This window comes from Lepisma saccharinum, chromosome 2 (assembly GCF_977018435.1).
Source record: "Lepisma saccharinum chromosome 2, izLepSacc3.1, whole genome shotgun sequence".
NCBI lineage: Eukaryota > Metazoa > Arthropoda > Insecta > Zygentoma > Lepismatidae > Lepisma > Lepisma saccharinum.
This window is the reverse complement of record NC_139230.1, coordinates 125,992,763-126,064,851: the sequence shown is the minus strand read 5'-3', so window position 1 is coordinate 126,064,851 and position 72,089 is coordinate 125,992,763. Positions and strand designations below refer to the sequence as shown.

The 72,089-nt window shown below is 38.5% G+C and overlaps 2 protein-coding genes across 2 annotated transcripts; both read right to left on the bottom strand.

Moving 5' to 3' along the window:
- Positions 1-14,423: 14,423 nt before the first annotated feature.
- LOC145984488 (uncharacterized) lies at positions 14,424-67,540 on the bottom strand. Its single transcript, XM_083118145.1, has 6 exons — positions 67,422-67,540; positions 33,076-33,293; positions 25,581-25,691; positions 21,118-21,228; positions 15,976-16,164; positions 14,424-14,848 (listed from the first exon to the last, which is right to left on the bottom strand). The coding sequence occupies exons 2-6, from the start codon at positions 33,284-33,286 to the stop codon at positions 14,829-14,831; spliced, it is 642 nt and encodes a 213-aa protein (XP_082974271.1). The 5' UTR covers positions 33,287-33,293; positions 67,422-67,540; the 3' UTR covers positions 14,424-14,828.
- LOC145983631 (zinc finger MYM-type protein 6-like) lies at positions 48,944-49,711 on the bottom strand. Its single transcript, XM_083116695.1, has one exon. The coding sequence runs from the start codon at positions 49,709-49,711 to the stop codon at positions 48,944-48,946; it is 768 nt and encodes a 255-aa protein (XP_082972821.1).
- Positions 67,541-72,089: the final 4,549 nt, after the last annotated feature.

Genomic DNA, 72,089 nt, shown 5'->3' with positions numbered 1-72,089 from the left:
CTCTTTTTTAATTTTGGGTACGTCAGCACTTAGGCTATTTTGCACCCGCCACGTTATACGGGGTCCAGCCCCTTACCATAACAAATAAAATAACTGTAATGTCGAATAACTGAAATATGAAAATATTCTGACTTAGGTTAAAAGCTGAGGCTCTAAAGGGGCACTCAGCACACATGACAAAAAGCAGGAGAACACACAGAATTAGACTGGCCATAGGGTCAGTCGCCAGAGCCTCGTTAGTCTGCAAAGAGCAGTCCAGGGTGTACTACGTGGAATGAAGTTGACGTACGTGGAAGGTCACCCCTTACACCCCTCTTACGTTTTCAAATCTGAAAATAGTTATTTATGTTTGGGTGTGAAAAAAGAGATCACTTCAATATTCAGACAAATCGTGAAAGCCTTCTGTTTCTGTTAAGCTACGTTTCTATTCTGACAAGTTCCAGACCCATGACGGTACAGGGAAATTGAAAATGTTAAGTACATGTAAGCGTACCGTGGGTGACGCAATAAAACGTAATGAAAAGGACCTTCAGTATGAAAAATCAAGACCCTTTCCTCACTCCCACCCCCTTCCCAAACCAAGGGCTCCGAAAGCAGCTGTGCAAATTGGAGCAGGCATTGGGACTGCTGTACGGTTCAGTAGTGTTTCGTTCGAAAGCGAAATTCCTAGAAAAATGCTACATATGATTGTAGAAAACTTCTTACGTCACGTGCCTCCCCGATAGAGCAGTAACAATTGAAAAGTGTAAAAGTGAGAAAAAGTGTAAATGGTGGGGGATACCTCCGTGTAGGGGGTATTTCCTTTTGAAAAAAAAAAGTGGTAGCGTCGTCGCCTTGTAATGAAGGGGTCCCGGGTTCGATACCCGGTAGAGGCACAAGTGATTGGGATTCCACTTTAAACTGTAGGTCCAGTCCCGATTAGCCTTACTGTGCATAAAGTGGACTCAAAACACCAAATCAATCAATCATAACGGTATACTTGAAATGTGACGTGCTAAACACTGCTTTCGGAGATCAGTTGCATTTTCTCTACTTAGATTGATTATGTCCAAATTTTATTTTAATAGATAATCTTGCAACAACGCAAAATGTTTTAATCGACTCGAGTTCACAATGTACAGTGTACATATACAGTGTGTTTATTAATGAACAGTGCGATTTCAAAATTTAATAATACATCTATTTATTACCTTACACTGGCAAAACTTACACGGTAAGCAGCAGCAACTGTCCAAGTTTATATTTGTATAAAGATAGGAATCGAGAGAGGGCAATTGTCCCTCTGTGCCCCCTTGCAGGTGCTCTTGGTCGTCTGGAAGAAATAGTGCACGACAGATGTGAAAACTAAATCCATCTTCAGTATCCTTTTGTCTTGCTACTCTACTCTTCTGCAACCTTTCTTTCTATAGTCCAATGTTTCCCCTTTACCCCCAAGAATTGATTTCCATACAAGTTTGAGGGCTAATCTCCCCTGCCCCCTGTGGTTGCGCCACTGCACCTTCTTCCGCCGTTGTTGATTTGTTAACTTTCATTTTCTTCAAGAGCATAATATCGTTTAATAACCGGCGATAAGATTCCTCTACCCTAAATTTTTGGATTAAAGTATAATAATATAGGGGCATGGAACCCTGAAAGGGGGGCGAGGATGGCCACATCTCCCCTTTAGAAAACGAATGTCAGCTAAAAGTATATATTTCACACGTATAATTTGATTCCAGTCATAGTAATTTACATTAATTATTATAATGGGGATGCAGGAATGCGATAATTTCGAATTCAAGAGGTGTTTTTTGAGTGGGCAACACTATTATCGGGTTAATATGCCCCATGTAAAAATACCTTGCTTGTCCCTGCGTCGAAAATATCAGCAGACGTCCTTGATTAGGGGGTGGGGCATGTGCCCCCCTTGCACCCCGTGCGCACGTCTATGGCTACTCATTTCTACACTAGTTGGAAGCTTTATTCAATTTCGAGCCAAAAATGTAATTTTCAAATCAGGGTTGTTAAACGTCCACGAACCCATAAATTCTAATGAGTTCTATTGGGTTCCGCAACAAGACCGGAACCTTTTTTATCGCACAGTTTTAATTCGGTCCAAGTTGCGTATTCTTTCATTTCAATATGGAACTTAGACAGTCATTAAATTGATCCGGAAAGAAGGTCCATGTGCCGTATTTCAATTGATCCGGAGAAAAGGTTCCTGGAACGAATTGAAATATTTTAAACATAAGGCTCTTTACGGTCCAGATCCATTTATGCTTGCTAATATTCCCTGCTGGACAATACAAACAAAATTATACTGGCCATGGGGCCAGTCGCAAGAGCAGTGGCGCAGGAACGTTTTTCATTTGGGGGGGGTACAAAATTCAGCCTCCCATATTATATATATATATATATATATATATATATATATATATATATATATATATATATATACTAGCAGGCACGTATCTAGACATACATTTCGGGGCTCCAACCAAGTGTCGCAATAATAATTATAATAAGAATTAAAATAATTATATTTAATTAAATGAAAATATTAATTAAATATGTAAATTAATTAATATTGTATTGTTATTATTACATGAACAGGAAAAAGATAGTAAGAATAGAGATATAACAGCACGTATTCATTATCTAGCTTACATGTAGTTACGATCGCCAAGATTTGCATAAAAACAACTGCCTTGGCAACGAATTTAATGTCAAATAGAAAAGGAATTGAATATTTATTGAATAACAAAATAGGAGTTAGATCAAATTAGCGAAAAGTGAAGTTCCTTATTAATATTTTTCTGATATTATCATTAGTAGCGTGCATGAATCTTTAGAACCCTCAAAGCTGTATGAGCCAAATAAGTTCAGTGGAAATAACCATCAATTAACTAGTGACAAGAAAAAAAACAATATCAGGAAAGTTTACTGATGAAAGAATTAAGAAAGATTACCAAATTAAACTGTCAAATAGATTTGATGTTTTGCAGGATTTAAATGATGATGAAAATATAAATGAAGCAGACGTAAATAAGAATTGGGAGCACATACGTAATGCAATAGAATCAGCAGCTAAAGAAAGTATAGGATACCATAAACCGAGAAAAATTAAGCCATGGTTTGATAATGAATGTCATAATCTAATAGAATTAAGAAATCAGGCTAGACTTAGGTGGTTAAATAACTCTGATTATACAAATCTAAACAATTATAATAGAATAAAGCGAGAAGTTAACCGCACGTTTAGAAGTAAAAAAAGAGATTACTTGAAAAGCAAAATTAACGAAATTGAAACAAACAGCAAAAATAAAAATATCACAGATTTATATAAAGGTGTAAATGAATTTAGAAAGGGGTGGCAACCTAAAGTAAAATTGATAAAAGATAAAGACGGTGATTTTCTAGCTGACCCAAGCGATATTCTAAATAGTTGGAAGAACTACTTTAATGACCTTTTAAATGTCCATGTAGGAGATAAATCAGAAATAAATGAAGTCCACACAGCAGAACCTTTAGTTCCAGAATCTAACTTGGCTGAAGTTAAAGATGCTATTAAAAGGCTAAAGAATAACAAAGCACCTGGCATTGATTTAATACCAGCTGAGCTAATTAAATATGGTGGAAATTCATTAATATGTCAAATTCATAAATTAATTTGTTTAATATGGAATAAAGAAGAAATCCCTCAACAGTGGAAAGAATCCATAATTGTTCCTGTGTTTAAAAAAGGTGATAAAATGAACTGTAATAATTACCGTGGAATTTCTCTACTCTCAACAACATATAAAATATTATCTAACATTCTTTTAACAAGACTAACCCCATATGCTAATGAAATTATAGGTGATTATCAATGTGGATTTAAACGTAACAGATGAACTACTGATCACATTTTTCACATCAGACAGACACTTGAAAAAAAGTGGGAATATAATCAAAATGTCCATCACCTATTTATTGATTTCAAAAAAGCATATGATTCGGTCAAAAGAGATAAATTATATAATATATTAGTAGAGTTTGGAATACCTAAGAAGCTTGTTAGTATGATAAAAATATGCACCAGTGAAACAGAAAGTAAAATTCGAGTGGGTATTAATATGTCTGACAAATTTACAATTCATGATGGGTTAAAACAAGGAGATGCATTTTGTCCATTGCTCTTTAATTTTGCCTTAGAATATGCTGTTAGGAAGGTAAAAAAAACTAATGAGGGACTAAAATTAAATGGTGTGACCCAGTTGTTAACATATGCAGATGATGTAGACTTACTGGGGGATGATGTGAATACAATTAAGAATAATGCTAAAATATTTTTCAAAACTGCTAAAGAGATAGGTTTGGAATAATTATCAGAATAATTAAATCAAGAAGACTTAGGTGGGCAGGCCATGTGGCACGAATGGGAGAGGAAAGAGGAGTTTACAGGATTCTTGTTGGGAAACCTGATGGTTAGAGACCTGTAGGAAGGCCAAGACGAAGATGGAGGGACAACATTGAAATGGACCTAAAGGAAATCTGTAGGGATGGAAAAGAGTATATAGAACTTGCTCAAGATAGGGACAGATGGAAGGCCTGTGTTGCTGCAGCCATGAACCTTCGGGTTTAAGAAGGCTAGGGAGTTAGTTAGTTAGTTAGTACTACCAGATAACAATTCTGAAACATATAAAACTGTGGACCTCGTTCCGAACTTATTGGAATTTAACGGAACGGAAAATCAGGAGTTCGAAATATGAAATTGATTGATTGATTGATTTGGTGTTATAAGGCCACTTTTATGCACAGTAAGGCTAATTTGGACTGGCCTACAATTTAAAGTGGGATCCGAACCACTATGTACCTCCACCGGGTATCGACCTCGGGACCCCTTGATTACAAGGCGCCATCGGGGAGGCCCTCGAAATGTGAAAATTGCGAACCTAGACACATCTATTTATTTTAATGCAGGTTGAGATTAAAGGGGGTGAGGAGGATCTTGAGCCACCCCAACCAGGAATAATCACCTCTCACCCGCTGGATACAGAAACCACATTATTGAATATATCATATTTATAGAGTTTCACTTCAGTTCAGTTCATTCTAATTTTAATGTCCCATAGCTACACATAAAAATACCTTTAAACAATTTATGGCAGATGTGTACCACATCCAATGCCTTTTAGAAGCCATGTATTTGGTATTTTCTCAGACTTCTAGGGCGTTGTATTAAAAAAGAAAAGAAAAACAGACCTGAGATGGTTCCCGATCAACTCGTAAGAAGTCTAACTTTGAAATATTTGTGAAACACTTGATATAGCATTTATTTGTTATATTATTAGCTGTAGCTAATGACACTCTTCAAGCAGTGCCTCCTCGATGGCCCAGTGGTAGCGTCGTCGCCTTGCAATCAAGGGGTCCCGGGTTCGATATGTACCGGTGGAGGTACATAGTGGTTCGGATCCCACTTTAAACTGTAGGTCCAGTCCCGATTAGCCTTACTGTGCATAAAGTGGACTTAAAACACCAAATCAACAACAACACTCTTCAAGCAATGAAAGTACTATCAATACATATACAAAACCGAAATCCTACAGCTCTCAGAGGAAGCAAGGAAAGCCATACGTTCAAGTTTTTTTTCCTTTTAAATCATTGGTGGACAATATGAAGAGCCGGCCAAGGTTTCTTTTCGTATGTAATGGTATTAAATGCAGGTGCATGCGTGTGTTTTTGGATGACATGTCAATTTCTCGTTTATGTGAAAAGGTAAACTTTAATATAAGCAAAAGCATGTGTGCGTCACAGTTAAAGATTTTCGCATCTACAAAGAAAATCCAAAACACATTCCCACCTCGCCGGCCTCCGTGACGGAGGGGTTAGCATCGTTCGCTATGACGCCAGAGGTCCCAGGTTCAAATCCCGGCCTGCCTGGGCATGGGTGTTATTTGTGAGTGTCCATCAATTTCATAATATCCTCACTCATCCTCATCTTCGCGATTAGCCAAAAATGGAAGAAAAGTGAAGTAAAATAAACCAATTAAATTAATCAAACATCACTCAAAGGCCTTGTGAACCCAATCCAAAATCTACCAATAGAACCTGCAGTGAGTCTCACCTATCTCGTTCATTCATCTGACTAATTTAATTTCCTTACAGTTTGACTTTAGGGTTTAACTTAAAATGACATTGTGTTTGTGTTGCATTCGATATCAAAATTAGATTCTAAGCAATTAATGTCCAATTATAAGTATACTTAATACATAGGTAAAACTACCCCCCCCCCTTTGATAAAATCGCAAATTGCACTCTATTTAAATGTTTAGGGAAAGTGTCATTTCACCTAGGAATGATATGGTTTTGCGATGAGTCGAGAATTGTCACAGCCTCAAATCGTTTCCTGTGGTGAGGTTCTTCTCGTTCTTGTTTGTCTTTATTATTGTTTCGGTTTTCACTCTGAAGTTGTTAAAACTTGTTCTAGATTCACTTCATAATCAGATAGGATAATCGGGACTCTATTTTCGAAAAGAAATATCTTAATATTTAAGTATAGGTTTCCGAACATCCTCTTACAAGTTATGAAAAATATGGGTGAGGTACAGGACTACATTGTACCCCCGAGTTGGGTTGTTGTTGAGTTGAGTTGATGTTTAAAGTCCACTTTATGCACATTAAGGCTAATCGGGACTGGACCTACAGTTTAAAGTGGGATCCGAAGCACTTGTGCCTCCCTCGGATGTCGAACCCGGGACCCCTTGATTACAAGGCGACGACGCTACCACTTACCCCGAGTTGGTCTGTCGTGTGTCGTCTCGTTCGTGTAATTATTTCGTTTTGGAAAATTCCATTTTAAATTTTCCAAAGGAAATGGGAACAATCATATACTCTTCTGATGAAGATTTGTATCTTATCTTCGAATCGACGTGACCATTTTTAGAAAAGTGTACACCCCACCCTTTACGCAAAGGAGCATTCGTCTGCAGCCTGATTTTCTGAGAGCAAATCTGATTCCATCGTTCCACACACATTTTAAACAATTTTCATCTCCTTAAAGAAGTTTCCAAGAACTTAGGTCAATGAACTAACTAGTAGCAACCACAATGTAGAAGAATGGATTGAATTTCTGTGGTAAGGAAGATAATGTTTATAAGTTATAAACAATATACACTTTTTTATTGGGCGAACTAAAAATAGGTTCTTTTAACAGTAGCACCTTGCGTCTGCTGTCAAATTACCAAGGGGGGTACAGGCGGTACAACTCGATTTACGGATTTATGGGGGTACAGTACCCCCTTCAAAAATTTAGGGGGGTACAATGTACCCCTGTACCCCCCCGTTCCTGCGCCACTGCGCAAGAGCCTCGTTAGTCTTCAGTACAGGGTGCACTAATGTGGAAGTGAGGTTGACATTTGGGTGTACTATGTGGAAGGTCTTGTGTAGTAGTTGTGCTGTCTAATGTGTTTGTGTTCGTCTTCTGTAGTAATTGTGCTGTCTAATGTGTTTGTGTTTGTCTTGTGTAGTAGTTCCTCCATTCATATTGGGGGTTAGGCGTAGAGCTGACAACTCTGCACTGTAAAAAAACAATGTCAAGAAACAGCAATATAAGGCCCTGGATGTTCCCGAGGTAAAATATTCCGGAGGTAAAATAGTCCACTGTTCGGATCTCCGGGTGGGGACTACTTTGGGAGGTCCCTGGACTAAGGATAAGATCTACGTTAGGAATAAGGATATTAAATTAGGCACCTGGAATGTTCTGAGCCTTTACCGGCCTGGGGCATTTCAGTGTACAGTTAATGAGATAGTTAAGTATAAATTAGATGTAGTAACTGTCCAGGAAGTTAGGTGGCCAGGAGAAGGGAATGGTAAAACTAAAAATTATACTTTTTTCTAAGGTGGTACTGAAAATCATAATTTTGGAACAGGCTTTTTCATAAATAATAGAATTATATCGGCTCTTAAAACAGTAGAATTTATTAATGATAGGATATCATATGCAGTTTTACAGGGCAGGTATTGTAAAATTATTTTAATAAACATACATGCACCAACGGAAGATAAAGATGATAATACTAAAGATGATTTTTATACAGAGTTAGAACAGGTCTTTGATAAATTTTCTCAGTATGATATGAAAATTCTGTTAGGTGACTGTAATGCACAGATTGGCAAAGAAGAGACATTTAAACCCACGATTGGTAAAGAAAGTCTTCATGAATTAAGTAATGATAATGGTATAACATTGATTACTTTTGCAACCTCAAAGAATTTAATTGCGAAAAGTACCACTTTTAAACATAAAGATATCCATAAATATACCTGGTCTTCTCCAGATGGTAAAACTCATAATCAGATAGATCATATTCTCATTGATAAGAGAAGGCATACTAGTATAATTGACGTTCGTACGCATAGAGGTGCTGACTGTACCAGTGACCATTATTTAGTAATTGCTAAATTAAGAGAAAGACTCTCCGTGATAAATCATAAACAACAAAATCTAAAAGTTCTAAAATTTGATACAGGAAAGTTTACTGATGAAAGAATTAAGGAAGATTACCAAATTAAACTGTCAAATAGATTTGATGTTTTGCAGGATATAAATGATGATGAAAATATAAATGAAACAGACGTAAATAAGAAATGGGAGCACATACGTAATGCAATAGAATCAGCAGCTAAAGAAAGTATAGGATACCATAAACCGAGAAAAAGTAAGCCATGGTTTGATAATGAATGTCATAATCTAATGGAAATAATAAATCAGGCTAGACTTAAGTGGTTAAATAACTCTGATTATACAAATCTAAACAATTATAATAGAGTAAAGCGAGAAGTTAACCGCACGTTTAGAAGTAAAAAAAGAGATTACTTGAAAAGCAAAATTAACGAAATTGAAACAAACATCATAATAATAATAATATCAGAGATTTATATAAAGGTGTAAATTAGTTTCGAAAGGGGTGGCAACCTAAAGTAAACTTGATAAAAGATAAAGACGGTGATTTTCTAGCTGACCCAAGCGATATTCTAAATAGATGGAAGAACTACTTTAATGACCTTTTAAATGTCCATGTAGGAGATAAATCAGAAGTAAATGAAGTCCACACAGCAGAACCTATAGTTCCAGAACCTAACTTGACTGAAGTTAAAGATGCTATTAAAAGGCTAAAGAATAACAAAGCACCTGGCATTGATTTAATACCAGCCGAGTTAATTAAAATGGTGGAAATTCATTAATATGTCAAATTCATAAATTAATTTGTTTAATATGGAATAAAGAAGAAATCCCTCAACAGTGGAAAGAATCCATAATTGTTCCTGTGTTTAAAAAAGGTGATAAAATGAACTGCAATAATTACCGTGGAATTTCTCTACTCTCAACAACATATAAAATATTATCAAACATTCTTTTAACAAGACTAACCCCCTATGCTAATGAAATTATAGGTGCATCAATGTGGATTTAAACGTAACAGATCAACTACAGATCAAATTTTTCACATCAGACAGACACTTGAAAAAAAGTGGGAATATAATCAAAATGTCCATCAGCTATTCATTGATTTCAAAAAAGCATACGATTCGGTCAAGAGAGATAAATTATATAATATATTAGTAGAGTTTGGAATACCTAAGAAGCTTGTTAGTATGATAAAAATATGCACCAGTGAAACAGAAAGTAAAATTCGAGTGGGTATTAATATGTCTGACAAATTTACAATTCATGATGGGTTAAAACAAGGAGATGCATTATCTCCATTGCTCTTTAATTTTGCCTTAGAACATGCTGTTAGGAAGGTAAAAGAAATTAAAGAACGTCTAAAATTAAATGGGGTGACTCAGTTGTTAGCATATGCAGACGATGTAGACTTACTGGGGGATGATGTGAATACAATTAAGAATAATGCTAAAATATTTTTCAAAACTGCTAAAGAGATAGGTTTGGAAGTTCACAATGGGAAAAATAAATATATGCTTACAGGCGGAAACCAAGTGTTAGGTAATAATCAAAATCTAATTATTGATAACAACTTGTTTGAACCAGTTTCCAAATTCAAATACTTAGGAGTAATATTAACAAATGAAAATTTTATTAAAGAGGAAATAAAAAGAAAGCTTAATTCAGGAAATGCATGTTACTTCTCTCTTCATAAACTTTTGGCTTCTCGTTTAATATCTAAGAAACTAAAAGTTAAAATATACAAAACAGTAATTTTGCCTGTAGTATTATATGGATCTGAAACTTGGTCCCTTACATTGAAAGAGGAACATAAATTGAGAGTATTTGAAACTAAGATCCTTAGGAAAATCTTTGGACCTGAAAGGGATGAGGAGACAGGTGAGTGGAGAAGGTTACATAATTTAGAACTACATAATTTGTATTCATGTCCAGATATTATTAGAATAATTAAATCAAGAAGACTTAGGTGGGCAGGCCATGTGGCACGAATGGGAGAGGAAAGAGGAGTTTACAGGATTCTTGTTGGGAAACCTGATGGTAAGAGACCTGTAGGAAGGCCAAGACGAAGATGGAGGGACAACGTTGAGATGGACCTAAGGGAAATCGGTAGGGATAGAAAAGAGTATATAGAACTTGCTCAAGATAGGGACAGATGGAAGGCCTGTGTTGCTGCAGCCATGAAGCTTCGGTTATTAAGAAGGCTAGGGAGTTAGTTAATATTCCCTGCTGAACCGGAATTGAATTGATTTAAAATTCCTGACTCTCTAACAACCCTGGCTGAAATTCATTTATTTACAAACCATCAAATTTTTAACGGCTATTTCGCATTAATCCCACACGATATTCTGAGTTATTTTCGCAATGTTCCAATGAAAGGTAAGAGATTTGGGCTATTCCTTTTTCTTCCTTGATGTTAAATAGATTATATTCGTCACGCGCCTATAACGTTACTAGCTAACATTTGTGAATTATTCTTTCCTTGTAACGTTAACATCTACCATACTGAATTTATTTACGTTCCTTATGCAGATGGTATGTACCCAACTGCATTTTGTTCCGTTCCGCTACAGTGGTTTACATTTTGTTACATTCCAATGTAACGTTAATTAACCATATTGCCTTTCACTTCATTCCGTTACGGAGGATTGCATTCAATTACGTTCCTATGTACCGTTATTTACTACCATGCTGTATTTAGTTACGTTTTTGTAACGCTAGTATATACCACATTGCATTTAGTTACTACGTTCCTTGTAACGGTAGTATATTGCATATTACGTTATATTCCAATGTGCTCATTTCGTTCCGTTCCTTTATAACGTTAATATCTACCGTAATACATTTTGTTACGTTCCTTGTGACATCAGTCTATATCATATTGCATTTCGTTACGTTACATGGGTACCAGCAGTTGAACCATACTCTTCCTCCTACAAAATGGAACGTACCGTGTAACGCAAATTGGGTACGTTACGACTCCCTGCTTTAGAATCACCTTAAAGCAGAAAATGGCTGAAAAGGGACAGAGATAACTCACAGAAAGGCAGAGTTGAAAAGAAGGAGCGATATGAAACTAGACGTGTTGCGACGAAGCACTATTTTTTTCCGGTAGGTTTCCGGCTTTGTTTGGCTGTGTTTTAAGACCGTTTTATGCACAGAATGGCTAATCGGGACTGGACATACAGTTGCAAGTGAGATCCTAACCACTATGTGCCTCCTCCGGTTATCGAACCCGGGAACCCTTGATTAGGTAATTTTCTGGCAACTGATTAAACGTATTTAATAGGGCTCAGCCGATTCCACTTTGAACCGATGCCCGATACTCTCACCGATACTTGTAAAATTAATTTTAAAAATAACAAAAGCTAGTTACTCATCACATTTCTTTAATGACACCAAATAACTCAAATTATTCTCATGTAGAATTATAACACTTAAAAAAAAATAATATGCCACGACATTTTAATGTGAACTTGTCTGTAGACCCAGAGGATGCAAAGAAGAGGTTTTTGAAATGTTGCAAGACTTTGAAAAGTGTTGCAGTTACAAAAATAAATTCTGGATTTGTTTCTTCTTCAGTTTCATGTAAACACTATAATATTCAGTCTTTTTGATTAGGTTAACCTGGAGACGAAAATATATTCAAATACAATTCCTGGAATAAAGCCTCTTTATGCTATGCTCTCCATGATTCTCTGTCATTTGGAATAAAAACAAGTCGCTGCAGTATCCTCGTAAGTTTATGTTGTGTGTTCTCTATAATTTTTGGAACTTTGAAAACTATGGAGAAGAAATTGTTCTTTGGATTAAATAGAAAATGAAAAATTTACCCTTTTCCTGTATTTCTCTCAAATTTCCCATCAAGTGCATATTTACTGCAAGAACAGTCAATGTAAACAAAGCCAAGTGATTTCTGAGAAATAAGTTACATTACTGTGTTCTGGTGTAATTTCTGGTGGCTGTACAGCTCAAAATTAGGTCCCACAACTTCAATACAGCAGCTACTTTGAGTGGTATGGCTTTATCATCACGTGCACTATATTCCTACGCGTAACATTCTTACACAGCCGCCATTCCAACAACCAGTAGGATTTCTCAGATGCTACATATATTTGATTACATTGACTTCTTACAACGAATAGAGAATGAAAGCAGGGCCGTACCCAAGGGGGGGCATGGTCTACCTGCCCCCCCTCGAGCCATTAAGATTTTTAATTTGAACGTATAAAAACCTACAAAAAATTACCTTGATGGTTTTCAAATTTTGCATGAATTTAGATTTTGTCCTTGCGCAAATTAATAGGTTGGTTCTGGACAGAAGCAGGCTCTAGAAGTCTGCAGTTTGCAATATTGGGCTATTTTAGTTCTATAACCATTGATGCAAGGCTACCAGATGTTCCGATTTAGTCGGGACAGTCCATTCATTTTAATACATGTCCCGACTTTTTCGTCTCTGCTCCGACACTACTTGCTATAAAGGAAAAAAGACTTTGCACCCCTACAGACATTGTACTGGTTATGTAGGACTTTCTGTAGAACACTGTACAATATTAAAATTGTCTGAAATTTATGAGTCAAAACAGTTGTTTGACACTCGACAAATGAGAACCCCTTGATTGTTGAATGGTTTCCTCTATTACAGCGTCACTAATTAGAATAGAGGGGAATGTTCTATACGCTACATTATGGAAGAAAGGTTCCTCAATAACTGCAATACAAAACCAACCATATAAGGTGAATTTAGCTCTCCACCCGCACCACAAGGTCTGCGATTCTTTCTCGCCACCACTGAGCAGAAAGATAAAACTATTTTTCTTTCTCCAACAGAGGTTTTCTACAACCGATGTCCATTCTGCCACTCAATGGTTAAGGGTTAATTAATATTATGTAAATAGGAAAATCCACTTCACAGCAGAATCGTTGCTCGATTTTTGGGGCAAAAAATTGGCTGAAGTGCTTTTATCATGGATTACTTGTCCGAAACACTCAAGAAATTAAGTACATTATTATTTACGATATTCTGTCAATCTGAATGTTTTACTGCAACTTTTCTTCTCTACTTGTAATTGTCTTGAACATATATACAGTGGTGTGACCGTACAACATACAACTTTCACAGTGTGCAGAGGACATGAAAGCCAAAAAAGTCGATCCTATGAGTAGTTGATAATTGCATTTTCTATGGCATTTTCTATCCCACATGTATGCAACCCCATTTAATAGATTCTTGGTTGCCACTGGCATTTATGTTTACTGTCTAATAAGTTTCTAAAAGCGAAAATACACCATAGAAACAATATTACTCCAGCAGACACTGCCAGGGTGAAGTCACTTAGCAGTTCCCTTCAGATAATTTATTTACAGGGTTTTCACTTACTGCAAAGTCCTGAACGAGTGGAAGAGTCAGGAAAACAAGGCTAGGACTGAGGTCATTGCAAACAATTTTTTTTTTTTGTTTTTCTTTTAAAAAAAGCTTTCAAAACCTTGAAATGCCAGGGGAATTAAATGTGTTTTGCTTTGGCAGAATTTGTAAACTGAAATACGTTTCGTTATATCTTCCCAACTATCTTCTTATTTGGGTAATATTGATTATAAAAAGGTTCTTTCATTTATTTTCAAAAAATTTTCAACAAACGTGATTCGTTTGATTAACTTACAAAATTCAATTGTGATGGGAAGAAATTGCTGAGCAAATCCTAATACCCATTATAAACAAATTTATTCCGGACTGGAAATGCAGTTTAAATTTGGATCCAAACCTGAGGTGGAAACTAGTTTCAGGGACTAGAGGTAGACCAGAGATTCCCTAAACGCGGTCAATTCAAACAGTTGAGTTCTGGGTATTGAAAATTCGTGTGACTTTGTAGACTTATTTTCTATGAAAACTCTGATGTCTGGTTATACCAGTGAAATATCAAGGGATTTAACGCTGAGCAAATACGTATAACTCTCAAATGAAAATCATAAGATATATTTAATTTTTTATTACAAGCCCTCAAAATATTTTATGTTCTAGAATACAAAGCAAGTGCTTAAAAATACACACGATCACAAAATATATACAATTGGGAAACATAAAATTTATACATTTTGTTATTTTATATAACTCTAAACAATTTTGATTTCACTGCAACTCTGCTAAAAATATACCTTATAGTATCTAATGTTATACCTACTATAATTTATTAAAAATACAATTACATATAAATTAAAACAATTCGTAATAAGAAGCTCAGCAACTATATATATATATATTGAATTTCTATTGGAAGTTCAAATTTAATTATTTGTAGAACTAAAAAGCAACGAAATTCTGAAGAACGTCTGTTTCTAACTTTCAGTTTGTGTTGAATAAATTCTATGGGTAGTATCATTCTATGGGTAGTATCGATCTCTCGTATTACTTTGATTTATTTTTACCTGTAAAGAGAAGAATAAACTTTTATTTATATTTTGAAATTTTAAACTAACTAATGGCGAAGAGATTTGCTTTACGTTGCATTACAATTATATATTTCTGTTAAGTCACGTACGTAAGACTGATCTACACGCAAAGTCTCTCCCTCCCCAAAAGAACAATTTGGAGTTTTTTTCTTTTTTTAAAAGAAAAGTAAAATATAGTCTAATTTACGGACACTTTTAGGGGGTACAGGGGGAAATTTCCGGGAGGCCATTGCTCCTAGGCCCCCTTTATCGACGTCCATGGTAGTGCAGCAAATATCTTACTTGTACATCATTTTTGTCCAAAGGCAAGGGTGCAGTTAACATTCATTTGAAGTAGAATTTTCCATTACTTCGTGTAATTAGTCTATTTGTTCTTGGTAATCGTGACAACTTTTCTAATCAATCTTACTTACAAAACGTTTAAATGTGTGCATCAAGATTACTTAATTCACAGTATACTACTAAATTCGTTGGCTGTACATAGCAACTCACGGTTCAAAGTGAACTAACAAGAAATCCGAGAAAATATTCCAGACTATGGTATTTATATGGGGAAGAAGTTAAAATTCATTAGTTATACTTTTAAATTACACACTGTTTTTTATTTACATAAACCTTGCACACTTACTTTTAAAAAAATTAGGGTATTTTTGGTTTTAAGAGCAGTTTTATGGAAAGTTTGGTCAAATATTTGTCTCATATCTTAAGTGATTTTTTAGGTCATTAAATTCATGTCCCTAATAATTATTTGAGGCAAAAATTGATTGGAAATTAATCGTCGTATGAAAACCAGAGGAACGTAACTCCAAGAATGCTGTTCTCAGTTTTGTTTAAAACTCCTCTGAAGAGAACTATTTGGAATCAGATAGACATATCTCCACTAATCATTAGCAGTTATATGAAATTCCGTATCTCCAATTGACTTTTTTAGTCTGGCATATTCTTAACAGATATTTACTCTCCTGTAAATTGGGAGTTACGTTCCGCTGGTTCTCACACGACGTAATGATAGAAGTCATCCTTGTTCAAAATAGTTTGATATATAAATGTTACGTTGACTGTTTATGAACACTTACTTTAATAATAATAATAATCATACTTACAAATCTTCTTGCCGAAATCTGTTTGTAAATATCCGAATGTAACTCTTGCTTTCTCAGATTTTTTCTGGTATGTGTGAGTTTTAACATCTGGGATGTTCTCTTTATCATCTGCAGACATTGACAAGTCGAAACACACTTCAGTGGTAGTTTCTTTCACTTTCCTCTTAATCGAAGAAACTCTTAGAGCTCCTGAAAGAGAGTGATCCTTTAGACAATATTCTAAGATATCAGATATAAAGATTAACTGTTAGTATGTTCAAGGTCTAAGTGGTGGTGACAATGACAATTATTGCTAATCTTAAGGCCACACATGGGCGTTGATCTACACAGTGAAATAGTCTACTTAACCTTTGTCCAATCCAAAACCCACTACATGAGAAATTTTCTGAATTATTTCCAGTAGACCAAGAATCACTCTCCCCACCTAGTGGTTGCATGACCTTGTAGTTTGTGGTGGGGCTTGCATGATATAATGATTTATCAGGCTAAACCGGCGGTAGCATTGCTACTGGTAGGATCACCCATGCCGGGAAGGCTGGCAAGGAAGAGCCAGACTAAGAAGCAACCTAACGGCTCCAAAGGCGGAAGAAGATGAATGACCATCTCAACGGCGGAGGAGACGGTAAACCAAGAGGAGTAATAACTTTTTAAAAACCTTGGTCCATCTGGCTCCGGATGGTAGCACCTTTTAAGGGCCCCTTGCCAGGGTTACGGCGAAGACCAACTGCTGATGCGGCAGAGAAGGAGTCCTTTGGTACAGCGCAGAAGGCGAAAGAGGCAACCCTCCCTTCTGGGGTTGAATAAAAAGGGAACCACTGCCTTGTGGTGAAGAGGGATCTTCAAAGGCTAAGGGAGACAACCCGACAGAAAACAGCATGCTTGGATGCTCCAGGTGGCAGCCCCACCACCAAGCTCTGGTGCTGTAGGGCAATAACCTGCACACCTTAAATTGCTATATTAAAGAAACTAAAGTGAAACTAAACCGGACGGATGCTTTGACGACAACCTTTAATATTAAAAGGAAAACGAATATAGGATGTTGGAATATCAGAACTCCGAAAGAAAGTTCAAAACTAAAACAAGTTGAAAGAAATTAAAAAATACAAACTAGAAATTCTTGGGTTGAGTGAGATGAGATGGATCGACTTTGGTGAAATAACAACACAAGATGGAAATACAATTTTGTACTCAGGACAAATAGAAGATAATGGAGAACACAGAAATGGCGTAGGGATACTCTAAACAGACTGGCAACCTATCTCCGACAGAATTATTACAGCTAGGTTTAAAACCCGCTTTAGAAACATAACTATAATACAATGTTATGATCCAGCAGACACGACAGAAATTGAGAGGAAAGATTAATTTTACCAACAACTAAATGATGCAATAAAAAATGTGAAGAGATATTTTGATCCTCATGGGTGACATGAATGCCAAGGTAGGCTCGCCAAATGAAGGATTGGAACATATAATGGGGAAACATGGTTTGGGCGACATAAATGATAACGGAGAAAGATTGGTAAAGCTATGTGCATCTCACGAATTGGTCATTGGAGGAACAATCTTCCCTCATAAAAACTGTCACAAAGTAACTTGGGTTTCACCAGATAGCATTACAGAAAACCAAATAGACCATATAACAATAAGCAGGAAGTTTAGGAGATCGCTAATGGATGTAAGAAATAAAAGAGGAGCAGATGTAGCCAGTGACCATCATCTAGTAGCCAAATTTAAGCTAAAATAATGTCAACATCCAAGAAGTTTGAAGGAAGAAAAAATAAAATTAATGTTCAAAGATTGACAGAAAAACAAAAGGAATTTAAATTATAAATAAATAATAGATTCCAAGCTCTCTCTGAAAGTACACAGCATGAACCAGATAGTGAAACAAATTGGAATAATGTGAAGAGAATCTACTTAGAAACTGGAGATAAGGTACTTGGAGTTAGAAATTAACTACAAAAAGACTGGATGTCTGAAGACACTTGGGAAGTAATAAATAGGAAACAAACAAAACAAAATAAAAGCGGAACAAGATTACAGAAAGCAGCAGCCCAAACAGAGTACTCTGAAATAGATAAAAAGGTGAAGAAATGTGTGAGGAGAGATAAGAGGAAATTGGTAGAGGACTTAGCACAAAAAGCAAATTAAGAATGGCAAGGCTCCTGGAATGGACATCAATCCGGAACTAATTAAAGCTAATGTGGAAACTTCCATTGACCTATTACAACCGATGTTAGAGAAAATATGGAATGAAGAAAAAGTTCCATTAGAATGGAGAGAAGGTTTAATAGTAAAGCTGCCAAAAAAGGGAGATACAACTAACTAAAAACTGGAGGGGAATTACTTTGCTAAGTATACCAAGCAAGATACTATCGAGAATAATCTTAGAGTGAAGGATGTTGTAGAATCAAGATTGAGGAAAGAACAAGCTGGTTTCCGCAGACAACGTAGTTGTGTCGATTTCATAAATACTCTAAGAATAATTCTGTAACAGAACAATGAATGGCAAGCCACCTTATATCCTACATTCATCGATTTTGAAAAGGCTTTTGACTCGCTAATTAGAAGAGAATTGGTCAAGAATAATCTATCATAGGGGAACACTTAAATGCTGTTGCCTGTCACTGTGCGGTTCTTTTCGTTGAGTGTGATGTTGTTCCGATGCTGCCATCATTGTATCTGCGGAAGGCATATTGCTTGTTTCACAGTTGAGTTTTTATGTTGCACCAGTGTAGCTTTTTCAAAAGTATTACAGAAAGTAAAATTCGTGTGGGTATTAATATGTCTGACAAATTTACAATTCATGATGGGTTAAAACAAGGAGATGCATTATCTCCATTGTTCTTTAATTTTGCCTTAGAATATGCTGTTAGGAAGGTAAACGAAACTAAAGAAGGACTAAAATTAAATGGTGTGACTCAGTTGTTAGCATATGCAGATGATGTAGACTTACTGGGGGATGATGTGAATACAATTAAGAATAATGCTAAAATATTTTTCAAAACTGCTAAAGAGATAGGTTTGGAAGTTAACAAAGAGAAAACTAAATATATGCTTACAGGCCGAAACCAAGTGTTAGGTAATAATCAAAATCTAATTATTGATAACAACTCGTTTGAAACAGTTTCCAAATTCAAATACTTAGGAGTAATATTAACAAATGAAAATTATATTAAAGAGGAAATAAAAAGTAGGCTTAATTCAGGAAATGCATGTTACTCCTCTCTTCATAAACTTTTGTCTTCTCGTTTAATATCTAAAAATCTAAAAATTAAAATATACAAAACCGTAATTTTGCCTGTAGTATTATATGGGTGTGAAACTTGGTCCCTTACATTGAAAGAGGAACATAAATTGAGAGTATTTGAAAATAGGATCCTTAGGAAAATATTTGGACCAAAAAGGGATGAGGAGACAGGTGAGTGGAGAAGGTTACATAATTTAGAACTACATAATTTGTATTCATGTCCAGACATTATTAGAATAATTAAATCAAGAAGACTTAGGTGGGCAGGCCATGTGGCACGAATGGGAGAGGAAAGAGGAGTTTTCAGGATTCTTGTTGGGAAACCTGATGGTAAGAGACCAGTAGGAAGGCCAAGACGAAGATGGAGGGACAAAGTCGAGATGGACCTAAGGGAAATCGGTAGGGATGGAAAAGAGTATATAGATCTTGCTCAAGATAGGGACAGATGGAAGGCCTGTGTTGCTGCAGCCATGAACCTTCGGGTTTAAGAAGGCTAGAGAGTTAGTTAGTTAGTTAAATAGAAGAGTCATGTGGCAGACACTAGCAGAGTATGATATTCCAACGAAGATATTAAACCTAATGAAAGATATGTACGAAGGTTTCAGGTGCAAATAAAGGACAGCTTACATAATACATAGATGTTACAAATGGAGTGAGAGAGCTGTATTCTATCTCCGACAATATTTCTGCTAGTACTAGATGCAGTTATGAAAAAAAACTGATTTTCAGGAAAAAAGGAATACAATGGGGACTTAAGATAAACTATAAGATCTAGATTTTGCGGATGACATCTGCTTATTATCTGAAAGACTTAGCGACATGAAGGAGAAACTAAAAAGACTACAGGAGGAAGCAAAGATAGCAGGACTCACTATTAATGTGAACAAGACAAAGGAATGAGAGTCAATGCAAGAGGAAAAGAAAAATTGAATGTTTGTCATGAGCTGGTTGAACAAGTAGTCATATTTACAGATTTAGGAAGTGTCATAACAAAAGGAGGTCCAGATTAAGACATACAAAATAGAATCAAGAAAGCCAATGTGGCATTCATACAACTGTATCCCATTTGGAAAACCTGCAATGTTTCTAGAAAGACAAAAATAAGGATTTTCAATACAAATGTAAAATCAGTTTTACTGTATGCTTGCGAAACCTGGAAAACAACGCAAGCTAACACGAAATGGATACAAACCTTTATTAATCGCGGTATCAGGCGTATCCTCAATATAAAATGGCCAGAAATAATATAAAATGAATTATGGAGAGAAACTAAACAACAGACAATTGCAACCCAAATAAAAAGAAAATGGGAGTCTGTTAGGACACACCTTACGAAAACCAACTGGAGCAATAGAGAAAGCAGCCTTAGACTGGAACCCCTAGGAGCCCGGAAAATAGGACGTCCGAAGAAGACATGAAGAGAACAGTAGAAGCAGCAGCCGAGAAATATAAAACATTGAGAGAGGTCAAGGAGTTGGCACGTCACAGAGCCAAATGGAGGAGTTTCACTGAGCCAAATGGAGGAGTTTCACTGAAGCCCTATGCTCCTGATTGAGAAAAAGGAATTAAGTCAAGTAAGTCAAGAATCACTCTCGAGAGAAAAAGCCAAAGAAAAGAGAAAGACCAATAGAGAAAAAAACAGAATAAAGAGAAAAGGAAAGAAATAGGTGGTCCAATTGAATTTCAGACTGGCACATTTAAATGAAACATTACTATAACAGATTTTTTCTGCTTTATAAATTCAATGTTATCGAAACTTGAAAGATGGCACATTAATCAACGATATTTCCTTGAAACTAAATGTTTTTTTTAATTCATTCACTACTCACTTCCAACTATGAAGGATACAAGAATTATATTTTCACGCATTTCCAATATGAAAAACTCACCTATTGGTTTTCCACTCTTTTCAGGGGTAATGCTTTTAATCACATCCTGTATTAAGCCGAATTCAGGTGCTAGAAATTTAGTTCTCTCTCCTACAGCACTGTCACTGCAATCTGAAATAAGGGTAAATATGCAGATAGAGATTACCATTTTATTAATATGCAGAAATTTTCACTCATCACTTTGCAATACTACAACTCGCAAAAGTTGGTGCAAACTTTAGATTAGTATTTACAGGCCCGTAGCCAGGGATTCTTTGTGTGTGTGTGGTGGTGGGGGGGGGGGGGAGCAACGTCAATCCTTGAGGGCAAATTTTTAATATATTGTGTTGCATAGGCAGATATAACTGGTACACAGAAGCACGAGTCTCCCCCTCCCCGCACACACAAAGAAACAAGTAACCGAAAAGTGATGATATAGTGAAACTCCAACGAACGACAAAAAATCTAGTAACATCAAATAATAAAATTTAACAAATAGGCTAATCGGGACTATCTACTCGAAATGTGCCGCTACTGAAAATTAATCCGAGGCATCTACATTGCAGGTAGATAATGTGAATAGACTTAATACGTACCAACAGTTTTGACCCTCCCTCTAGAACTGTTTAAGGGAGTCCTTTATAAATCGTCCTTCATATGTTCCCCTCCAGTTTGCAGTACGCAATATATTTACGCATAAAGGAATCAATAACACCAATGTGTTGTGTTATGCAAGAATAATAGATTTAATTAAATAATAATGATTACATATTATCTACATGATGAATACTGTAAAAATGTGTAATACCTTTCTTGTACATTAAAACTTTGGTTTCTGTCTACCACGGATCCTATTTGCTTCAAAGGGGAGACCCTTACACTCTTTACAGACAATGTTGGCTTACTGGTTACGTTAACCATTTTGCAAAATATTGTGCGAATTGTATTATTTTATTGTTTAAACACATTTCTTTCACACCCAACAAACAAATAGGAACCCCTTGATTGGTCAATAACTTCTTGGATTACGGTGTCGTCATTTAATATGTTGCATAGAGGGAAATTTGGTACTCTCTTTACATTAAAAAAATGCGTTCCTTAATGACTGTGGAACGAAACCAACTATATGAGGGGTCTCCTTCACCTTAATCCATCCTCTCAGAACGAGGTCTATGGGGCACTTATCGCCATCACTGAGCAGAAGCGTTGAAACGCCAAGTATCAGTTTTTTATGCTGATACTGATTTCTGCTAGTCAGAGAATGTCTTAAGATGAAATAAAAATAGGGGAATCCACTTCACAGCAGAAGAGTTGATTGAATGTTTTGTCAAATAATAAAGTTGTAAAAAAAAAAAAAAAAGGTAAAGAAGTTCCCCGTGCCATGCATATAGCACCATGCCATGAAGACACATTTAGGGGATGTGGTGGTAGATACCCACACATTCTAGATCTCTGCCAGATGTGATCTGCACCAGGCTCCGGCTGCCTTTACCCCCAGGCACCCATTGATTTGAGGCTGGTTGAACCATAACCCCCTGGAACTAGTTTCAGAGGGTGAAGGTTGAGCCCCGGAGACGCTTTATGCGGGATAAGGCCGGAAGAATTTCGACCTAAGATCACTCACCTGAGGAATCGAACTCTGGTCTCCCTCATGACAGACGCTGTACTGAGTAGACCACCACGGCGCTTAAAAATTAGGTTGTGGCAGAGCTATATTAACAGCCAACGTCTGTTCAACACTGATATATATAAATAAGAAAATATGTAGAATATAATTTGAGAGATTTTCAATCATATTTACTTTACTGTAACTTTCTACTTGTCATTTTCTTGAACCTAGTATACACACAGGGTGCCGGTCTATAACACTGACAATTTTCACAGTCTAGAAGACATCAAGGCGAACATTTTTTCTTAGTACCTATATTCTGGTCCAATTCTTGTTTCGATGCTACAAGCCATAAAAAATGGCATCATCTATCCTTAATGTGTGTAATCCCAATTAGCTTAATCGTTGCAAATGGCAACATTCAAATATTTTTACTTCCGTTTAAATAAAATAGCATGATATTGAAAATTTATGATTCTAACAGTAAGTCAACACTCACCCTTTCCTTTATAAAATGCATTTATCATAACACCTATGTTGCTTATCGTGTTTGCATAAGATAAATAATTCATTAAGATTTTAAATTTATACAAAGGGTACTAGGAAAGTTTAATATGGCGCAAGCGGAGATCGCACGTCGTGACAAGTTGAAGCGTGTTGAGGAAAATTGAACACCTCGCTACGTCAACAGCATCTTAATAAATTATGAAACCTGGCTTTACTATTATGACATGCCTACGAAAGCCCAGAAAAAAGTCTGGGCGTCCGAAGATTAAAACACGCCCGTTTCTCCGCCAAAATCCCAATCGTCGTCTTTACTGTGTGGCAGTTGTGGAGCGAGTGGTGGTGGAAACACAGAAGACAGTCACCGCCAAGTGATACACTGAGGAGTGCCTGCCCAGAGTAGTTCTAGCTCTCAAAAACGTTCTTCAATGCTTAAGGGTAGACGCTTAGTTATAGTTTTTCCATCATGACAATGCTTCTGCCCACCTCTACAAAGTTTGCATCAAGCATTTGGCACATACTGGGCTGAAAGTGCTGGAGCATCCTTCCTACAGTCCAGACCTCGGTCCATGCGACTTTGCACTGTTCCCTAATGTCAAGAACAGGCTAAAATGAATAGGTTTTTCAACGAATAGGCGTGGGATGACGAGTGTGCCCGGCTCCCTGAGGAAATATGGAAGAGTACGTTCGATGGATGAAGAAGCCTATCGTGTGCCGTGGAAAGTATTTTTAAAGACAGTGAAAATGAAAGGTGTATTGCAAAACTTTCCTAGTACCTTTTCTATTTACACTCCAAAAGATGCCTAGTGAAACTTATCACACTACAATTGTTATTGCTTTCTAGCAGAAATAAAAAATGTGAAACACTATCACATTTTCGTCATGTTTGATAATTGACCCAGTAATCTGTCCTAGTCTTTCATTAGCAGACCTCCATGGTGGGGTGGTTACACAACGCACTGCGACGACAGAGATCGCTGTGTAAACCCCAGCCTGGGCATGGGTGTTTGTTAGTGTCCCTAAATCGATTTCATATCATCACTCGTTCTCATTGTTGCGATTAACTAGAAGTGACAGAAAAGCGACGTTAAGTAACAAAAAATCAAATATCCACTCTCTTCTCTCCCCCTACCACAGCATCACTATTACCAAAAGAAAGAAAAAATTGAGCATTTCAAACTTAATACAAATCCAAGAAAAAACATCCAAGCACATCACACACCTTTAATAATGAAAGACCATTCAGAATTTCACAACTGTTCTAGATACTGAAAATCTGGAAAGGGAAATTTTTCCCAATTTTTGTATGACAGTACGGAATCCAACATACCTTCCTTAATAAATCACCAATCAATAAGTGTGTCTTGTGTTGCTAGAGCAATGTAGGATATAAGAATAGCTAGTGAGAATTCCGGATAAGAATGTGTTGTATATTTTCACAGGTTGGCAAAGCAAGTCTCGGGGGGGGGCAGTTTCCCTCCCTGCCCCCCCTCTAGCTATGGGCCTGAGTATTTGGAAATGTCCTCTTTAGAAATAATCTAATTACAGCCAAAATTTGCTCAAACTAATTGAAATACATTTACTCTTTTCGAACTATTATATTCCATTTAAGAAGTTTAACTTTTATAGCTGAAGGGTAAGGGGAAGGAACAAGGAATGTCGCAAAACCAGTTTTTGGAGAAACCGACATTTTAATACTAATCTTTCCTATGTTCTTTCACAGTACCTCAAATATTAGATTTCTCTTACACTCACATTTCTCATTTCATTCCAGTGGTGTTTGTACAGTTTGTACAGAACCCGAAGTACTATGCGCCTCTACTGTTATCGAACCTGGGACCTTTTTATTACAAGAGCGAAGCAGTTACCACTACGCCACTGACGACAGGAGCGGTTTAAGAGCCGGTCATCCCCATTGAGTAGCGGCAAAACTTATTTGATTACATAAGCGTGGCAATTGGTTTTAAAACAAGCTGGATTTGTGCAGCAGACAGGAATTAATTGAAGTTACTGAGTAGCACTGCATAACGTATGTATATTGCAAAATCATGTAGCAATTTAGAAATATTTTTGACGAGCTACTAATATCTATTAATATCCTGCATGATCTTTCAATTAAACTTTAGTTGTATCTTTATTCCATTACAAATGTACCTTTGTGTCGATATTTTGGATATTAAATCACAGATTTATTATCTTATACCTTAACTTGCAAATTCAAATCGCAATAGAACACAAACATGTGTACTCTATTCCTATTATTGAGATTGGTACTTTCATTTATGCAGATATTTATTCTTAATCCTGAAATAGTGTAAACTGAGGGGAATTAAGAAAAAAAATTGGTCCAATAATAGAGAGGATACGTTACCATAAGGATATTCCGCATTTGAAGTCTTCGTAGAAGCGTGTTTCTTTTTCTGAAGCTTCTTTACTGGATTAACTTTCTCGTGTTGAGTGCCAGCGATTCCATTCTCGAGATCTACCAAAGAGTAAAACAATTTTATAAACGTCTGTATTACGGCTAATCCCATCTGAAACCCAAAGCAGTTACAGCTCTGGAAATTAATTCAGTCATTACTGAGTAATTCAAGTATTTTTACAGTTAACTTATTCTACCTAAGACAACTAAGAACGTGTTTTGTTGTACAATGACTGCAAGAGCGTTGCTTTTCATTCTGATAATCTAAAATTTATTTTCATTTGAGTAATGTAGCAAAGCTCTTGTATTTATATTTGAAAAAGTCAGCAAAATAATTTCACGTATCAAACATACATTTAGATTACAATTGTTTTCAGTAAATTTACTTTGTACATTCCTGTTGAAACTGGCAAAAGTAACCAAATTTAACTCATTTTAATAACTGCGTCAATGGCGTCATCTTTTGAAAAGCATTGAGTAGGTTCAACTCGGGGTTCTTGCATGAATTCATATACAAAACACATATCCGTACCCACGGTAACGCTTCAAGATTTTTTGTGTACAAATAAATGTATCACTTCAATGTAAATACACGTGAAGCGACGGAAGTACAGTGTTGCAATACGCATATATTAAACACCAGAACACAATGTTTAGATTAGGCTGTGGAAAAGCTAACGTGGAAGTCACTCGAGTCATCAAACAGTTGGACAGCAACTGTAAGTTACAAGACTATACCGCGTTTGTTACAACCTGTCCCCTTTCCCGCGCTAGGGAGCGCTCGACAGTTTCGGTGCCAATGAGAAACGAGGAAAAAATCGTCTGCTGGGCAGCGAGGAGCGAATGGAAGCCAGTAGAGAGGCGCTTACGTAGACGCTGTTGCGACGTTGCGTATTTTAATTGGCTGCCTGGCTTTGACTTTCCCCAGCACCGAGAAAAGCCAGGGAGCAACTAGCGCGGGAATCGGGACAGGTTGTAACAAACGCGGTATATGCACAAGTAACAGCCTTTTGCGATTATAATTATACTTACTCTCAAATAAATTTACAAGACATGTTTTTCTAACTCCTTGAATACTCAAATTTATTTCCCCAAAATATAGGATCAGTCTTTTGACCTCACCAGCCTTGTTAGCATCGCAGATTCAGGCCTGTATTATATCGAAGGCCCTGGCACATTGCTTATAAAGAAGAAAGCATCTTACATTAGGAATTGCTTATTTGTGTACTCTATTTCGTGTGTTCAGTTTCTTGCATGGTTTCCTGTATGTATATTGCAACACCAGCGCATAGATTTGAAATTAGTTTTATGGATAAATTCACCTCTTGCCGCTGTTTCGTCATCACGAAGAAAACAAGGGATTGGCCCAACTTCTATACTTTTAATAACCTTGACATATCCTCCATAACTTTCGTAATAACGGCATGACCACGGATATTATAAATAATATAAACCGCTGCCAAGTATCAAATTGATGATCTAGAATTATTAACAGTAATTACACTGGGTAATAGTTATAAAATTGTTTTGTTAAACGTGGGGACTTAAATTTTTAAAACATAACAATACGAGGAAAATTATTAGGTGGGCTCGAGCCATACAGGCTCATACGTTGGCGACAGAACTGCGTTACCAGTACCTCATTTGTAACCCAGTTACAAAGACTAACAGCATAAAATTAAGTCAAATCATTACGTATATTAATAAGAATTATTCACCAGAACCTTAGTCTGACATACGAGTACGTGGATACGAATTAGATCAGTATCAATTGAAGGGAATTTTATAAAGTACAATGCACACTGGGGAGGTTTACTTTTGGTTAAGCTAATTAGACCAGGCTTTAGAAACTTGCTTGTACTTGTGGGTGCCAGCGACGCCCCCTTCAGCGCGAACTTTCCGCCTGCACACTGTACGAACGCGACAGAGAAAGCCTCCTGCCTCGCTCCCCCTTACAACGCTGCAGCACCGCTGTTCGCTCTGCAGTCCACCAGTGCACGAGAGCGCTCCACCGCAAATACAGCGGGTTGACCAGGCCTGATCTAGACTATTTGTTATTACAAGTGGCCGGATAATTATACTGCATTTTACAAATTCATATTTTAAACGTTTTTTGATACAAGCATATTACGTATTCAAATGCTTATTATATGAATCATACATGTAAACTTTCATATTTTAAGTCAAGACGTACATGTGCAGTCATCTAGAAAAGTATTCCTAGAGAGAATTGTGGTATTGCTTCTTTTTAATCTGCTATGCTGTGCTACGCAATGCAGGCCTGGTTAGTAAGACAAGATTTTAGATTCTCCCCCTTCCACCCACACCTGCGAACTGTTTATCACTTGAACATTATGCAAATTAGGACACGGAAGAGAAACTCGAAACGTGAGTTTGACACAGAAGAGAGAAGGTGCACGCGACACTACTACTTTGCTCAGTTCGCATGATACAGATATAATTGCATGAACAGTTTATTAGTCACTCGAAAAAAGAAAACTTAAAAGACCTTATGTAAATCACGTTGTAAAATTTGTGCAAGTTATTGAAACTCGGGAGAGGAATGTTGTGCATGAGAAGAAAGATCACATGCACTGACCTCGAACTATATACGCTACACTTCCCAGCCTGGATAAAACTAAAACTAGAGAAATTGTTCTCAACCTTCTTGAAACCATATCCCGGAATTTTTCCATTTCTTTCTTATTTTCGTAAATACCTTTCAAGTATGAGATTTTATGCATTTTGTAAAAATATGGATAACAACGTCTCTTTGTAATTAAGTGATCCCGGGGTCGTTACGCGGTGGAGGCACAGTCACATTTTAAACTGTAGGCACAGTCCTGATTAGTCTGTATAAAATGGACATAAAAAAATAAAACTGAACTCAAATATGGTATTGAGATTGTGTTATTTGTCAACAAATTTCAGCAGAACATTTCTCAGCTCAGTATAGTTGATGCGAGGATCCGGCGGTTGAGAAACAAGGCACTAGAGTACTTTACCACTTTGATCTATTTTGGACTAAAGTGCCTCCATATGCTGGATTTTTAAAATAATAGTAGTCACGCCCTAAATGGCCAAAACACTGCCTCTTCACACGATGTTTAAGACAAATCACAGCCGATAACTGCATCAAGAAACTTGATAAAGCGAAAATAACGTTGTTAAGTCTTAAAACATTACTTCATTATATCAAGAAATTAGCTTCAAACATGTAAGGCCTCCGGTTGGGCTCTGAAAATAGCTCGTTGGGGTGAAGTATTCACTGCGAATATGCAAACAATCTGAGGCGACACGATGCACGGTATTGAGAAAATGGCACAGTCCGAGTGACATGAGACACTTGCAGCTTGTCTCGCTTTGGTTCGAAAGGTTCAATTAATTCCTGAGTGTTTGTTCTCTTGCAAGCGACACGTGTCTCGTGCAGCTCTTCGCATGTTGCGTCTCTCTTCGGTGTGGATTCTCCCTAAGACCTTGAATGCTCACGATCAACACAACGAACAGGAGGGGATGTTTCGATTCGCTGATATTCACTTAAGAAGCATATACTCCCCTTCCATAGCCGAAGGCATTACGTAGTCGACTTTTCGATTTTCATTTTGCTACAGAAGTTCCCGGGTTCGATTCAGGGCCTGTGCATTTTTTTTTTTGTGAATGTTTGTTCGTCAATTTCATCTTAATATCCATCCTGATCATCATGTTAGCCAGAAGATAGAAAAAGTGACTATATAACCACAAATACATTAGTGATGCGGTTGCAGATATGTTCACATTTATATACAGTATACGTATATTTCACTTTGCGTGTGCCCAGCCCACCCGGGAATGTGTTCTGATTTTATTTCATACGCGCCGGCAACAATATCAATATAACTTTTTTAAAACATCTGAAATGTACTTCATGCAGATCTACTAATCGGGACTGATCTATAGTTTAACACAGGATCATTTCACTGTAATATCACCATACTAGTAAAATAAGCGCGGCTTTACAAATTCAACACTGGGCATGAATATATGTTTATCTGTGAGTTGGGATTTCTATGTGATAGTGAAACATGTGTATCTCTGTCCTTGTGTGCGTTAACGAGAACACGAAATCTCTTCGATGAGAGACAGACAGAGAAGAACTCTCAAAACCTGGTCCAGGGGAAATACCAGCATTGCGTGTCAGTGCAAATTTTAAATATATATTATCACCGTGAAACTGCAATCTCAAATTAAATGTGGTATTGTCATTAATTAGTATATTAGAGAGAGAAGCGCATCTTGAGTGTCAAACGAGGGCGAAAATTTTGCGGGGAACAGTCATATTTAATATATTCCTAAATATTAGCTACATCTAAAACGTACCGAGGGGCATACTGAAAGTAGAATTTTTTTAGAAATCAGAATCTACCAATACATGGAAACAAAGTAAATCATCGCAAACTGAACTTGTCGATGTAGTGTGACGTCATTAGCTTCGATCGCGTGAGCAGTCAGTTGTTATAAAATGGCTGACAGTGATGTTTCCTTTCGACAACGTGCTGTGATTAAATTTCTTGTTAAGGAGGGAGTTCTAGCTGCTGAAATTCAGAAGAGACTTCAGCGTGCGTATGTAGATGTTTGCATGGGTGCTAGCAGTGTCAGAAGATGGATAAAACATTTTAAGGAAGGAAACAGGAGCATCAAAATCAGCCTCTGAGCAATCACCCACTAACTGCCTCCAAGGAATAAAACATGGAAAGCAGAAAGGTACATTCTGGTTCAAGCTCCGTCTTGCATTGCGGGATAAACGTTCCTGGAAATAAAAATCATCCTTCAACACGATAATGCATGCCCGCACTCTGCTCAGTTCACCAGGAAGGAAATTGTGGAAAATAAGATTGGAAAATTCTGCCTCACCCTCCCTACAGTCCCGACATTGTACCCTTCGACTATGATCTGTTCGGTTTTGTGAAGGAACAGGAGGCCAACGCTATCAGACGGAGGACGTACAGAAAGCAGTGCGACAGTATCTGCGAGCAGCTTTAACTGAGTTCTACCGTAAAGTTATTTTAAAGTTTCCAGAAAGGTGGGGAAAATGCTTGCAAAGAATGGAGACTTTGTTGAAAAGTAAAGTCTGTTGATTATGATGCAGCATGTTTTCTTTAATAAAACCAAAACTTGGTTCATTAAAAATTGTTGCTCATTACTTTATGACCCTCGTATATTTCAAGAAATATTCAACATCTTACAGGTTTTTTTTTTTTCTGTTTGGTTATATTTGGCAGGGGAATGTATATACCGTTGCTTCCTTGAATCGCTGTCGAATAAATATATTAGTATAGTTAGGCTCACCATCTGGCCGAAGATCATGACATGAAAATTCAATTCACCCCAAACGTATGACTTTATCCTGCATTTTAGGGGTGCGGGTGGAGTATCATACAGGTTTGTAAGTGATAGTTTTGCTTTGTGTAAAAGGAAAATTATCCCCTGCACATGCGCACTCTAAAATATTTTTGCCGGCCTCCGGAGTGGCAAGGATGAAGTGCTACGAAGCCAGGGGTCCCAGGTTAGAACTCGGGTCAAACAAAACAAATCAAATTGAAAATCAATTTAAAAAAGTGAAAATTAGTTATTTACGTTGGGTTTCATTATAATCCATTATTAGCGTTAATTAAATAGTATATATAGTTTTAAAATGTCTAACAATTGCAAACTTTGGCACATATTAATTTTAATAATTGCAGTAGATATTTTTTTTTTGTTTGGGTTTAGTTTCAGTCTACTTCTTATGCTGACCGACAAATCGGGACTGAACCTACAGGTTAAAGTGACATCCGAAAAAAGTGCGCCCACATCGAAACCAGGGTTCCTCGTTTGCAAGGGACGACGTTATTACTACAACATCGGTGAGGCCTGCATGTTAACTGATTGATCTACCTTTTTACAAATTTCTCTTCATGAAACTCGCGTAATCTGGAAATCGTTCGTGCTTATCTTGTTCTGTTCTAAAAATATATTAACGGCCATTACCTGAGTTATGTTTAAGAAAATGGGGGAGGGAGCTCATGTCGAAACATTTTTGGTGCTACGTATGAGAAAAGGTTCGGAGGGGATTGAGACTGATAGATTGAATGCTTTTGTTTATTTTCTTCCCTTTTCTGCCACTTTTGGCAGAAAATCTCGAACACAATGAGTGATATGATGAAATTGATGAAGGGACACCCCTAAAGAACACCTATTCCCAGGCGGCCTGGATCCGAACCCGGGGTCCCTGGCGACGTACCGAGCTCGGCTCACCAGTCCGCCACGTAAGTCAGCAGAGTGGATCAAGAGTTTGACATGCATGTTATAGCGCTGTGTATATTTTTTGCGTTTCTCGCTGAAAATAAGAAAGGTTTGGTTAATGTAAAGGTCTATAGAGTGGCCGCGGTAGCTCAGTCTGTAACGCGTCTGACTACCATGCTCAAGGTCCCGGGTTCGATCCCCGGCCGGTTCAAATCTGGGAACTTTCTAACGTTGGAAGCGGCCCCGGCGCCCACCCAACGTCGAATGACATGGGTACTTGGGGGGAAACCCTGGGGGGTAAAGGCGGTCAGGGGCGTGATGCAGATCACATCACCCCCACTCATGACCGGATCAAGAAAGTGTGGGGCGTTACCCCCACACCTTCATGGCGTGGTGCTAAGCACAGGGGAGCACTTTTACCTTTTTTTTTTTTTTTTTAAAGGTCAATAGATGGCACAGAACAGATATTACGTCATTCAGTCTACGGATTGAGTGTAGGAATTCTGAATCACTTCACTCCACTTCAGCTGGCCCACTTTCAACTCATAATCGAACAGGGCACCCGACGTGACTGAATAGGTCAAAAGGGATTAGAATTGTCGCACCTAGCGTTAAGGTTTATTTCTTTAGTAGATAATTGGCTTAACATTGTTTTTAGTTTTTCGTAATTTTATTTGTTGACCTTACCCGAGTGATAGTCATTACAGACAAATGAAGGGGGGTCAGTTGCTTCCCCTCCCCCCTCTTTTCGCTACTTTTGTCCCAGCAGTCTGCTAAACCTTATCTACCAAGGAAAAGTAAACTGTCAGTGCCTCCCCAGTTCTGGAAAATAATCCGAGCAGTTTTGAAACTATACTGCTGGACAAAAAAAAAAACCGGACACTTGCATTTTTTGTGATAACGCAATGTGTCGATAAAAGCTCTGGTACAAGGGCTAACTAAATGTTGCAGAAACTGAATTAAGTACGAATGCATAAACAAAGTCCGAGCCTATGAATGGTGCATATGGTACTACATGATCTGCCGAACATTCTGTAATATACCTGCGAGCTGTTATTGCAATTCAGATGTCAAATATTAAAGTGTCCGGTTTTCATTTTCCAGCAGTATAGATTGCCGCCAAGTGCATTTTAAGTACTTTTCCGTGCACTAGTTATTAGTAAAACTAACTTTAAGTCCTCACCTTTCAGTATTTGTTTTTGCTTCTTAATTTCATCCTTGACCTGGTTTAATTCTAGTTTCATGGCGTTGACCTTCCTTCCCTGAGCTTCAAGGGACTCCTGGCATCTTGTATTGTTGCATCTGGTAATCCCCTTCATGTGCATGTTGATATCCTTCACTCGACCCTCCAGTGCGCACAGCTTCCTCCTAACTGCAACCTTTCGTGCTTCCATTGTCACGCTGTAATACGGAAAGCAAAATTAATTTTATTCCGTTGATTGTACCTCTGCACGAACAGTTTACATTACCTATAACGTATTCATTTATTAAATTGCGGTTTGTTGGTTATCTATTTGGTTCATTTTACTTAGACTATCTGCCACTTTTGGAAAATCGCGAAGATTAGTGACAAAATTGATGATGAGAGGACATTTGTAAAGAACACCCATGTTCAGGCTGGGATTCGAATCCGGGATCTCTGGCGTCGCAGCGCGCTGTGCTTACCACTCCGCCAGGAAGGCCGGCAAATTGCTGGTAGGACAAATTTGTCGATGAGAAATTAAATTGAAGGTACACCAAAAACCGCGATTCCAGGCAGGGATTGTATTCCGGAATCTTTAGTGGCGAGAACGTTCGTTCATTCATTCATTCTTGTTTTCCACAATGAGGTTCAGTTTATATTCGAACAGAGTAATGAACAGGCCTGATAATGTTCGCATGAGTACATGAACACTCATGTATGTCTTAAATTACGTACATATTAAATGCACACACACACACACACACACACATACATACATACGTATATTTATTCGAAAAAATACTGTTTGATGTACACAATTTACTCTGATACGACTTCTTTCACGTCTGATTAACTTTCTAGATAGTTGGTAACAGACTCTCACGGTGTTCCACGGAGGGCGTTGAACACAATTGCTGTGCGTGTTGCATAGAGTTGACAGCTAAGGGGCTGTTGGCCACTATACCCCAAAGATGTTCCATTTCCTTGTGCGAACACTGATGCAAGCGGCAATACTTCTTACATTCGGCACTAGAGTGCAGCATATACAAGGCATGTCTAGGGGGACAAAGGTCTGTGCTACATAGTTGCAAACTTTAGCGAGAATTCGCTAAACCTGGCGGAATTTAAGGGGGAGAGGGACAATTTCCCTTAGGTCCTTGTATTACTTCAAATATAGCGTGATTTTGGGAGGGAAACTTGAAAATAAATTGAACTGTTATTCTCACTCTTTCAATTTAAGATTAAGTTACAAGGGAGAGGAGTAAACCTGCATTCAGTACAAAAACATTATTGTGAACACTTGTATGCGAACCGCACGCGAAGCCACTGGTAATGAAATTAAAAACTGAGTTACACCGAAAGAAATTACTAAAATACAGGGACTAGGTAGGATGTAGTATTTTCACGTTCTACCATTTAATCCAAAGAAAATATTTCCACGGTTTTCAAAATTCCACAAATTAAAGAGTTTTAGGCGAGAGGTCACAAGCTTTTGAGTAAAATTTTGCTATAACTTTTATAGACTTCTTTCTAACGAGATTTTTAACATTTTAATTTTGATGTTCTTCAAAATCTGCGTATTCACTATTCAGTATCATTATCTCTTATCTTGCTTGTTTGAGCATTGCTCTTCTTTGAGCATTGCGCACTTGAAGCGAATAGAGTGATTCAAAAGTAGAGTCGCTTTGATAGATTGAACACGAAAACTAGGGAGTGATTCAAACAGGGAACACAACGAATATCTCATCTCCTTCGGCGTGGTATGTCAAACTGCGAGAGACTAAGAGACAAATTGTCTCAATGAAGGTGTACTTACTCTAATTCCACTCAATTCTTTCCACCTGGAAAGTCGCGATTTCGTCGCTAAGTGTCCGTGCGACGTAAGATGCTTGCCCTTACTGTCAATGGTGTACTTTCAATGTATTTACACATTTATTTAAACAATTCCATGAAATTGTATAGTTTTATTAATTATTTAAAATAGCTACTTTTTATGAAAGGGCATTGAAGGGCACAATAAAAAAATCTAACGGAAGTGTTGTACTTTATTCTCAAATATATTTTTGCTTAAGCTCCATCCTACATATTTCTACCACCTCTCCCCCTCCTGTCCACTGATAGTTTCACCTTCCCCTTGGCTTTCAACATTGCATTCTCGTATGCTGTCGAATCCTCTCTCATGCCATGTTTATTCGTCCCTGCTAGTAGCCCAGTCAATGAAGGACAAAAGGAATGCCAATGTCTGGAATAATTCCGTAAAAGCTGAATTTTGGTCAGTTCTTAGAACACTACTAGTAAAATCCGAAAAGTCCCCGCCGCTCCTCGGGGTGTTTCCCCACAGCTCCCCAAACAAATTTCGCAAGTTCTCAGTTATTGACCTATATCTCCGTAACCAATCATCGTAGGCAGGTAATCTTTTTTCAGTCTCAATCCGCATTAGATGGGATACAAAAATGATTCTGTTCACGTTTTCGATAATGTTGGTGGTTTAGCCGTAATTTTAAAAGTAATCTTTAAAAAGTGAATTTTCTCTAGTACTTTCTGAAGTTTTTGTCATGTAACTTTTGAACAAATTAAATGACAAGAAATTGATTCGAATAAAAGTTGTAGCCTAATTTATAAGCTTTAAAATGATAAGTTTTAATATTTTAATTAAAGGTGCGCCATAAAATTGTCTCCAACTGGAGGACAGCACCAAAAAGTGTATCACAGTCCGGCGGTTAAGTCCGGAATCATTGATTTTTCGATAGAAGCAAGAGACTTTGTAGAATCAATTGTTATACCACTTGAGACATGTTCAGTCTGGTAGCCAATTGCCATCTGCGTGCTGATGGCCACCATATTAAAAATAGTCAGCCATATTGGATATTTTCGATATGATATATCTCGGGAACGGTGGCACCCGTCAACTTCAGGATTTTTCAGAAAAATATCACATGCCAAAACGTGGCAGTGACAAGGACGTTGTAGGACCTCTACCACCAAATCAAAAATTGAAGCCATTGACGTAGCACAGTTTCCTGTGGTCTTTCGCAAGTAAATTATTTGAAGCCCTTAGATAAAGAAAATATATCAAGAATTCCATAACGTATATACGCATTGATGATGTCAGAGCGATGGAGAGACGTTTTTCAATTCAATGGTCTTTATTCTTGGGCGAGGTTCAGCAAATGCTGATCTACCACCTAACCCGACAAAGAAAAATGTAGCAAAGTACCTAGGTACATTATTATACATGAAGATTATAAGACACTACATAAGTAAAATAACATAAAAAGAAACTATAAAGAAAAACTACTACCACACAAAGAAAATCACAAAAAGAAAACAGATGACAACATATACAGTGCGTGTGCGCTAATAAATGAAAAGATAATATACATGTATTAACTTAGTTTCGGTCCAGTTTTTTCAATAATTCACAGGAAACAGTTTTTAATCATATGTGGTCTTACTTTGCTTCTGATCATCAATCAGTGAATCATATGCGGTCCTACGAAACTGTTTGTAGTTCAGTTGCTTTATTTCCAAGAACGGGAGAGAATGAAATGGGAGGGGAAAGAGGACCTCGCAGCATTGCGTACAAAGCAAACATTGCTGTAATAGGCTAGAAGGTCGATATACTTTATTGTCAACTAAAACAACGTAGTGTATACACAGCTTTGCTAAGAAATGCTCTTTGTTATCAGAGGCATTCTGGTAACAGTGGGAATAGCAAGAAGTTAGTGTAGTTGCAAACGCTGCTTTTGAAGAGCAGGAGAACTGATTATGAGGGTTGTCACTGCCTCCGCGGTAAACTAATACTTTCTCCCTGGAGCTCAAGTTGTGGTGCGAGACCTATAGCACTGGGACAGGCAGAGTTAGGTTTCATACCTTGCCCTTGTGTCAGGTTCAGACTTTAGTCCACTATTTAAATAGAAACTGGATTCGACTTTCTCCTTTCCATAAAACTATCACTTTCAGCAGTCTTTTCGTACTTTTCCACGATGCATAGAATATGAAATTGAGACCACTTAATTTGCTGTCTTCCATGGCACCCCTCGTCCATGTTTCAAAGCTACATTACAACATTCGAATTATACGTATAATACATTACCCAAAATTCGAAACACGCTACGTTAAGCATTGCACCGCAATGACGAAAATCACTTTAAAGAAACATCAGCGGCCACATTTTGTGAGGGAATTACTGTTTCTTTTTCTCGTCTCTGAACAAATTTTATGTTACTTTGCACATCGAAATCTATTCCGAGGTAATTTACGATGTGATACTCTGACAGACCCCGTATTACATTTTTGGTATTTAGCATTGCTTTTCTGCCATTTTTGGCTGATCGCGAGGATTAGTGATGATTTGATTAAATTTTATGATAGGACACTCGTAAAGATCACCCGTGCCGGTGTAACAGGACATCTTTACCACCGGAAATTCTTACCCCCCTCGGTAAAAATATCCAAGAACAGAATTACCCCCCCCCCCCGGTAAAATATCCTAGGACTGAACCACCCTCCAATAAAACAACTTTCATGATTAGAGACCGGATGTTAGGCAAAATGCCTATTCCTTCCTGTTAGATATATGATGAAAACTAATGTTGCAAAGGCCAGGGGGGAGGGATTAGCTTCATTTAAAGGCAATTTAATTTTGCCTATTTTGCCTATTTCATACGATATTGCCTATATTTCATAAATGCCAGATATTGCCTATTTTAGGCATTTTCTTTAAAATTGGGACATGACTGAACTCTGTGCATACAATTTCCTGTTCCAAGAAATTTAAAAATAACAGTTAGCGAGTTATTGCAGCTAATAAGGACTTGGACAAATTAAGGGCAATTCAACAAGTTCTGAAAGGTGAAAATATACAAACTGAGTTAGATCCACATGTTCTTGCGTGCTTTAAGTATGCTCCGGTAACATCTGCGGAGGTTGAAAGATCTTTTTCAATTCTAAAAAATGTGTTGTCCGATCGCAGACAACTTGTCGGTTGATCACCTGAAGAAATACCTTGCTGTGATGTGCAACCGCAATTAGTGCTTCTTATTCAGAGACTGCCAAACCGTACAGTACAAACTTTAAATGCATTTAAACAGTTTCTTAATTCGAACTGTTGTGTGGAATATATAGTGTAAATTTTTTAACTGGAGTAACCCTGTGTGCAGTGATAAATTGTATATTTAAATAATTTGCGTACTGGTTGGAAGTAGCCAACAATTTCTTTTGTCAGACTATTGTGCGTAGCCATTATACAATGGAAAATCTTGGGCTGGCGTGACTCCTGTTTGCAGTAATTTATTAAGTACAATATTGGACTGCTGTCTCGAATGATCAGCTCCTGGTTTATTTTAAGCAACTATAAAGAATGTTATATGTTTCTATATTATTTAAAGACCTATTTCTTTTTGTATGTCTATATTCATTATTTTGAGTTAAATTTCATTGCCTTTTTTATTGCCTATTTGTATTTTAATGCCTATTTAACTGCCTATTTTGAAAATTATAAGTGCTTATTTGCCTGCCTATTTTATATGTTTTTAGGGCCTAAACATCCGGTCTCTATTCATGATCTTCCGTCCTGAATGAGGGTAAAAATGACCTAGGACAAGATTACCCCTAAACAGAGGATAGTTATTACATGGTTTTGTGGTGAAAGGGGGTAAAATATCCTAGGACAAGTTTACCCCTTACCAAGAAAGTTAGCTATTACGTGGCTTTCTAGTGAAACTGGGTAAAAATATCCTGGGACAAGTTTACCCAAGCCCGTAGTCAAGAATTCTTAGTAGTGGGGGGGGGGGGCAAAGTCAATCCTAGAGGGGGCAAAGTTTTAATATATTGTGTCACATTGGCAGATATAGTAGGGTACACAGGAGCACGCGCACCCCCCCCCCCACACACACAAAGCAATAACTGACCGGAAATTGATATCGTGAAAATCCAACGAACTAAAAAAACTTCAGCAACATCAAATAAAATTTCAGATAAATAGGCTAATCGGGACTGTATCTACTTGAAATGTGCCGCCACCGAAAATTGAATCTGAGGCAACTAGATTGCAGGTCGATAATGTTAATAGACGATTAACATGTACCAACAGTTTTGAGCCTCCCTTCAAAATTAAGGGAGTCTTTTATAAATCTTGCTTCATAATGTTTCCCTCTAGTTCCGAGTATGCAAGAGTTTTACGCATAAACGAATCTAACAAGAATTCAATAACACCAATGTGTTGTGTTAAGCAAGAAAAATCGAATTAATTAAATAATAATGGTTACACTTTATCTACACTTTAATGAATACTGTAAGAATGTGTAACGTACAACGTCTTACTTTTTTTGTACATTAAAACTCTTAGTCTACGACTGATCCTATTTGCTTCAAAGGGGAGAGACTTACATCACTACAGAAAATGTTGGCTTACTGGTTACGTTAACCAATTTGCAAAATATTGTGTGAATCAGTGGCGGCGATTTGGTCCCAAAGCTGGGTGGGGGGGGGGGGCAAGAACAGTTTTGCGAAGCAAAATTGGCATAAAAGTGGGGGCAACCGCCCACCTAATCGCCGCCACTGGTATCAATTGTATTATTTTATTGTTGAAAACACTTCTTTGATATCCAACAAACAAACAAGAACCCCTTGATTGATCAATGACTTTTTTAATTAAGGTGTCATTTCATATTAAGTTGCATACAGTGGAATTTGAGAATTCTCTTTACATTATGAAAAATATGTTCCTTAATGACTATTATGAAACCAACTATATAAGGGGCGGCCTCCACCACACTCAATCCTCGCTGCGTGAGGTCTCACGGGTGCCTATGGATTTGGTGTTTAAGTCAACTTTATGCACAGTAAGGCTAATCTGGACATGACCTACAGTTTAAAGTGAAATCCGAACCACCATGTGCCTCCACCGGGAATCGAACGCGGGACCCCTTGATTACAAGGCGACGACGCTACCACTGCGCCATCGGGGGTGGGGGGAGAAGGGCTCACGGCTGCCTATCTCCACCAAAGTGTAGAAACACAAAATAAAAGTTTTTTATGACCATAGCGATTTCTGTCAGTCACAAAATGGCTTAAGGTGAATAAAATTAGGAAAAATCCACTCCACAACAGAAGAGTTGACAAAATTTTATTTAAGAAAAAACGTAAAAAGAAAATGGTAAAGTTCCCTGTATATAGCACCGTGCCATGAAGACATTTAGGGGAAGTGGGGATAGATCCCCACACAATCTCGATCTCGGCCAAATTGAAGGTGATGTGATCAGCACCATGCTCCAGCATGCCTTTAATATCCAGGGTTGCCTCCCAGGTACACATTGATTTGAGGCTGGGTGAGCCCCGGAGCTGTTTTATGCGGACAAGACCCGCAAAAATCAGATCTTTGATCAGCCACCCCAGGAATCTATCCCGGTTCTCCCACGTGGCAGTCAAACGCCGTACACTTATTTTTTTTTTTTAGGAAAACTAAGCCGTAGTAAGCCCTGTTATTCACTTTTCTCAGGTTGTAATTTTTTACATTTTCTGTTTTCCCATTTTTGAGCAAACATCCATGTCCGAACCGGGATTCGAACCCCGGACCTCTGGTATCGTAGCGTCATTTTCTTGAACCTATAAACACACGGTCCGACCCTGTAACGGCAATTTTCACAGTGTGTAGATGACATTAAGGAGAACAACTTTTCTTAACTATTTGCTCGCCCAGTTCTTGTTTCGATGCTACAAGACATCGAAAAATTGTATCTTCTGTCCTTAATGTAAGCAATCCCAACTAGCTTCACGGTTAAAAAATGGCATTTATTTTTACTGCCGCTTAAATTTTAAAAGCAATAGCATGGTATGGAAAGGATATCATGAAGTTAACACTTACCCTTTCCTTTATAAAATGCATTTATTATAACACACCCATATTGCTTATATTTGATGCATTCGCATAAAAGAAATAATTTAAAAGATTTGAAATTGATACAAAGTGTACTAGGAAAGTTTTGCAATATGGTGCAAAAGAAGGTCGCACGTTGTGACAAGTTGAAGCGTGTTTAGGAAAATGCAACATCTCGCTACGTCAACAGCATCTTAACAGGCGATGGAACCTAGTTTACTATTATGACATTCCCACTAAAACCCAAGAAAAAGTATGGGTCTTCAAAGATGAAAACACGCCCGTGTCTGTGCAAAAATCTCATTTCATAAAGATAATTATGGCCTCCTTTATTGTAAGGGGAGTTGTGGAGCAAGTGGTGCTATTAACACACAAGACAGTCACCGCGAAGTGTCACACCGAGGAGTGCCTTGCTCAGAGTAGTTAAAGCTCTCAAAAACACTCGTCCACACTAAAGTGCAGGTTTGGTTTAGTTTAGTTTACTTAGCTTTTCTGCCACATTTGGTTATCGCAAAAATGAGAATGAATGATGATATGAAATTGATGAAGGGATCTCATATGAATAATCCAGGCTAGGATTCGAACCCTTGATCAGTGCGCATTCTTGTCCTGTGTGTTGTACTCTGCAGTGAATAATGAAATAATTTGGAATGAAAAATTTCTCAGAACTCAAAAAGCCAAATGAATATTATTGAAGAAACTACAAAAAAGTGTGTTATGTTACCCGTTTCGTTTCTGTGCATAAGTGGACTTAAAAACACCAAATCAACCAACCGTGGGGGAGTGGTTATCACAGCGCGCTACGACACCAGGAGTTCCGGGTTCGAACCCCGACCTGGGCCTGGGTGTTCTTTGTGTTTGTCCCTTCATTAATTTTATCGTATCATCTTCGCAATTAACCAATTGTGACAAAAAAGCGACGCTAAGTAACAAAAATTAAATCAAATCATTGATTGATTGCTTGATTTTACTTTGCTTTTCCCCCACTTTTGGCTAATCGCTAAGATAATACGATAAAATTGATAAAGGGACACACAAAGAATACCCATGGCCAAGCCGAGATTCGAACCCAGATCTCTGGCTTAGTGGTGAAATCAAAATGGTATTTTATTTTCGAATGTGGGTTCGGTTTACGTGTAGTATTTTTTTAGTACTCATTGATATTCATCATTTTGCAATCTTTTCCTGTTGACATTCTTTTTTAGGAAGACTGGGCCCTAAAGAGGGGAAGAGTGTGACCCACACCAACCCTACCACCCCTTGAGCACGCCACTGATTGCTACCCCAAGGGTCGACTTCACCGCACGTCACTGCCACAGTTCCAAAGTTTGCATCTAGTATTTGGCACATACTGGGCTGAAAGTGCTGGAGCATCCTCCCTACGGTGCAGACCTCGCGCCATACGACTCTGCACTATTTCCTCAAGTCAATAACAGGCTGAAAGGAGAAGAGAACCTTCTAAAGACGTGGGATGACAAATGTACCCAGTTCCCTGAGGAAATATGGAAGAGTTGGTTAGACGACTGGTTTTGAAGAATGAAGTTTATAGTGTGTGAAGAAAAGCTTTTGAAAGATTTTAAAAATGAAAGGTGTATTGCAAAATTTTCCTAGTAAATTTTCTATTTACATTCCAAAAGAAACCTGGTGTAAGGAGTCTTAACGTAACGAAATGAAGCTGTATTTTCAATTACGGTTTCCGTTACGTTACAACCAGAAACAGAACCTTTTTCGTAAACAGAAACGTTACCTCAGGTATATCGAACATTACGTTACAGGTGTGCATAACGGTACCGAACCATAACTGATCTGTAAATCAGTAGGTCGTTAGGTGACGCTTTAACGTTACATCTATTGCCGGCAACCAGTAACGTTACAAGGTAAGAAACAGGTTCATCACGTATTGACTAGTAACTTTAGTGTGTGTGGAAAGTGATAGTAACGTTATAATTAACCAGTAAATTAATTGAGACCACGACTGTAAACACGTTACACTCCTTGCTTCAAAGCAACAACGTTATTGATGTATGGTATCATACAGACGTTTCGTTGTGCAATACCGTGTCCGATGCCGTGTTCCGGAGAGAATAACATAGGTCTCTCGTATAATTGTCCTCGTTACTTTTGTAACGTTCCAGTTCTTTTCCTCCACAAAAGTCTGTTTCAAAAACGTAATACACATATCAGTTACGAATAGCAAATACCGTTATCGAAGGAGTTTTCGAAGAAGCCTCATAATTGTGATCGGCAGCATAGTAACATTACAGTATTTTGACACCTTGAAAGTCATTAAGTTATAATACGTATTTTCGTTTTGGATGTCAGTGAAAACATTAAATTGTAAAACAAAACGTTTGAAAACATCCGTAAACAAGATTCGGCGTGACAGAAGTTCTGGTTATCGGAATTTACTGATTAACTATGTATTATTCACAAATATATCTCTTCTGCATGCTGAATCAGTTTACCTGGATTTGTTCTAATTTGATTATCTATGCAGGATGAATTTTAACATGTGCGTTCACTTTATACGATATGAAAACAAACGTTTGTAAGAAAACGTTTATCTCTCTCTCTCTCTCTCTCTCTCTCTCTCTCTCTCTCTCTCTCTCTCTCTCTCTCTCTCTCTCTCTCTCTCTCTCTCTCTCTCTCTCTCTCTCTCTCTCTCTCTCTCTCTCAGTTTACATGTGTTACATCAATTTAAAAAATACAGTATGTTTGGCGATGAGAATGATTCGTGCTTAGATTAAGTTGCTGAGGGACGAAACAAAGGACCAACCAAAGAATCATCCGTGCCAGGCGTTCATCCACGTAAGCGAGAGGCAAGCTTTTTCCTATCGGAAGACGAAAAATAATTGCTTGCTGCGCGACCTTGGGAAGGCGAAGTGAACCACAAGGAAAGAAACCTGCGCAGACCCGCGACTCTTGTGCACCGTACTGCCGCTTTTAGGGGAGGGGGAGAGTTGACCGTGCTTCCTTATGGGCCGAGCTGAAGGGTAGAAGGGAAAGCTGCGCGGGGACTTTTCGTCCAAGGTTTTTTCCCCCTTGTGTTCGCTCCTAGCAGCAGCACCACCACGCAAAATCGGAAAATTTGAATCTTCAAACTTTGTACACGTGACCTTCGGTCACGAAGCATCCGAGTAGACAACACCCTGGGGCGATATGAAAGGCACTTTTAGCAAGTAGAAATTACGTAGAAACGAAATGTTAGATGGAATTGTTGTACGAAACAAACGAAACCGCGTTTGTGCAACTGGTCTGTAGCTAGACAGGGCCATTGGACTCAAGAAGTCAAGAATTGTATGGAAAGTGATTCTCAAAACTAATCGAATAAAATGACAGTATATTTTATCATTTACAAAGGCCCTCATCTGCTTACAATTTTGAAAATTACTTTCAGTAATTCTTGTCTTCTTGGACAGGAGGTGCATTAAACTTTTTGGTGTAGAAACAGACAGAGCGCCCGCCTACCACGTTTGAAAGAAGAGCATAGGCAGACATGAAAATAATTTTCAAGAACGACATTCGACGTGGACATTGAGCAACGTGTGACAAATACAATCGTAACAAAGGACAGGATTCTTCAAGAAACAGTAATTTTATAAAACGTCATATCATTTACTCAGTTCATCCTTTTATCCTCCTTTGTTTGTTATACTTTTGTATTATTCTTCTTGTTTTATATAGTTTTTCTGCCACTTGTAGATAATCGCGACGATGAAGATGAGTGATGATCATATTAAATCTATGAAGGGATGCTTACAATAAGAAAAAACACCCATGCCCAGGCGCCTACTCGAACTTGAAATATTTGGTACCTAGTGTATGAGTGGAACACTAAAAGACTTCGGCCTACGTTTCTACTGCTCTGAATTGACCAAAGCATGTGGTATGTGTTCTTCATTTTACTTAAAAAGCCCCCTTGATACACGAGGTACTACAAATAATTTCAGGCATACCCTCGAATTTTGATTGCCTGGCGCTTTTTTTTAACTAAGTAATGAAGTGACGCTTATATTCATATTAGGCCTACGACTAGCTCGAACTAAAGAGACTTGTGAAATACTGTGTATATGTTATCCTTGTGAAGAGAGAAATCTGTAGTTAAGGTCATTCAACACGTCAATTTGTAACTGAATGCAAGTTTTCTTTGATTTAGCGGGAAATCAGTCTTCTATTGTTGTAAGTAATAAATGGAAACACATTTTCTGCTCGAGTAGGAATCCACAGCCGTTATCCAATCAATCAGTTTCTGTGTTTGAAACTTCTGTCTAGGAAAGCTACATACAATTTGCTTTTAATAGCAGCAGCTTCAAAATAACCTATCCATTCTTGTCATGCCAAGTAAGGTTTGATTTTGATTTGTTATATTTAACTTTGGTTTTATGCCACTTTTGGCTAATCGCGAAGACTAGGATGGGTGATGCAATGACAAAATTGATGAAATGACATCACAAAGAAAGTAATGAAAACAATACACAGGCTGGGATCCGAACTCGGGACATGTGGCGTCGTATTGCGCTGTGCTAACCGCTCCGCCAAGGAGGTCTGCAAAGTAATGTTTGACCATACATTGTTCATGAAATAAAAACATAACATTTACAGTGGCTCACATTAGTAATCGAATACGTAGCATTTTACTGCATTTCTTCACAATATTTCAAAATTAACATGTACATAAATATAAACAAGGGTGAAATATTTATACGCATTTATTAAAGCTATATTCCCAGTTACATTTTTCTTTTTTAATTTTGGGTGCGTCAGCACTTAGGCTATTTTGCACCCGCCACGTTATACGGGGTCCAGCCCCTTACCATAAATAAAATAACTGTAATGTCGAATAACTGAAACATTAAAATATTCTGACTTAGGTTAAAAGCTGAGGCTCCAAAGGGGCACTCAGCACACATGACAAAAAGCAGAACACACAGAATTAGACTGGCCATAGAGTCAGTCGCCAGAGCCTCGTTAGTCCGCAAAGAGCAGTCCAGGGTGTACTATGTGGAATGAAGTTGACGATTGGGTGTACTACGTGAAAGGTCACCCCTTACATCCCTGTTAAGTTTTCAAATCTGAAAATAGTTATTTATGTTAGGGTGTGAAAAAAGAGATCACTTTAATATTCATACAAATAGTGAAAGCCTTTTGTTTCTGTTAAGCTACGTTCCTATTCTGACAAGTTCCAGACCCATGACGCGGAACATGTGCCGGCTCATGTTGCGCGTCATTTAGTGCACAGTTTCCAATTCACAACTACTTCTGCAAAATACGCCCGGGCCTCCCCGATGGCGCAGTGGTAGCGTCGCCGCCTTATAATCAAGGGGTCCCGGGTTCGATACCCGGTGGAGGCACAAGTGGTTCGGATCCCACTTTAAACTGTAGGTCCAGTCCCGATTAGCATTACTGTGCATAAAGTGGACTTAAAACACCAATTCGACAACAACACTGGAGTGCAGGACCACAGTGTAGCGCGTGCAATGATTTAGAGTAGTCAGTGTTTCTTCTCTTTTATTGTAATAATTTGGTGGTGATTTAACTTGTGTAAAGATGAACAATACAGCAATGGCGAGTTTTTGTGGTTATGGCAGGCGCGTACCATGAAGTTAAAAAAAAAAAAGCGGAAAGAACCTAGATGGTGGATTAGATTGCTAACGAAAAGAAACTCGTTGATGAGACTTACGTCTTCAAAGTGGATACGAAAACTTTGTAAGATTGACTGCAAGTGATTTTGCATTGTTATTAAATCTTTTTGGACCACAGATTGTAGTCGCGTCGTCTGTTCTACTCTAGTGCGTAGAGTAAGGTGGGGGCAAGACTGCGCAGTTTGAGTTCATAATTTTATTATCAAGCTATGAAACAACAGACATGAAAAAAGCAATACACATTGCACTATCCTTTGCTAACTCACAGTAAATTTCCGAAAGCTGAATGAACAACATTTCTGCATGAAACAATTACAAAACCGTGACCATGCAAATGCGTAGACTTACCCGCACCGCGGGGTAAGACTGCGATCAAGTTGGGGTAAGAATGCGCACTTTCTACAGAGAGTCACATTTGTATAAAAAGATACACAAATCACCAGTGAATACCGTCCTGCACTTGGGTTAGGAATCTGTAACACAAATCACAAATAAAGGTTCCTGTTTCATACGAGGTGCAATTTTCATGCCACCACTCGTCACATGTGGAACACTGGATCCAATCCTCTACTGGAGGATCGCTGTACTTCTCATTACAACCTGGGGAATTGTACACTTTCTTCTGGCGTTTTCTGCTTGCTACATCTTCTTCAACAACGATGTTCCGTTTCTGTTTCCCCATAACTTTCTTCTTACTCTTCTCAGCCAACGAGGCTTCCAAGTTGACTTTGAATGGAGACAGGCCCGTAGCCAGGATTTGTTACTAGGGGGGGGCAAAATTAATCAATGAGGGGGCAAATTTTTAATACATGGTATCGCTCTTAGTTACAGTAGTGTTCAAGGAAAGTCCACACTTATCTTAAAATATATCACACACTAATGCATAAATAAAATAATACTGAGTCAAATGTATAGACAATTTTCACCATTAACAATAATTATTATTTTTCAGAGATGATACTTTTTTTTTTATTTCAATGCAAGCTGCCAGTCGCATTCAGTAACGGCTCGTGGATGAAATTATTATGTGCATGGATATTCTACCATGCAATGACTTATTTCATATTAACAATATTTTAACAAATGAACTGAAACATAGCAAGAACAAAATTTAGAGAAGCTACAGTACTCACCCATTCTTGAAAAATAGAATTCCTATGCTCCTGCTTCCTGAATTCCTGAACTATCACACTTGACACTAATCACATTCTCACATTGTTTCCTAATTAACCCAATAAGTTCTCTATGCACCATGTATCAATGTATCCAAAAAGTAGACATATGAAGGAAACAAAAATTGAGCATCTCAACAGCAACACTTTCAACTTTAATTATACACTTGTCTATTGAAATTTCCTTTACAAGCAACTCCATCAACATCAACAGTCTGTTGTGTTTTGTCACTGTTTCACATTTTCTTGGGGGAAAAAATTTTCAGCTCTTCATGTAATAAATTTGCATTTAACTCGTGCAACATGTTCATCACTTTAATATTAATTCATTCTGCACCAAACACATCCAACGAATATAGTATTATTTTCAACACGAATACAAACAATAGTTTCTTGTGTTCCTTATTACATCATGCCTTAGTTTGTTCTCCAGAATACATAATCAAAACAGCTGCAACCTTCTTGTTCTATTTTTGTTAAAGCAGTGTAAAAATTTGTCCAGGTCAAGGTTTTCAGTTCTCTTCTTTTCGAAGGCGAGAAAGGTGAGTTTTGATTGTCGGGTAGTAGACATTGACCTCCTTCTTGGGCTATCTATATGGGTTAAAACAGAAAATGTAGATTCACACATTGCTGTACTACAAGGAAATGTTCTCACTGTTGCTAGCAACTTGTATGTGTCCTCAAAAGCTGTTCTCTGCTTGTAAACTTCCTGAAATATGCACGGATCATCAAATCTTTGCAAGTAGTTCTTCACAACTTTTACCTCTTCTTTGGAAGGTACACACACACCCAATTCTCGAAGATATTTTAAATTATCATAATCAAGGTTCTCCGCTGCCTCAAGTCCTGTTAACAGTTTTTCATTGCTGGAAAATCTGCGAGCAAGTTCACATACAATAACATCAATCACCGAATAAAATATTCTCTTTAAATTTTCTGAAGAGAAACTTGATCCTATTTTTTCAGTGATGACAAAATCTGAAAATGACGTATTTGCTTTTCGTCTCTTGCATGGAAGCAGAGATGAGAAACTTTCGGCAGTACCATCATGAGCATTCTCATATTTCCTATTTTCTACCTTTATTAGAGTTCTAGATTCTTCTAGAAGCACTTCTAGTGTCTCTTCATTACGTTTGTCAGATATGAAATCAGTAGTTGCCTTGATAATATTAGAACTATCTACTAAACTTGTAGTGCGTGATTGAAGACTTATTTGCAGGTTCAAGGGCTTCAAGTACCATTTTCATAAGGACTAATATAAATCTGAACTCAAACTTCTTCAGGACATTCAAAAGACCTACACTTTGAACAATGTCTTCTCCATCAAACTGTGTTCGCTGGGATTTTACTTCTTCAAGCGCAGCTAGAATAAGGTCAAAGTTATTGTAAATTATTCTGATCATTTGCAAGTGTCCAGACCACCTCTGAGGCAATAATCGCACCAACTGCTGTCCATTGTATAATCTGTTCACCTTATGACATTTCAGGAAACAATAAAGTGTACCACACTGCTGAAAAAAATGTGGAACACTGTCCTCAAAGTCTGTAGCTTTCATTACAACAAGGTGAAGACTGTGATTGGCACAATGTACGTAAGGAATATTTCGCCCTGCACTTTTCTTTATTAATGCTTGAACTCCGCCTTCACGGCCACTCATAGCCGATGCTCCGTCATAGCATTGACTTAACACATTTTGAGTTGAGAGTCCAGAGTCTTCCAGTTCTTTCAGAGTCAAGTCTGCAAACGTTTGTGCATCCAATTTTTCAGAAGACTTCATGCAAAGAAGAGATTCATTTGGCTTGCCATCCTTGACGTAACGAATTCCAATAGCTATCTGCTCACGGTTGGTTTTGTCTTTTGTTCCATCCTCAAGCAGGCTAAACCATGGTACATCAGCTGAAAGAACATCACTTACAATATCTTGTTTAACCATTTCAGCCATAATGCTTATAACTTCATTTTGAATTTCTGGGGATGTATATGTTGCATTTCCTGGCATAATTTTACTAGCTTCTTTGAGCTTTTCATCTTTTTTCAAAAACAAACTAAATAAGTTCATAAATAAACTGCGTTCTTCACTTTCCTCCAAGCTGTAATCGCCTCGTAATGGTAATTCATTTACCACCAGAAACTGAATAACCTCTGCAATGGATTTTACGTAGTATCTTCTTTGTTCTAACACACTGCCTTTTAAAAAGTATCGAGACAGAGCAACCTTTAGATTCCCTGTTCCTTTTTTCTTGCCACTTCTGCATTGCTTCAAGATGGGAATCTGAAGTGGAATGCTTTGGAAAACCTCTCTCTTTGCTAAGAGCATTTTTCCAGTTCGTAAATCCTCTAACTGTAAAAACATTCTCTTTTGAACCGCATGAGTTAAACTGCCTACATGCATAGCAAAATGCAGCAACCCTGGAAGGTGAATATTCTAGCCATTTATACTGCTTGAACCAGTCCTCTCTAAATCCTCTTCCATCTTTTCTCGGATAGACTTTTAACTTTACTTGTTTTATATCTTCACCTAATGTTGAAATATCACTGGGTGCTGACGTGTTATTGTTGCGTGTCGAAAATACTTTCACCTCAGCAAGGAGATGCTCGTTTTCAGATGATGGCGAGGCTGGGGAAAAATCATTAGACACTGTACCTGAGTTTGTGAACTTCTTGCTCCTCACTATGAATTTATCCATCTTTCTCTGAAAAATCAGTCCATTAACACACAGTTGAACTTAATTGGCACTCACATCGATACTCAATGAAACTGTCATCATGGAGAATTCATGTCATTTATGTAGAACAGTTTGCTCTTGTCCAGAAGTAGTTGGTGGATGAAGCTGCAGCTCATGGATGCAGAAAGTCAGCAGTGAAAACCTCTTTTAGATGGCAAACAAAATTAATTGTCCTGCAAATACCATTTTTTTTTTAAAGTTCAAACAGGCAGTTTTATAACATTACACAGAATGTTCGACAAACCATATCCAAAGATGTAAAAATAAAAGAACAAAGATCATGCTGCACTTATTGCCATTCAGAAGATATAGTTGTCTATTCACAAGTTCGACAATTAACAAACTGTGTTTAATCACGTTTCAATTTATCTTATTTAAACTATAGCGTTATAAATAGAACTACAAATAAAATCCTTCGTTTTGTATTGATTGTACGCGTATGTAGTGATAGCTTCTCAATGGACAAATGGTAGGCATAGTATGTTCTTGCCAGTCTCTTAGACTTTCCATTCAGCTTATTATTATTCTCATTGTCTATGTTAAAGTTGAATACTACATAGATTAAAATAAAACTTTGTAGAAATGTATTTCTAGTTTGTGTATTTTAATGCCCATTTCTCTTGTTTTGAATGCATTTTGCAATCTACAAAATGAGGGGTGAAGTGTACCAAACTACTCTGTAAAATTTCCAGAAAAAAATAAACATATTTTAAGATAATATCAGAACTGAAATTATGAAATCTAATATTTTAAGAGCCGGAATCTATCTACTTAATCTACCCCAGAGGTATTCATTTCAAATCAACCTCTCTCATCTTTGCGACTTAACCTCACCCTCGTGACTTGCCCAAGCCATCGCCTTCCCTCATCCTTACAAAGCCGGCCCCCGTGGCGGAGTGGTTATCACATCACGCTACGACATCAGGGGTCCCGGGTTCGAGTCCTGGCCTGGGCATGGTTGTTTGTGAGTGTCCATTCATCAATTTCGTCATATCATCACTCATCCGCATCTTCGCAAATTAGCCAAAAGTGGCACAAAATGCGAAGTAAAATAAAGCAAATAAAAAATCATCCTCACAAGTCTTCCGGAGGATGAGGTGTGTAGATTTTTTTACCAGTTTTGGTTAATCGCGCCGAAGAGGATGATTCATGATTAGTTTTAATCGATGAAGGGACACACATAAAGAACACATGAGTTCAGCTTTGTGCAAATTTGTGCACAGAAACGCTACTGTGAGACTGAAACTACAGTTTAACACCGGATTTGAACCAATCTGCCTCCACTAGGTATCGAATCCGGGACAATTTGATTATAGAACACTCATACCCAGGCCGAGACTCGAATCGAGGAACTTCGGTGTCCGGTGGCAAGATTGAAATTGGACCACTAAAAGAACTGGATTATCAAGCCGGATGAGTGCCTCCATTCACCTCCTGAACTATGCATTATAGTGAGAGAAAGGGGGGAGGGGATGAGAAAGAGAGAAGAATGGAGAGAGCTATTTAAAAAATAATAATAAAGTCTTGTACAATAAATGTTCTGAATTACAAGTTTAATTCCTTACACTCCCAAAATGTATTTGATACAGTTTTGAAAACAACCGTGTGCAGGACCAGCGCCCCCCGTACTTTTCACCCTCCCCCACAATTTTATACCCTGGTCTCTCTACTTTCCACCTTTATCCAATGAGAAACATGGCCGTGTTGTATATTTAAGTTTTTAATGACGAAAAGTAATAGTCTTATTTCTTACAAACTTTAAATGTTACTGTTAAAGAACACGTTCGTTGCAGGTATGTATTTATTATTTAATACCTACATAATAATATATAAATAACAATAATTTCTTGGGTTAAATTTCTACATAAGTTTGCAATAAATTATGATATGCCACAGTAGCTTACATTAATTTTTCGTCTGCACAAATCCAATTCTCTTTCAAACAAATAGACACGCTTACACCACATATGATCAGAAATAAGGTTCCGACATTATTCAAGGCGGATGCACAGTTTGTCACCCATCCATGGGCGTCCGGAAGGGGGGGACAAGGCGAGGTCGTGACCCCCCTGGAAAATTAAAGTCAACCAAAAATTATGTATTTCACACATATAGTTTCATTTTAGCCACAATAATATGGGTTAATTATTGCATTAACACCATAAATTCAAATTTAAGCAATTTTTTTTAGGGAACTAGACTCTTTTGGTGGAAAATGTGACTTGTTTGCCCCCCTGGAAAAACATCTTCCTTGCCCCTCCCTGGAAAATATCCTGCGGACGTCCATGCGACCCACCCCCTCCCCCCGAGGACGGAGCCCTGTTCACTCTCTTGAGTCGCACGAATCATAGTGTGAATCATAGTGAAAATAGTTATTTTTTCTAATAGCTTGAAAGGGGTCTCGTTTAAATACAATAGCGTACTTGAATTTTCAAATATCTGCCTGCAAATTTAACGGAACTTCTGATGGTTTTTCCCATGATCTTTTTCATCCCTATGACGTCACGATTTTACAATTGTCTCGGCTTACCAAACACGGTCGTTATAACAGACTTTCCAAAGCGGACGGCAATCAGGTTTGCCCTACCTGATCCCTACGGACCGCCCTCACTTCCTGACTCATCCTCAGACGTCCTCATCCTTGGGAATCACCTCGCCCACACCCTCACGAGTCACGTAACCCAAGACTTCATCTTTCCTCATCCTTACAAGTTTTCCGGAGGCAGGCCCGTAGCCAGAATTTTATTTCGGGTAGGTGGGGGGGGGGGTCATCCCTTATCAACAGCCGTCATATAAAGGCAATAAAGTGCGGGGATAGCACCGATGATGAATTTATCAGTATATTGTAACTTATTATACAAGATGTTTAATCTTACGAAGGAAGTAAAGTTAATTGCCACCAGGCACGTAGCTAGGGGGAGGGCTCGGACGGCTGAAGTCCCCACGAAATCCTACAAATGTTTCGTTGGCTTATATACCTACCGCTTTGAAGCTCCTCCGAAATGAAATTATGCATGCGCATAGCATATTTATTATTTTCTATATTGGTTCTAAACATTCAATTCACTAATATGTACCCCCTCCAACTTTTTAGATTTTAGATGGGAGGTGCTGATAGTGACTGCCTCTCCCCTCCCCCCGCAGAAATAAAATTCTGGCTACGGACCTGATTACCGCTATACAGTATTTTCGTCAAATGTACGATTTCGGAGGGCTACTGCCCCTAGAGCCCACCCCCTGGCTACGTGCTTGGCCACAGGGGGTGAGGATGAGGTCTGCCCTCATGAGGGTTGCCTTCTGGATGGTAAACATATCTGAACTCGTGTACAAATTCATTGCTGAATATTTTTACAGAGAAAGCCATTGGTTCTGACTGCTTTACTTATTAACAAGCACAAAAAAAAAACAAGAAAAAAAAACAAGAAAAAAAACGAAATAACCTTTTCTTTATAGACACCTCTCAGTGATGAAAAAGAACGTTATTTTGCACCAAAAATGTGTAAAATGTGTGGGATGGCTTTGGTATATGGGTGTGCGTCAATATCCATGAAAAACGTTTATTAAAATGGGAAAGCGTGAATATATTCAAAAGAGATTAGGTCGGAAGGATTGACATTTTAAAATGCATTATACTGGACGGATGTGGCGTGATCAAAAAAGTATGAGAACCAGAGGTATACAAGGTACACACATTTACTACGAATATGTTTTAAATGAATGGTAAAATAAAAATAAGGCATACATAAAATAATGATAAAAAATACAAAATTATATGCAAAATCAGAAAACCATGGCAAATATACATAAATGCAAAAAATAATAAAAAAATAAAAATACTTTTACAGAAGCAAAAAAATAAAAATTGAGGAATAGAGACACGCGCGTGAACATGCACAGTTATAAAACACTAAAAATGATTTTTGAAGTAATCAGTGGCGTGCCCAATGGGAATTCGTGGGTGTCAAACTAGCCCTTGTTTTGGAGAACTATTTCCATAACCCCTTCGGTAATGAAACGAAGTCAATGAAGTCCAATAAGTGGAAATCATTATATCAATAACATCCATTCACAGCGGATTATATTGTTATCCGTGTGTACTTTTACTTCCGTACCGCTCACGCAAGAAGGAAGGTTTTTCCTTTACATTAAAATCAATCCTGAGTACTATCTGATATAACATTATAGGTGTTGTCTACTCTTACGGCGGGCACTCTACATGCTGGCAACGAAAGTGGGGAGCGAGGTATACACAGCAGACCAACCAGACAACAGCGGTGGCGCCGAGAGTTACGATGTGGCAGGAGGAAGTACTACGCGCACCTCGTTCTACAGGCTGTTGTGTTTCTTGTGCTGGATTATTCGCTACCCCGCTCCCCACTTCCCTTGCCAGCATCTAGATTGCCCGCCGTTAAGAATGAACAAGATCTATAGGCACTTATTACATTTTCTTTGTAAAAGGGGCACACGGATAAATAATATTTAGGTTTGCCCAAATTATCACTTGCCGACCTCCTTGGCAGAGTGGTTAGCGACGCGAGAGTTTCCTGGTTCGAATCCCGTTTTGGAGATAATGTTCCTTGTGAGCGTCCCTACACTTATTCATATTAAATTTTTTAATTATTTTTTGTTCTCCAATATTTCATTTAAATTATTTAACCACCAGTTTCATCATATTATCACTCATCCTCATCTTCCCAATTAGCCAAAAGTGGCAGAAAGCGAAGTCAAATGAATGAAATCAACCAATGAATCAGGTTATTACTTTCAATAAAAAATTGAATGAAAGCCTTTCTTGTTTTCGATGCAATGCTCGAATCCATGCATTTTGTGTGTGTAGGGGAGGAACAGTGTTTCAAACCAATATGTACTATAGAAGCAATAATTGTAATGGTGTTCTTTTGTGTATATACGAATGTATATGTGGGCATTTTCAAATCTGTATAACATGAATTACTTCCTTTCGGTCGAGGCCCCAACATGTCACTGTGAATTGGAAAGTCAGTCTGACCGTCTGACGTGATATGACAGGGTTTTATTTAATGTTAGATGAGGTAAATAAACTCAAACTTACCTTGCAACTCGTTTCTGAAATATCTCCAAGTTTCTCTAACACATCCGTAGCACATCCATGTGACAAGAGGAATGCGACTCTTTCTCTCCCTAAACACCACAACGGCTCTCGTCCGGCATCGGAACCAGATGTCGAAGTGGATGGGGGGTTGCAAGTTGGTTCAAGTTACAAGGTGCCTTAAGTTTGACCTCAAGATTCTCGCATTCCAAACATTTGGAAGTTTCGCTACACTCTGGTCAAGTCGCGGACACCAAAGCTTGGTTTTCAGTAAAGATTGAACTTTTCCCATTAGTTCAAAGCAACATGCTTCGTCCATGCATAATAGTTTCTGTAATTTTATTCTTCATTCAATCTTGGTTCATTATGCTAATTCGTAATTGTTATCGCGAATAACATTTCCTTGATTTTTCACAGGGGGGGCAGAGCAGGGTCTCAGGGGGGGCAGTTGCCCCCCCTGCCCCCCTCTAGCTACGGGCCTGAATGGAGATCCAGTTAACACCTGAGACTGCCTTCCCTTTCGTCGGCGGTGCGGAATATGCTTTGCACGTGGAAGTGGTGATATCTGGTTAACGGAAATGTGCCTGTATGATCCAGTATTGTTAACCCCACTTGTTGAGGGCTGCTCACCTGAAGTTTCAACTGATGAATGAGTCACATTTGCCTCCTGTGGCACGTCATTGGTGGATGGTCCAGTATTGTTAACCCCACTCGTTGAAGACTGCTCACCTGGAGTTGGAGCTGATACATTTGTCACAGTAGAAGGAAGAAACTCATCTTCAGTGAAGATGTCTTGTTTGAAAGGGCATAATCCAGTCACTTCAAAGCCCTTCATCGCATTTCCAACTGTAGCTGCCTTCCCATATGCCTTTGTAAAAATGGATGCCACTTGGAAAACTGTGATTTGGCGACCCGGATGGTTACTCATCCACTTATCACACTCAGATGAATAAAACTACTTCAGTGGACCAAAAAATTATCTATTTAATGGCTGGGCCTTGCAAGCTACACACTTGCACCTGCAAGCCACACACTTGTGGGGTAAAACTGCGAACGTGCGCAGTCGTGCCCCGTGCTGCATTCCTTAATAAATCACGTGATGCTGCCCAGCCATTGCACAAAGCAATGGAAACTAATACACAAGTGGACTCGGCATTAACACAGCTTCTTCTATCCATCAATATCGTAATATTGTATACATTCACAGTGACGTAGTACTCAAAAACACGTAGTACAAAAATAAATAGCAAACACCCTCAAAATCTTTTCACTTACCTCTCTCAGCACAACGAATTTCAAACTTATCTTCACCACTGTCCACAGCTAGCTACCATCTTGGACGAAGTAACGGTAGCGCAGTGGTGCCAACTGTGTGATTTTCACCTCGAAAAACCGGTGCGCAGTCTTACCCCACCTTACTGTATGCCCGTGCCCCAGGAACTTGCTGCACGCTGTTTCCATTGTCCGCGGCGCACGTTGTGCGTCTTAATCGTTTGGGGCAATTTTGTCCCCGGCACTTGCGCCACGGCATGTTACAGACAGTCTCCATTTGAACAAATGCTTGACACTTGCAGCGTCGCATGCCGCCCGTCATGTTGCGCGGCAAATTTGTGGTAATAGAAACAAGGCTTTACGTTATTTTTTACTAATCAACTACAGTGCGGTGAAGAAACAATTGAAGCTACTTCCTGACTACATGTGTTACCAGTAGCTGCATTGCTCCCTGACTGAAGTACGAGAAAAATGGGTAACAAAAACAAAAATACAACATTTGGCGAACGGTAGCTATTTATTTTTACCGTACCTAACCAAAGGGTGCAGGTACAGTGGGATCCATGAGTATTACCGTGCAAATTGTCCATGACAATTTTCATTAATTTTTCTCTTACATCCTGTGTGTTTTTAAGCGATGGCTTTTTATGTGTCCTGGTGCAGAACTTGTCAACAGCTTGTTTTGAGTTTTCTTTTAATTCTTGAAGCTCTTATTGGGTCAAATAAAGTGAATGAACATGGTGATGGTCAATTTGCAAGTTAATACTCATGAATCCCACTGTACAGGGAAATTGAAAATGTTAAGTACATGTAAGCGTACCGTGGGTGACGCAATAAAACGTAATGGAAAGGAAAATGAGGTAGATTATGTATCTCAGAAAATTCAACCAAGAGAAATAGGAGAACGAAATGAACGACCTTCAGTATGAAAAATCAAGACCCTTTCCTCACCCCCACCCCCTTCCCAAACCAAGGGCTCCGATAGCAGCTGTGCAAATTGAAGCAGGCATTGGGACTGCTGTACGGTTCAGTAGTTTCGTTCGAAAGCGAAATTCCTAGAAAAATGCTACAGTTCGTCCACGACGGTTTAATGAGTTGCGTTTCGTCCGAGCCTGCAGCGGTGGAATTGGTGCCTAGGATACCTCAGTTTACAACTTTTAAAACTACATTGCATAGACAGCGGAGTGTAGCGCAGGGAGTGCAGACTCAGTCAAATCGTCGAGAGAGGGGTACCGGATTCGATACCCGGTGGAGGCACAAGTGATTCGGATCCCACTTTACACTGTAGGTCCAGTCCCCATTAGCCTTACTGTGCATCAAGTGGACTTAAAACACCAAATCAATCAAAACCGCAAAACCAGTGTTAACTATTCAGCTGCTTCATGCATGTCATTTTGAACGTTTTTATGGACAGGTGGAAGCCTAAAACTAAAAGTTAAAATATACAAAACTGTAATTTTGCCTGTAATATTATATGGATGCAAAATTTGTTCCTTTACATTGAAAGATGCGATGTAAAGTTTGAGGTGGGTAGTTTCAAACGTTGAATATAGCATAATATTTGTGGTTGTATCATTTAAAAATTTAAAAATGATATAAATACAATTAAGAATAATGCTAAAATATTTTTCAAAACTGCTAAAGAGATAGCTTTGGAAGTTAACAAAGAGAATACTAAATGCTTACAGCCCGAAACCAAGTGTTAGGTAATAATCAAAATCTAATTATTGATAACTAGTTTGAACCAGTTTCTAAATTCAAATACTTAGGAGTAATATTAACAAATGAAAATTATATTAAAGAGGAAATAAAAAGTAAGCTTGATTCAGGAAATGCATGTTACTTCTCTCTTCATAAACTTTTGTCTTCTCGTTTAATATCTAAGAAACTAAAAGTTAAAATATACAAAACAGTAATTTTGCCTGTATTATTATATGGATGCGAAACTTTGTCCCTTACATTGAAAGAGGAACATAAATTGAGAGTATTTGAAAATAAGACCCTTAGGAAAATATTTGGACCTAAAAGGGATGAGGGGACAGGTGAGTGGAGAAGGTTACATAATTAGAACTACATAATTTGTATTCATGTCCAGATATTATTAGAATGATTAAATCAAGAAGACTTAGGTGGGCAGGCCATGTGGTACGAATGGGAGAGGAAAGAGGAGTTTACAGGATTCTTGTTGGGAAACCTGATGGTAAGACACCTGTAGGAAGACAAAGACGAAGATGGAGGGACAACGTTGAGATAGACCTAAAGGAAATCGGTAGGGGTGGTAAAGAGTATATAGATCTTGCTCAAGATAGGGACAGATGGAAGGCCTTTGTTGCTGCAGCCATCAACCTTCGGGTTTAAGAAGGCTAGAGAGTTAGTTATGTTCATGCAATAATTAACATATATTTTTGCAGCTGAAATGGAATTGTGCGACATAATTTTTAGTTGACTTTCATTTTCCAGGTGGGTAGTGCAACCCCTTCCCCCTTGCTTCTCTTTCGGACGTCCATGCAAAGGTTCTATTTTTATTTCGCGTCTACCACTTTCGGTTAATCGCGATCATAAAGTATGTGATAGGTGATGGAAGTGGCATAAAGACAATGACCCATCCATATTTTCTAGTCCAGGCTCTAATCCGACATTAGACTTCGCAGTGTATTACGCTAACCAATTTGCCACGGGATCGGCTTCTTTGTGTTTGTCTGCTCATCAAATGATTAATTAGTTATTCAAACTATATAAGTAGGAAAGCTATATAAAATAACGAAATAGAAAAAATCCACTTGACGTCTTGTAGTACTATTATCAACCTACAATTTCATGCTCACAAATCCACACAGAAAACTTCTTGTGGCATTAGTTTTACCGAATGGCCCTTGGGAATAAAGATCGCCCATTTCCTGGTTCAGCTCGAGGCAATTCAGGTGCCTTATCGAAGCTGTTCTTGAGCATGCAGGGTTTCTAACCTACTTCGCCGTAATTCAGTTGTATCTTGATTAATATGCTGTATTGTAGAGCCAACAGCCGATTAAATAGGAGAAAAAAGATTTTTCCGACGGAAATAAGTTGGCAATGCTGCGAACACCGAGGCATTCTTGATAAGACGCTTGAGGAGCGTCGAACAAACTATCCCGAAAAACAACTCCACTCCAGTATTCGAAGGTCATGCTACACGTGGATTGGCAACTTTCGGGAGCTTGCTCTCTGTCTACACAGTTCTCCCCCAAACGCCTGTTTGTAGATGAATCTTCTGCTCGCATTTTATTTTTCAAATGTAGTTCTGACATTGTAGTCATTTTGCAGTTATATTTATTTATTCTTATTTTGCTTTGCTTTTATGTCACTTTTATAATTAATCGAAACTATGAAGATTGATGATAATTAGATTAAATTAATGAAGACACCTAAAAAATATATTTACAGATCAGGACTCTAACCGGGAACCTAAAGCGGATAGGTTGTGGGGAAGACCGTCAATAAACCCCGCCACGAACTGGCTTATAATATTTGTAATTTTTCAGGAGTATTTTTGTTCTGTTCATGCATAATACCAGTGGCGGTCCCTCCATGGAACAGAGGGAACAGGCTGTTCCCTTCTACTTATCGCCCTTTTTAGCTATTTATCTATATTAACATAAGAACACTTCATTCTTCCGAAATCAACACGCCGAAGAAAAACTTTCACAGTGGCTGGACGTTTGTTTACTTCACCTACCCTCGTCGTCCCACCCTCTGCTGTCTGACGCCGAGTATTTCCGACCACGCGCGAAGGTAAACGATCCTCATGGTGCCACCTCCCACCACCATGGAAGCTGAACTCTCTAGCTGTTCCCTATGAGAGACATAGCGAATTCGTTTTCCTTCGAGTTTTTGCTATGTGCTAAAGTATAATTGCATCGTAGTGATAGTTTTGAGTGTATTAAGTCTAGTTTCCTAATCTCATTCCAAATTGCGTCTGCCATTCATAACGAACTGGAAAAATGTTCTACAGTCTAAGCGTCTGCTAAATGCCTTGGCTAAACGCTGCGAAATAGCTTCCGAGGGAACAGCTCGCGTCAACCTGTTCCAACAGCCCCAAGACGCACTCAGCGGCAGGCGCAGGACAAGAAAGCGAATGTTGCGAGCGTAGGGTAGCGAATGTTGTATGATCGACCGCTGAAGACGAAAGCTTTTAGTTCATTGAACTTTACAGAAATGACAGTAAACCAACACTTATCCTAACCGAATTAAAAACGAAATCGTACACAATGCATTTTCAAACAAGTTACTACAACTCTGTAAAATGATTAACTGGATACTCTTCCAGTGGCAAATTATTGTTGTCCTTTTTTATTCCCGAGAAGGGAGTTTGAACAGTTCGGGTTTTGTCACAATTCTACAAATCTAGCGGACGTCATGAAAAAACTCGGCCATCTGATTGCCATTATTGCACTGAGGACGTTTGAATTACAAGAATGCACGCTCAACTGTACGAGAAAAAAATCTACTTAAGAGATGAAACAAGTTTTGCCAAAAAAAAATTTCCCTCTTATCACTCATAAATAGCTTTTATTAATTTTTCTTTGTTGCGCATCAACAATTTTGTTTTTAATGTTTTCTTTACATTATATCATATTTGCTTTAACATTGGTATTTTAATAATTTTAACGTGCTTCATGTATGTAACTTCTGACAATTTGTAACATATGTATCGTATGTTCATTTGGTTCATTTCAACAAGGGTTGAATTTTACTTGGTCTACTGTATTATATTACGACAAGTATGGGAGGGGGGGGGGGCAAGTGCAGGTCACCTGTTCCCCTGCCTCATTTAGCACCGCACGCCACTGCATAATACCAGCTTTCGGAAACTTAATTTATAAGTGACACTTCGTTCGGTGGGGACAAGCCACGTATTGTTTGAGTGGAGGGACACCTCGTTCATATACTACTAGATACAATCATGAACTATACTTGAAATGGCCCGATGACGCAGTGGTTTCGTCGTCGCCTTGTAATGAAGGGGTCCCGGGTTCGATACCCGGTAGAGGCACAAGTGATTGGGATTCCACTTTAAACTGTAGGTCCAGTCCCGATTAGCCTTACTGTGCATAAAGTGGACTCAAACACCAAATCAATCAATCATACACTTGAAATGTGACGTGCTAAACACTGCTTTCGGAGATCAGTTGGACATGGCAATTTTGATATACAAGTTGCATTTTCTCTACTTAGATTCATTATGTCCAAATTTTATCCTAATAGATAATCCCGCAACAATGCAAAATGTTTTAATTGACTCGAATTTACAATGACTCATATACAGTGTGTTTATTAATGAACGGTGCGATTTCAAAAAATAATAATACATCTATTTATTACCTTACACTGGCAAAACTTACACCGTAAGCAGCAGCAACTGTCCAAGTTTATATCAGTTTATTTATATTTGCATAAAGATAGGAATCGAGAGTGGACAATTGCCCCTCTGTGCCCCCTTGCAGGTGCTATTGGCCGTCTGGAAGAAATAGTGCACGACAGATGTGAAAACTAAATCCATCTTCAGTATCCTTTTGTCTTGCTACTCTTAGATTCTGCAATCTTTCTTTCTATAGTTCAATGTTTGCCCCCTTACTTCCTAGAATTGATTTCCATACAAGTTTGAGGGCTAATCTCCCCTGCCCCCTGTGGTTGCGCCACTGCACCTTCTTCCGCCGTTGTTGATTTGTTAACTTTCATCAGCTTGAAAATACTTCATTTTCTTCAAGAGCATAATATCGTTTAATAACCGGCGATAAGATTCCTCTACCCTAAATTTTTGGATGAAAGTATAATAATATAGGGGCATGGAAACCTGAAAGGGGGGCGAGGATGGCCACATCTCCCCTTTAGAAAACGAATGTCAGCTAAAAGTATATATTTCACACGTATAATTTGATTCCAGTCATAATAATTTACATTAATTATTATAATGGGGATGCAGGAATGCGATAATTTCGAATTCAAGAGGTGTTTAATGAGGGGGCAACACGATCGGGTTAATATGCCCAATGTAAAAATACCTTGCTTGTCACTGCGTCGAAAATATCGGCAGACGTCTTTGATTAGGGGGTGGGGCATGTGTCCCCCTTGCACCCCGTTCGCACGTCTATGGCTACTCATTTCTACACTAGTTGGAAGCCTTATTCAATTTCGAGCCAAAAATGTAATTTTCAAATCAGGATTGTTAAACGTCCACGAACCCATAAATTGTAATGGGTTCTATTGGGTTCCGCAACAAGACCGGAATCTTTCTTATCGCACAATTTATATTCGGTCCAAGTTGCGTATTGTTTCATTTCAATATGGAACTTAGTCTTTAAATTGATCCGGAAAGAAGGTCCCTGTGCAGTCTTTAAATTGATCCGGAGAAAAGGTTCCTGGAACGAATTGAAATATTTTAAACATAAAAATGCTCTTTACGGTCCAGATCCATTTATGCTTGCTAATATTCCCTGCTGAACCGAAATTGAATTGATTTAAAATTCCTGACCCTTTAACAACCCTGGCTGAAATTCATTTATTTACAAACCATCAAATTTTTAACGGCTATTTCACATTAATCCCACACGATATTCTGAGTTATTTTCGCAATGTTCCAATGAAAGGTAGGAGATTTGGGCTATTCCTTTTTCTTCCTTGATGTTAAATAGATTATATTCGTCACGCGCCTATAACGTTACTAGCTAACATTTGTGAATTATTCTTTCCTTGTAACGTTAACATCTACCATACTGAATTTATTTACGTTCCTTATGCAGATGGTATGTACCCAACTGCATTTTGTTCCGTTCCGCTACAGTGGTTTACATTTTGTTACATTCCTATGTAACGTTAATTAACCATATTGCCTTTCACTTCATTCCGTTACGGAGGATTTCATTCAGTTACGCTCCTATGTACAGTTATTTACTACCATGCTGTATTTCGTTACGTTTTTGTAACGCTAGTATACACCACATTGCATTTCGTTACTACATTCCTTGTAACGGTAGTGTATACCATATTGCATATTACGTTATGTTCCAAATGTGCTCATTTCGTTCCGTTCCTTTATAACGTTAATATCTACCATAATATATTTTGTTATGTTCCTTGTAACGTCAGTTTATAACATATTGTATTTCGTTACGTTACATGGGTACCAGCAGTTGAACCATACTCTTCCTACTACAAAGTGGAACGTACCGTGTAACGCAAATTGGGTACGTTACGACTTCCTGGGTGTAACCCATATCACACCACAATTTTATTGCTTTCTAACAAATAATAAATGGGAAACTCACATTTTCGTCATGTTTAATAATTGACCCAGTAAGGAATCCTACCCTACATCTTTCACTACCCGACCTCCGTCGTGGGGTGGTTACACAACGCACTACTACGACAGGGGTCCCTGTGCGAACACAAGCTTGGACATTGGTGTCGCTTGTGAGTGTCCCTTCACCAATTTAATATCACTCATTCTCATCGTTGTGATTAACTATAAGTGGCAGAAAAGCGATGCTAAGTAACCAAAAATGGAATATTCACTCTACAACATGCATCACTATTACCACAAGGACGTGGGAAACAAAAAAATGAACTGTGCAAACTTCATAGAAATACATGCACCTTTAATAATACGAGACAAGACAACCAAATGTCCCAAATGTTCTAGATACTGAAAATCTGGATTTTTTTTTTTTCAAAATCTGGTTGGAAAATTCTTTCCCCATTCTGGTACAACATCACGAAATCTAACACGCCTACCTTAACGAATCATCAAATCATTAAGTATCTTTGTTGAGTTACTGCAATACAGGATATAATTGTAAAGAAAGCGATAATTTCGGATAGGAATGAGTTCTATATTTTTCACAGGCGGGGATAGCAGGGTCTCGGGGGCAGGCCAGTACCCAGGATTTTTTTGAGGGTAGGCCAAGCTCCTCGGCCGGTTCAAATCCGGGAACTTTTCTAACGTTGGAAGCGTCGAATGACATGGGTACTTGGGGGAAACTCAGGGGTAAAGGCGGTCTGGGGCGTGATGCTGATCACATCACCACCACTCACGACCGGATCAAGAAAGTGTGGGGCGTTACCTCCACACACCCTATACGCCTTCATGGCGTGGTGCTAAGCACAGGGGAGCACATACATACATATATATATATATATATATTATATATATATATACACACATACACATTGTGTGTGTGTGTGTGCTCCCCTGTGCTATATTTATAAACTAGCAAATTAATTCCTTTAAGGACTTGTTCAAAATGTCAAGAAATTAGAAGATAGGTGAAATGTTTTTAATAAGCGTTAGATTTTATTTAATTATTGCTTTTTATTAATAATGATAATTAAATTTCCATAATTTTATTGTGTTATGTTTCTACAATGGTGTAAATCTATTAATGGTCTCTCGAAAGGAAATATTTCCTTATCCGAGCTAGAGATTTCAGCGCCTAGGACTAGAATAGATTTTCGCACTTCCTGCACCGAATTTACACCCTACCTTACATCATTCCATGTTCTTCCTTCCTTGTATGCGTTTATGATATTTTTAGTAAATTATGTTTGAAGTCAAAACTAATTGCTAATCTTTGTTGTTATAACACAATCTTACCACAGACCAATCTTCGGAAAATTTGGATGGGGGAAAATGTTTAATAGAACAAGATCGCCATGGGAATTCGTACCCTGAATGTTATGGAATAATCCCTATAAAGGTAAAAATTTACTATCCTTCGGACACCTATAACTTCTTAGTTTCGTCAATTTTTGACATTCGTACTTACCTATCTGCTTCGCGGAACATTCCTTAAGGTGTATTGAGTTGTTTTTTTCCATCAAAGTAATTGCAATTTTTCACATTACGAGTACTTCTTTCTCGTAGTCGTTTCGCTTGCCTGATACACAATATGGCGCGTACACCCTCCTACATAATTGCGAGTCGTGCTTTTGTTTTGTCGATTTTCATTCGTTATGCAGAGTTTCAACCTTCGGAACCCAAGAAATACCCGTGAACAAAGCTCATCTGATTATTTTTTAAAAGAATAACTTTTTTGCATGGTTTTACGAGAAAATTGTAATGTTTCGTGGCGCTATCCGTGAATGGTTTTTGGGGCTATCCGTTCCGGAATCAGTGGGAAATTTAAACTAAAAAAATATTTTAGTTTGAATTTTTTGAGTCCAAATTTCCCACCGATTCCGGGCTCCGCACCCTGCCGCTACCGCGGCCTCGCTTCCGCTTCGTTCCGGCTCCCCGGCTTTCTCCATAGAGTCCCTGTTAAAGGCATGTTAGAAATTGGCCGAGTCACCTGCTCCTAAATGAGCCCCAAACTATTAAATTTAAAGAAATCCGTTTCCAGGATACGGAAAACTTACCTGAATTTCTCCACGCATCCACGACACGTCATATTAGGCACATACCCACAGCCCATTCCTTCTAACGAGTAGCTTCCATTCACTGCCACATTTTCGACATTCCTTTCCTTTCTTTACGATCCAGTGTTCAATTAGAAAATCCACTGGATCATCCACACCCGGTACGAATTTCACCACACATCCACGACACGTCATGTTCCTAACTTTCGTTGCAAACACAGACAGTTCGAAACACTGGATACCCAATGAACATGAACAAAACAATCACGACGCGTAATGTACGAACGTGTACGCGCCAAAGGCTATTGTCGTCTGAGAATTAATTTTCAACAAATAACATGAATTTCCCCTATCATACATTCCCACATCACACAAAACACCTTCCCGATGTTAGACAATACTACAGGAACTTATTTCGGTAAGTAGTTTCATCTGTAAAAATGAAGAAATCTGTCCGAACAAAAGTAAACTAGTACCCGTAGGCTAATAATTTCTTGGTTAGGGGTTAAACTTGTCCTAGGATGTTTTTATCCCCGTTCACCACAAAACCACGTAATAACGATGTTTTGGGTAGGGGGTAAATTTGTCCTAATGAGTTTTAGCCTCATTCAGGACGGGAGATAAAAAAAATATAGTTTTATTGGGCGGTAGTTCTGTCCTAGGATATTTTTACCCCCTTTCACCACCAAGCCACGTAATAGGAAACTTTTGGGTAGAGGGTAACTTGTAGGATTTTTTACCCACTTTCACTAGAAAAAACACACAACAGCGAACTTTTGGGTAGGGGTAAACTTGTCCTAGGACGTTTTTATCCTCGTTCAGGACGGGAGATCAAAAATTATCATTTTATTGGGGGGGGGGGGTTAGTTCTGTCCTAGGATATTTTTACTGCGGGTTAATTCTGTCATATTCTTACCGAGGGGGTAAACATTTCCGGGGGTTAAGATGTTACACCGGGAATCTCAACACAACTTCGTTGAGGAGATCGCAAGTCGACCATTTACGTCACGAAACAGACCCCATTCAACCCTTAGACAGCCCAAGCGACTTCCACGAATCTGCAATGTAATGGACGGCATAATGAAAGTTTCATATTTGAATGATGAACTTATTGGTACCGTAAAAAAGTTAATCGCATAAACCAGAATGCTTATTTGCATTCAGTAACGTATTAGTTACAGGCACACAATTATCCTTACCTCTCGAGCTACGAAGGCTTCCCTCAGTTGAACAGAACACACACACTCACAAACGCAACTACGCTGCCTGTTGCTGCTAACACCAGACTGAATGACGCTTTTCAACCCGAGCAGCTGCTTTACTGGTGCATTGTGTCACGTGATAATCAGATAGAGGAAAAAGGTGCTGTAGAGCAATGACGTCATCACGTGCCATTAATTTTCAGTAATTTGTAACTTACTTTTTTCAGTATTAATATAATAGATATGCGAAAAGGAAAAAAATACCAAAAATATGTATCGTGTTTGATTTTTAATATCAATTTAAAATTCCTGGCTTCTTCACCTCTGTAACGGTTCCAAAAGAGGGCGTGGTGAAGATTCACTCAATCCTTTCATTGTTTGTCTATATATAAAATATTATTGTTTCTCTTCTGGCTAATGTATTTATTTATTTATTTATGTATTGGATTATAGACTCTGGACAATTAAGAGGTTAGGTACTCTGGCGTGTTCAGTTTTAATTCATTCGCATGGTCTCTGCTACGTGTAAAAATCTTTTGACTAGCGAATGATAGAGTGATACCAGCGTTACCTTTTTATCTGAGATCAGAAATAATTAGTGCCAGGAAAAGTGCAACCTGTAAAATGTCCAGAGCCACCCACATACTGGGGTGGTTCTGGACAACTGAGGGGGACCCTGGACAGTGTTCTAAATACGCCACTGAAACAATGATCTAGTCCAGTAACGAGACACAAATATTTTTAACACATTAAATATTCTGCCACAAGTTGTTAAAAAAGTAAAAAATCACTAGTCTACTGAAACATATAGTCTTCGAGCATCTTATGACAAACGCACGTGAACTGGTTCTTTCCCTGCGTTTGTTCTACCAGCATTGGCCCTCATCAGTAGCGACGATTGGGTGCAAAAATGGGTGGGAGGAGGCAAGGATAGTTTAATCTTCCTTGGTAGCAGTGTTTCGGAGCGGAGCAGATGAACGCTCCGGCAGCTGCTCACGCTCCGGAGCGAGAAGAGAAACGGTTCGCTCCGCTCCGGATCGGAGCAGCGGGAATCGGGAAATCCCCCCCCCCCCCCCTCCGGAGCCAGAAGCCAAATTTTAGGAAACGGTTCACTCCTCTCCGGAGCGCTCCGAGCTTGGAGAATACGAAAACTAACGATCAAAGGTTCCGATTCCATTAGCAATTAACGCCATGAAAATAGTCCAGTCGAGATCAGGGACTGCGAACCGAATTTGAACTCGAACTGAAACATGCTCCAGTTCGACTTATAGGTCGCACCCGAACCTGAACTGAAATGTTTCGCTACATTCTGGTGCACCCTAACCCTCCGTGTACTTTTAGTTTCAGTTCAGTTCCGGAACGAAACCTCATTGTGAACACTTTTGGTTCGCACCCGAACCTGAACTGAAATGTTTCGCTACATTCTGGTGTACCATAACCCTCCGTGTACTTTCGGTTTCAGTTCAGTTCCGGAATGAAACCTCATTGTGAACACTTTTGGTTCGCACCCGAACCTGAACTGAAATGTTTCGCTACATTCTGGTGCACCCTAACCCTCCGTGTACTTTTAGTTTCAGTTCAGTTCCGGAACGAAACCTCATTGTGAACACTTTTGGTTCGCACCCGAACCTGAACTGAAATGTTTCGCTACATTCTGGTGTACCATAACCCTCCGTGTACTTTCGGTTTCAGTTCAGTTCCGGAATGAAACCTCATTGTGAACACTTTTGGTTCGCACCCGAACCTGAACTGAAATGTTTCGCTACATTCTGGTGCACCCTAACCCTCCGTGTACTTTTAGTTTCAGTTCAGTTCCGGAACGAAACCTCATTGTGAACACTTTTGGTTCGCACCCGAACCTGAACTGAAATGTTTCGCTACATTCTGGTGTACCATAACCCTCCGTGTACTTTCGGTTTCAGTTCAGTTCCGGAATGAAACCTCATTGTGAACACTTTTGGTTCGCACCCGAACCTGAACTGAAATGTTTCGCTACATTCTGGTGCACCCTAACCCTCCGTGTACTTTTAGTTTCAGTTCAGTTCCGGAACGAAACCTCATTGTGAACACTTTTGGTTCGCACCCGAACCTGAACTGAAATGTTTCGCTACATTCTGGTGTACCATAACCCTCCGTGTACTTTCAGTTTCAGTTCAGTTCCGGAATGAAATCTCATTGTGAACACTTTTGGTTCGCACCCGAACCTGAACTGAAATGTTTCGCTACATTCTGGTGTACCATAACCCTCCGTGTACTTTCGGTTTCAGTTCAGTTCCGGAATGAAACCTCATTGTGAACACTTTTGGTTCGCACCCGAACCTGAACTGAAATGTTTCGCTACATTCTGGTGTACCATAACCCTCCGTGTACTTTCAGTTTCAGTTCAGTTCCGGAATGAAACCTCATTGTGAACACTTTTGGTTCGCACCCGAACCTGAACTGAAATGTTTCGCTACATTCTGGTGCACCCTAACCCTCCGTGTACTTTTAGTTTCAGTTCAGTTCCGGAACGAAACCTCATTGTGAACACTTTTGGTTCGCACCCGAACCTGAACTGAAATGTTTCGCTACATTCTGGTGCACCCTAACCCTCCGTGTACTTTTAGTTTCAGTTCAGTTCCGGAATGAAACCTCATTGTGAACACTTTTGGTTCGCACCCGAACCTGAACTGAAATGTTTCGCTACATTCTGGTGTACCATAACCCTCCGTGTACTTTTAGTTTCAGTTCAGTTCCGGAACGAAACCTCATTGTGAACACTTTTGGTTCGCACCCGAACCTGAACTGAAATGTTTCGCTACATTCTGGTGCACCCTAACCCTCCGTGTACTTTTAGTTTCAGTTCAGTTCCGGAACGAAACCTCATTGTGAACACTTTTGGTTCGCACCCGAACCTGAACTGAAATGTTTCGCTACATTCTGGTGTACCATAACCCTCCGTGTACTTTCGGTTTCAGTTCAGTTCCGGAATGAAACCTCATTGTGAACACTTTTGGTTCGCACCCGAACCTGAACTGAAATGTTTCGCTACATTCTGGTGTACCATAACCCTCCGTGTACTTTCAGTTTCAGTTCAGTTCCGGAATGAAATCTCATTGTGAACACTTTTGGCTCGCACCCGAACCTGAACTGAAATGTTTCGCTACATTCTGGTGCACCGTAACACTCCATGTACTTTCTGTTTCAGTTCAGTTCCGGAATGAAACCTCATTGTGAACACTTTTGGTTCGCACCCGAACTTGAACTGAAATGTTTCGCTACATTCTGGTGCACCATAACCCTCCTGCACTTTCAGTTTCAGTTCAGTTCCGGAATGAAACCTCATTGTGAACACTTTTGGTTCACACCCGAACTTGAACTGAAATGTTTCTCTACATTCTGGTGCACCATAACCCTCCGTGTACTTTCAGTTTCAGTTCAGTTCCGGAATGAAACCTCATTGTGAACACTTTTGGTTCACACCCGAACTTGAACTGAAATGTTTCGCTACATTCTGGTGCACCATAACCCTCTGTGTACTTTCAGTTTAAGTTTTGTTTCGGAATAAAACTTCGTATTGAACAATTTTGGTATTTTGAGGGCTGCCAGATCCGAATATTTGGAAATAGATAAGATCCGAAATGCCATTAAGGCAGTGTTTCTCAATTTCTTTTGCCTGAGAGTCCCCCTTGACATAATTGAATATTTCTGTGCACCCCCTGAATTCTCAATATTTTATATACCTAACAATTGTATGAAATAAGTGTGAAAAATGACACCAAACACGAACTCATTGCTTCCAATACGCTACATAATAATATGGATACGTAGTTATTACTTCTGAGTGGCAATATGTTTGTAATTCGTATATTTTGGTCGTGTTTGGTGCCATTTTTCATATTTTATAACCCAGATTTCAATTATAACAAAATAAATGTAATATTGTTACAACATAAAAAAATAACATTGTTGATTCAAATAGTCAGTAGGCAACTCACTAGTCACTACGTCCGTTCGGTCCAGTTTCTATTGCGTTCCCACTTGTAGGAAGGGAACAGGAAGTATGTAAGATTTTCCAACAGTGCCTTACATCGCATTGCATTCCCGTTCCCAACCAATCACCTGGCCTCCTACCCGACTGCCATGCCATCAAACTGTTTAAATCCAGGTACTATAAATAAACCTGTTCATACAAGATATTAATCAAATCCACATTGGAATCGTGTTTTTCACCACAGCCGCAGCGCTATTCAAGAAACAATTCTCATATCGACATTGGCCAAGAGTGGTGGTCATTGGTTGTGCGGTCACGAAAGAAGTTTGATCGACACACTGTCGGCTTAAACCACAATACATTTCCTTTTAATGGGGAACTGGGGAAGGCAAGTGTTCTCAATGGTGTAGAGATGATGGTAGACTCTCTAATGACGTCACTGGTCAAATTGGTCGCTGAAAATGGTCGTCCATTTTCCATAATCGATTGTGCTGCGATGCAGGAAATAATTCAGCCCATTCTTATTGCAGTGCCACGCGACGAACGACGACCCATTACTTCACGTACTGTGAAGATTGAAGTTGTGAAGCGAGCACAAATAACAAGATATAACTTCTTGCCATCAGAGTTCATTGGGAAGATACTCTTTTTAAAGGTCGATGCAGTATCATAGCTCGGAAGAGGATTTCTTG

What these genes read in the sequence shown, in the direction of transcription:
- LOC145984488 (XM_083118145.1), bottom strand. Translation starts at nt 33,286, where the DNA reads ATGGAAGCACGAAAGGTTGCAGTTAGGAGGAAGCTGTGCGCACTGGAG. An exon ending in GCAAAAACAAATACTGAAAG is followed by an intron (nt 25,692 to 33,075) that starts GTGAGGACTTAA and finishes ACTCTTTGGTAG; the next exon opens with ATCTCGAGAATGGAATCGCT. An exon ending in AAAGAGTGGAAAACCAATAG is followed by an intron (nt 16,165 to 21,117) that starts GTGAGTTTTTCA and finishes ACTCTCTTTCAG; the next exon opens with GAGCTCTAAGAGTTTCTTCG.
- LOC145983631 (XM_083116695.1), bottom strand. Translation starts at nt 49,711, where the DNA reads ATGGCTGAAATGGTTAAACAAGATATTGTAAGTGATGTTCTTTCAGCT.